Raw genomic sequence first — 72,089 nt, forward strand, 5'->3', positions numbered from 1 at the left:
AGAATAAGCCAAGGATAAAAGGAAACACAAGCAAAAGCATGATATGAAAGATAGCAATTTTTTTAGTATTGTTGGAGGCACAATGCCAAGGCCAGGGGGATTGAGACTTTGAGCTTGGAGAGGTCAACAGGGGCCCAATTTTGAGAGACCTCTAGGTCAAGCTAAGAAGGTATATATTTATTTTATTTTTTATAAGCCCTTATGTAGTAGGTACTATATGCTAAGCACTATTTTAAGTACCTCACAAATATTAATTCCTTTAATCCTTATAACAACCCTATAAAGTGGGTATTATTATTAGCCTCAATTTTATTGGTGAGGAAATTGAGGAACAGAGAGGTTACATAATTTGTCCAAGATAACTCAGCTAGTCAAAGGAATTCAAATTCAGGCAGTCTAGTTCCAGAGCCCAGATCTTAGCCACCGCCTATTGCACACTAAAGAGATTTTACGGCGAAGGCAGCACTGAGCAAGGAATGGTGTGATCAAGTGAGGGTTTCCTTTCACTCCTTTCCGCACATGGTATATGGGAGAGGAAGAGGAGAGGAAGGGAGAAAAGAATGGATGCTGGGGAAAAGGTACCACAGTGTTCTAGCTGAAAGTTGATAACGGCCCATTGGCAAGGAAGACGCAGAGGAGAAAATGGAGGCCACAGATATTAAAATGATGGAACCAAAGGGGTACAATGACTAATGGGGTGGGGAGGGACAGATGCTGAAGCTGGCTGCCACCTTTCCTGCTCAGGTTCCTGGGTAGACAAGGATGTTGCTCACTCAGATGGGCAGGGAATTATGAAAAAGCAGACTTGGGTATGTTAAGTTTGATTCTTAACTTACCACTGATTGTCAATTGCAAAAACCAGTAGGCATTTGCATACGTAGGTCTGAAACCAACAATGCTGGTTTATTTTGATGTGCCCGTGGGTGGAAAGGACTAGGATATGGATGATCTAATATGTATGTAAGAGTTCAAGGTAGAGGTACCACTGGGGAGTCATACACCCTTGCACCAGCACTGAAAACCACAGGAGTAGATAAGATCACACAGAAAGAGGAAGTAGAGTATAAAGAAAGAGGCTGAGTGGCAGGGTTCTAGAAAACTCAGGCACTTAAGGGTCACATAAAAGAAATGAATAAAAAAGATGGCGTTGGTCTTTATTGCCTTTGAAACAAATACTCTTTGTAGGTATGTGACTGAGTAAAAATTTTTTTTTGAAGATCAATATGGTGGAATGGGAAAAGCAGCAACTCATATGATTCAGAACAAGTGGTTTCACATCCCATTGAGCCACAATTTGGACTTAATGGTCTTCAATGTCCCTACTAGTTATCGATCTGTGAAATAGGTCAAGAACAAGAGCATTAGTTGACCCCAGCGTGGGATCTATTATACCACCCCAAGAACATTCAGGAAGGTAACTCCATGGAAGGGAACGCAGATGAACCCACCAAAGCAGCCACCATCAGGGAATGGAAGCTGTCCCACCTCAGCTTTCCACCCATGTTTGGCTTTGTCTCTGAGCCTCTTGTGGCCTTTGTTCCTCACTACTCACAGAAACAGAATCATTGTCACAGGATAGCCAATCACATATCTGAAAGCAGCTGCCATGCCCTGCTCTTTCTCTTGACTACCTGGTCTTATGCTATGCACTTTACTTGTTTTAAGAGGTCCTCTCTGGCCATGAATTCCAACCCTCTGCTATCGTAACCACTGCCTCCTCTGGACACACCCTCAGGCTAAAGTGCGATGCCCAGAGTGAACTCAATGTCTCAGTCCTCATAGAGACAAAGGCCAATAAGGTAACACAGCATGGGGCTTTAAGTATTAAGCTGAAATGGATTCCCCAGTTCTCAGAGTTCTCCTCATTCACTTGGGATGAGAGACATATATGAGAAAAATCCATGCCATTGAGTACCTAGGAAAATAAGGGCATCTCCACATGAAAACCCAAGTCCAGGGAAAATAAATCCATTCCACCACTGACTCATCTCTCTGCCAGCTGTCCTGGTTCACCTCCCTTTATTACAAAGTTCAAAATCTCTGTATATCTTTTAATAATTATCATAATAAAACAAGAATAAAGGCCAACACCAACCTCCCTCCACTCCCACCACTCATCCTACTGTTCATAGAGCTAAATGATCTGCTTCTATCCAAACTCTAACCAAACAACTTTAAGTACCTCAAAAGCACCCAAGTATTCTATAAACCACCTCAGCCAATCAAACATACCTAAAACATGATGTGCTGCACCATCCCAAAAAAAGACATTGGCTTGACCAAGTGACAATTTGTCTAGCCTTCCATTTCTCCTCTGTAAGGGGACTAATATGGACTTCTGTCCCCAGTATACTTGTCATTATCAGAAATACACAAACACAGCCCAATCAATCCCTCCAGTTGACATGCAGACATAAATCCTCTGGCATTCCCTGTTTTCAGTTTCCAAACACCAACCTCACCGGTCCTGAGATCCATTGGTGCCCTGGATGGTATATCCTACCTACCTTGTGGTCCAGGGCAGTGGGCACCATAAATAGGTTTCTTTCCCCACCACCTTGTGATCCCAAGTCCACTGAAAGGGCAGAAGAGCTGACGAAAGCTATTCTTGCTCTCCTCTTTGCTCTAGCCTGTGTTATTAAATGGTCCTGCAAACTTCTGAGTCCCAGAAGCCTCAAAGAATGTGAAAAGACTCAATAACTATCAAGTCCTTGGGAGAATCTAAGTCACCCAGAGGCCAGTTATTGGAACTTTTTATTCCCATGTGTAATATTTAGATTTTACTTGCTGATGTCTATTGTGTATATGATTACAATAGTAATATATGTACCTGTTAAAAAACATTTGAAAATATAGGGTGGTGAAAGTATAATTATACCAGTCAAAAATAATTAACATTAATCTTTGTAGTCTTTTTTTCTATGCACATATTATTTAATTGAAATCATAATGTACATATTATTTTAGAGCCTGATTTTTCCCTCTACCATTCAATTACTTTAATGATTGCATAGTATTCCATTATCATCATTAATTTAACTCATTTCCCCTTATAAGCACTTAGGCTATTTTAATTTTTTAGCTCTTATAAATAAAACGATGACAAATATTCTTTAAAAGATATTTATATATGTATGTCTTTCCTTAGGGTAAAGATTGAGTGTTTTTGCATTACACTGACAAAGGGAAAATCAAAAGAGGCCAATAAAGAAAAACACACCGAGGTGGCTGACATCTTTTTTCTGTACAGTCCCAATAAATCCATTCCCACATGCTTACATTCCTTCTTAGAACCGCTCAAGGATGACCCAGCGAAATACCTTTCTTCTTTGTCCTATCAGCTGGGCAAAGATTAGCAAAAATACATTGTAAAGGCATTGGAAAATGCCTATTCTTGTAACTGCAGGTGAAATGGTAACACGGCCTACCCTTTAGAGGGAGAAACAGTAATATTTCTAATCATAGAAAACATAAGGTCTAAATATCCAACAATAGGGGGTAAATTATCACATGTGTATCATGGAATGTTTTATATCCTTACAACCTTCTAATTAAAAATTAGAGAATATTGACATATAATATGTTCACATTATAACACTGAAAGCAGAAAAATAGGCTGTGTACAGTGTGTTTCATATCTGTAAAAAATAAGTGTACACAATCTCACACACACACACACACACACCCCTGGGAGAAACCGATACCATAAAGGCTCATGGTGGGAAAAAGGCAATTTTTGCTTTGGCCTCAGTGCTTTCTTGAGTTTTTAAAGTTTTCAGTATTGTGTATTATTTGCATTACAAAAAAACCACCATGTGTTAATAGTGGTAATAAAAAATGATCAAATTAGTGAACAAAATTCACCAGAGTTTCTAGGCTGAGGTGGTCCAGTCCACTGCGTCTCCCTTCTCAACCTCTCCACTTAGGGCTGAACCCAACAGGGAAAATGAGAACAGTGGAATCAGCTGGAAGAGAGCCTGCAATGTTTCCCGCCCAGCTCTGAAACTGAACCAAGTCAGAGAGAAAGTCGGGGATCAAAGAAACACATCAAACCTGGGAGCCGGAGCCAAACACCAGGCTGCAAGTCACTCGTGTCTAACCCCAAACAGTAACATTGGGAGAAGACTTCATCCAGCTCCAAAGCAATGACTACTCCCCCAGGCCCCAGGATGCCTCATTTCACACAAGGGTGGGGGGGCGGGCATGGGAGGGGGCGGAGGGGCGGTGGAGGGCGACACTGAGCAGAGAGGAGGAGCCTCCCTCACAAACCAGCCTCCCTCCACACACCTGGTGTCTCGCACCTGCCCACAGCCCACAGTCCCAGGCCCCCAGCGCGAGCTGCACCCCTGTCAACCTTGCTTGGAGAGCCCGGTCTGTGGACTCAGGAGGAGAGGAAACATCTCGTTTGTGAACGGGAAAGCACAAGGACCCAGGCATAAGTCTTTGCATGTATGCATCTTCTTCACAAATGTCCTCAAAGAGACAAGCCCCCAACCCAGCACGGGGGTAGAGTGGGGTCATGGCCCCAACCAGGGCTGCGTCCTGGGTGTCTCCGCTTGCTGACTGTGTGGTTGTATTCAAGCATTTGCTGTCTCTGCACCTCCATGTCCTCTTCTGGGACATGGAGAAGGATGATCCTATCTACCCCATGGGATTACTGTGCTGATTACATTGAATAATTCACATGGAGGTTCTGCCCCATGCATGGTCCATGGTAGTTGGAAATTGGTTCCCTTTCCCTCTCTTGTCTTTGTCCCTGGTGAAGGCCAAGGGCTCAGAGCTGACAGGGACATGCTTCCCACCCCCAGCACCAAACCCTCCCTCTCTGGATTTTAGAAGGAGACCTGGCTTGATGTAAGGGAACTGTTTAGCCAACTTGATCAACACAGAGAGAGCAAGAAGGTCCATTACTGTCATTTATTTTTCCCATCTAGCTGACTTTTTTCACAAAGATGAGAGTTAAGAGTTGGGAGTGACTTTAAGGTTGAACCTCCCACCTTAGAGCCCTGACAGGTGACATTCCAGGGAAGCCCCCAGTGGCATCTTCTGGTTACGGTCAGCCCAAGCACTTGACACATGTCCCATCATTTTACTCTTGACATCCCCAGAAACAGTAAAATAATGCGGTAGCATCTTTCAGCAACAGGGAATCCACAAAGTCCTTTTGCAGAGGCTGATTTAAATTCCCTCATTTCACATTTCCTTTTTATTTTAAAAATTCTGTCAAATCCTCTCTGGCTGCAGACAGAAACAGGTGTTCTCTACATTCTCAGGCAGGGAAATGGAGTCGTGCTCGTTTCAAACCACCCGGCCTTTCGTTCCTCTCCTGTTCCACCTGGGACGGCACTCTGCTCTCTGATCCTGGAACCCAGGACGAGGCTCACCCAAGGCAGCCTCACACCTCCCGAGAGAGTGGTGGTAAAGGAGCTTCAGGAGGGATAAAAGGAGGGCCACCATGGGAGTTTCTTCCGTTCTGAGCTGCATCTGAATGAGCTGCCCATTCTTCCCACTGCTCAAGGCCCTCGTCTGAAAGGACATTATGTTCAATGGCCTTAGTTGCTATAACCTGTTGCTTCCCTGGTGACCTCAGTCAGACAAAGGTTTTAACAGTGCTGCCCCAGTCGCACTATCTTCTTGGGACCGCCGAGACACACCTCTGAGAAGGGAGAGCAGCCTGTCGTGTGTCTGACAAAGCCACAGCCGCTCAGGCTGTGTCCGCAGCTCCATCTCTCACCAGCCCGAGCTCCCTTCCCAAGATGATGATATTTCTCCTCTCTCCTCCACCTTCTGCCTCCAGCCTGAGACTTGTCAGCAGCCCCTTCATGTAGCAAACACACAAGTCGGTTTGGCTTAAAAGGTCAATTGCAGCAGATTTGTACGTGTTCTCTGCCTCTGATGCCAAAGTCCCTCAGAAGCAAAGGAGTACACGCCGTCCTGGGTGCAGGCTCCTCTGCTCCCACCCCCGCCTCTCACTCCTCCACCACACCCCTTCGCCTGCACAGTGCCTTCAGCCAAGGAAGGACAGAACGCTCGCAGGCTGGGTGTTTCTCCACCGCCTTGACTGCAGCGGGTCCAAAACTTGGCTCACACATCTGTTCAAGGCACCCGGTGGGAGCCGTCAGACACATAATCCCGAGAGGACTCAGAGAGAGGGAGAGCCGGGGCCGGGGAATGACCCCTTGGGGTCGAGTAGCCTCTGTCCTCACGAGGGTTGATGCTGTAGAGACTTTAGCCTGGTCCAAAGTCAGGGAGCCTGTTTGGCTACATTCTCGGGAAGTCATTTCTATTAATGAGGCACCTGTCCTAAAATGCAGTTCCCAAATCGGGGTCCAGGGCCTTCGGTGCTCTGGGAGATTCTTCCAGATGGTCACAGGCTGTCGCTTGCAATATTAATGCTTAAAATGTGACAGCATCAACACTTCTGTTTTCAGTGTGACGTAACCAAGGCCTGTTCTTGGGACATCTCTGAGAACAGTGGTGTGTCACCACAAGAAGGGACCTTAGAGAGTTCCAAATCTATCTTCATCTCACAGATGAAGAACCTGAGTCTGGGAGCCAGAAAGAGACAGCCCACAGCCCATGAAACTAGTGAATCGTAGGGCCAGCATCCCAGTACAGGGTTTCCTTCAACCACACTGGACTGCCCTAAGGAAACACCTGCTAAAACCCATGATCAAATCACAGAACAGCTCCCATGGCAAGTCCCAGTGAAAGCTTATCATGTGACAAAGGTGAGTGGGGCTATTTGATCATGGAAACCTTTGCCTGAATCATTGGAGAACCACTGTTGTTAATTGGATTAAATCAAAAGAGGGTTCATCAAGTATATTTTTTTCATTACATAATAGGAAGCCAGCAAGTTCAAGGTTTTCTCTGCCCCTGAGAGCTGTAGGCTCTGCCTAGGACACCACACCACCACTTACCCTAGTTTACTCTACAGCTCTGGTTCTCCGCCATTAGCATGCTCCTGAACCCCACGGAAGAGGTTTTAAAACACAGCTCGCTGGGTCCCATCTCCAGAGTTTCAGAGTCAAGAAGTCTGGGGTGGGACCCAAGAATGTGCATTTCACATGAGTTCTCAGGTGACCCATGGGACCCATGTTGAGACATGCACTTGAGTTTCACTAAGACTGACACTTGATTTCTATGGGCCCCCCACCCCCAAGCTGCAGGTTCACAACTCACACACACTTGTTCAGTCTCCTCCCATGGCTGCAGCCTTATATGATGGTTCTGCCCAATTAAGAGGACTCGTTCATGCTACAATATAATCGATCGGCCCGTTAACAGATGGCTGGAGATTCAGGCTGGCTGCCTCCCCGACATTGCCTGCCACTGTGCACAAACTTCCCCAATGCAGACAGCACATATGAACAAGTGAGGAGTTTCCAACCACCATTCTGACAGTGAACCATTCCTGAAATGTCCCCCCATTACATCCGCTTTGCCAGGGATTGCTGGATCCCAGGAGTTATCACAATCTGGTATGGGGACCCTCAAGGCAGCCCATGCCCTCAGCCTTCTCCATCCATCCCCAACTTCCAGAGCTTTGCTTCATTTCTAAAAGCAGCTGACATTCTCCTGCTGCAGGCCCAAAAGTCCGTGACATCCATTCCAGGGGGACAGCCACTCCTGCATAATGTATTTTGTCTCTGGCTCAGAGCGGGTTGGGTTGCCTCCACCTCAGAAAGGGCAAGGCAGCTGGTCACATCAACAGGTGTCTTCCAGCGAGGCAGCCTTCTGGGCTCAGCAATCCTCCTGAGACATGGGTCGGTCACTGGAACACAGCCAAAGTGAAGAAATGGGACCCCAGCTGAAGTTCCATGTCCAGGTGCATATTAACCAATAAAGTAGCAGAGTGGCCATGTGGTCAGAAAAGCCGGGACCCATGGTCCACTCACCTTGGGAGTCAGTTATTCATACGTCAGTATCCTCATCTCTAATATGGGGAAATAATGATACCTGCTTCACAGCCCTGTTCACAAGAATTTTTTTAAAAATATCTGTGGAATGCTTAGCAGAGCACCTGGCACAATAAATGTGTGCTGCTCTTACTATTGTTTATTATCAAGGAAAACCAGAAGGCCCTGCACCAGGCTCAAACTGCCACATTTCAAGGGTCTCAGGAAGTAGAACCTCAGATTCAACAAGGACCGCAGTGGACAAACTGGCTGGATGCCTCTGTGAGCACCCCAGGGACCCACTCACTCCTCATCTAACCACCAGCAGCTCTGGCCAAGACCTATTCCCTCTGGTTCCTGCAGTTGCCCCTCTTACACAAGGCCTCTCTTGCTGTGTTCTAGATTGTTCATCCTGGCTTTCTGTTAAAGTCCATTTTGAGCTATAGTGCAGGTTCTGACAACATACTTCTGCTTATCTCAACACTTCACCCATTTCTGGCATCTCTAGAACTTTTCTTGGAGCCCAGAGTCCTTTCGCAAAGCCAGGGATCAGGCAGATTCCTGATTAGGCAGAGGTTGTTTACCTCCATTATCACATGACAAAGACATGCCCTCCACCTGAATAGGACAGGAATCTTTCAGCTAGAAACCAAGCTAAGGAATCCTGCAGGAATTTTTCTCAAACTACAGGAAATGAGTTGACATCTGAAGTTTGACTGGGGCTTCCTGAAATGAATCACAACTCTAAAACCTGCTCCCAGCTATCCAGCTGCTAAAATTCTCTTCTGTTGCCCTCACTTAAAGTCTGGACCACCCAGAAAAGACTCAGGCTGTTTAACATACCTCAGATTTTCAGGAAACAAAGACCCCCTCCAACTACAGTTAGGATAAGGGCTTGTTCAGAGAATAGGCTGGGACCACAAAGCCATCAGCGAAGGAAATTGCTACACCCTCTTTTCTCTTTTTCTTTCCTTCATGTCACCGCTGCTTTGCTTCTGGTGCCCTGCTCCATTCTCCTCTATCTGCTGATTGTGATCTCCTTACTTCAGTTAAATTATAATCTTTGAGCTCAGGAACCCCCACTATCAATTCGGATTCCCAATTCCAAACTCCCGAGGGAGCAGAACCATCAGCTGACTCATCTTTTTTAAGTTCTCAACGGCAGGACAGAATGTGGCTTGGTAGCCATGGATGCTCATGCCTGCTACAAGCCACCGCAATGGGGTGGGGGTAGCCAGGTCACAGGATACAAAGAAGGCTGCTGTCCAATCAATCAGCAGGGTGATGGGAAGGGCAGCTCAGAAGATGGTGTGGCTGGGCAGGGAGCAAAAGAAAAGAAAATCAAACATACTTGCCAGGCAAAAACCAGTCCAGCAGAGCACTTCCCCACCCAGAGCCATGCCCACACTGTAAGTCTGTGAACAGTAGGGCAGCAGCCAAAGGACAAGTGAGAAGGGCAGAGCCTGAGTCTTGGGCTTTCCAAAAGTGGGCACAGATTCCACCTGGGTCTTATTCATTCCTCAACTGAAAACATTTTCAAATGTCTTGCTCTGGATTAGAAGAGCTATAAGGTGGTTCATGATTTTTTAAATATACAGATGGCACTCAACCAATGTTTCAGAATGGACAATAGGAAAGGATGGAGAAGGGAAGGTATTAGATGAGTAAGCCATATCTGCCACAGGTTGGAGGTGACTTAGAAGCCATTCCCTCTCCCTGATCTGGCCAGAAAGGAGGATGGGATGGGAAAAAAAAAATGACTTCAGTAATGTTTCAAAGAGATAATATTGGGTCACAGATACCCTGGGGGAAGCAGAGCATGTCAGGGCCAACCCAGCTCTTCCCACCAACTGAGGGGAGAAGCAAGACTGTAAATAACCACCCAGTAAAGCCCCAACCAAGAAAGAAACAAGGGCGTTCATACCCTCTCTTGCCAGCCTGTCTCCCAAGGCTTGGACCACTTTAGAAGCGGTCAGAAGCCCCCAGCAGGACCAAAAACAGCAGGAGAAAAAGCAGAGTGAAAGGCCCAGCACGCCAGCAGCCCAGGAATTCTCTAAGTTGAGCTAAGGTATAACCGAGCTCCTCTGCAGATGTTGGTCCTGAGGATCTGGGGCAGTCACAGGAACTGTGGCCCCTCTGCAGAATTCTGCCACACAGCCTTACAGAGTTGGGTAGAAGCCGGAAAAACTGAGAGGAGGGGAACAGGGAGAATAAATGCCAGCATGCGGTTGAGCTCCATGAAAGCAGGTCTTCTCCAGCGCCCCAACTAAAAGCAGTGGCAGCCTCCTGTATTGATTATGCATGCGTGCCACTGAGCAAACAGGCTGGCTGGGCAAGGGCTGAGGTCTGCTGGATAATTTATGTGCTGGCATTGGCATTCACAGAGCTGTGGGCAGAGTTCAAAGGAAAGTGCTAGAGAACAGACGTTCAAGACATAAGCAAACTGCCACACTTCTGCAGCTTCCGGTAGGTGGGACGGAAAGGCTTCCTAAGGCAATCACACAGAGTGGTGCCAAAATATGTGTGCGTGACACGCCACTCCCACTGCCTATGACACACCCTCTAGCTCTGAATCTCAGCTTCTCCCATGTCTGGTAGGGTCCTTTAAGATGAAGGCTGGGTCACCACCTGGAGGAAGTCTGACCTATAGTCCTAAGTTGGTCTAGGCAAGTTCTTACAACCTATGACTGCCTCTGTTGGAGGCTTCCAGTTCATCCATCTGTTCACAGCATTTCTGCCATAGGGAAGCCTTCAATGCATTCAACTAAAATGGACTTCTCATTAGGCTAAAACAGCTCCCTACACCTCTCCTTTACAGCTTTATCCCAGTCTGTACTCAGATTTTCAGTACTTGTTTGGTCACTTTCCCTCCCTCAAGCCCCAAATGTAAGCTCCACGAGGAATAGAACTATTTGGTCCCTTTCACCACTATACCCCCTGCACCTACCCCCATTACCTGGTCTGCACTGAAACATAACAGTAACTTAACAAATGAATAAATTAGTCCTACAACAATATATTATGGTCACATTGATTGCTCTTTCTGCCCAACTAGGTTGTGAGATCTTTTAGGTCAAGGGCAATGTCTAATTAGTCTTTTCTCCCCAGCACAAGAAGCAGGGTGGGGGTCAAGCATTTCTGGCACCCTTGGGTGATTATTTTATATCACCAAGATGAACCAAACCACTTAGCTCATGTTGTTCTTTCACAGTGCTTAGCATAATTCCTAACCCACAACAGGAGCTCAGTGCCTATTTTCAGATGATTTGCCTTTCAAGGAGCCCATACCTAAAACTGGAAATATGTCTTCTATGCCAAGCAGTGGCAAGAATGTGCCTGAGTGGTAATGACACTGCCAAGCAGTCCCTCAAGGCGACCAGGCACAGACAAAGGCAGTATTTAGAGCAGAAGAACCACCCCCACCCCAACAAGGAGGTGGGAGACCTGAGTATCAGTCCCCAACCTACACTACCTAGCTGGATGACATTGGAAAGCATCACACTCTTTGGCATGTAGCTGTCCCATCTCTAAAAGTAGAGGCACTTTTCCCTGGCCCCCAGGCACCAAATCTATCTTCCCATGCTGTGGTAAGTAAATACAGTAGGCAGTCACTTTCCCACTTTGAATAGCCCAAGTTTGAATCCCACTTTCTCTGATGTCCAGCTGTGGGACCTTGGAGGTAGTACTTGACTGAGATTCGAGTCTCAGTTTTCTCATTGTAAAATAGAGCTAATAATAGTCTAAAAAGATGGAATAAGATGATGCATGAAAAGGACAAGGTTTCAAATGAGTACAGCCAGCAGTTTATTGATGGCAGAAGGTTAGACTGCACAGGCCATGGGCTTGGACTGAGAAGATCTACTCTGGTTAGCTGAGTAATAATGGACAAGCTGAGTTCTCAGGTTTAGTTTCCTCATCTGGGAAGTGGAGGAAACAAAACCCCTTCTCACTCTGGCCAAGTTCACTCCCATTCAGGATATCTGCACTTACTGTTCCGAGCAGGGCAACCTCCTCCCCTCCCCAGCTCTTTTGTGGCTTTCTCATCATTCAGGTCTTAGGTCAGATCTCATCTCTGATAGCCTTCCCTGCACCTCTCCAAAGTCACCCACCTGCCTTTCATTTATTTTATTTCCTTCCTGGCAGTCACTTCTGTCTGAAATTGTCTAATTTTTATGTGTTGATTACCTATTACCCCTCTCATTAGAATCTCAGCTCTATGAAAGCAGTAAAACTGGTCTATACTCAGCTGTATCGCCAGAGCCTAGGATGCTGCCTTACACATGTTAGGGATCAGCAAACACTGAATGGATGAATGTGTGAATGAATGAATGAACGAATGAACCAACATTCTCCACGATCACTGTGAAGAAACAAATGGATAATGCAAATGAAAATGCCTAGCACAGTGCCTGGTTCACACTAACCTCTTCATGTTCATTTTCCTTACTTTCCCTGGGAACTAATTTTTTAAGCACTACAGTCCTTAAACATTAGCTCAGCTTGAGACTTTAAAACTTGCTTAAATTGAGCCAAGGTTACCAGAAGGAAGAAGAAAAAGAGGGGGGGGGAGTCATAATTAACCTTCACATGCAGATCTCTACCAAGCACTTCTTAACACCTCTGAAATGTCTGAGCAACGGAGCCTCCCAGGATCCCCTGAGTGCTCCGGAAGACAGGTCATCAATTGAGCTACTTCTGCATCTGCACACGTTGCAAATCAGACACAAAGACGAATGATGCTTGATCCAGTGCCAAGGGGTCAACGCCAGCCAGGGTGTAGACTGCAGGCTGGACCCCTGAGAGGACTGAAGTCTAAAACGCAGGCCCAGCCAGGTACTGGCCAGGATGGGGACTGAGATAATCACCTGATGATGCTGGAGCATTCTGCCATATTCTGCAAGTGCTGTCCCTTCCACTTAGCCATTGATCTCTGGAGCCCCTCTGCTCATTCTGAGACATCTCTGCTATCTTCCCTTTAGTCCACCCAACTTGGGTGGCTCTCTTACTCTGACCAAGGTCCCAGGCCAACAGGATAGATGAGTCTGGCCTCCTTTCTCCTTCCAGATGCCACCAGGCTATCCCAGATCAAGCAGCCTGACCACCAGGGGGACAAAGGTGACAGTGACCTCACCTTGTCCGTACATCCTACATTTCAACATTCTAAGCCATTGTGTCTCAGCTGCTCCAGACCTAAGAAGTTGCACATTGGAGGTTAAGAGGTCAAGGTGGCTGTCAAGGCTCTATCTACCCAATGGGCTCTTTCCAATAGACTGAGCTTAAACTCTAGATGACAGCCAGAACTCACAGCCCTGATCCTCTCCCAACCCTACCAGCAAGACAAGAGACATGCCAGATGTGAACCTTCATTTTAAATGTTAAAATAAAAAAATCTGCTGTTCTCTATGTGCAGATACCCATTGTCTATGAAAATGCTCAAGCAAGGTACCATGGGATTAATCTTTGGTTCTAACCATTGCACTTGGCCCATTACAACCAGAAAACCCTTATCACATGGAGGGAGCAGACCAACGTGGTTCAAATACCATGCCCCTGACCCAAACCCAGCCTGCATCACCCCCACTGGCCTGGAGCATGGGCAGAGTCTCCTCTATTTCTATGGGTGAGACTGCATAGGCAGAGGGGGAATTAGCTTGATGATCAGCTGCAGGAAATAGGCACTAGGATACCAATTCTAGCAGAAGAGGGTGAGTGAGGTGGGGAGAGGGAACACAAAGAGAATGGCCCTCCAGCCACCACACATCAACGCTCTAGTGCCTGGGGAGAGGGCCTTCTAAGGGCATGGGTTGTCAGATAACCTTGAACTCCATTTTCTAGCCAGTTTGGTTGCAACCTTGATGCTTCAGTCCCACTTTCACTTGATACTCAAGTTTCTTAGTGAAATAGAGAGCCAGTTCTATTGACAGGATGGGGGCCTTTACCTTCCTCTTCAGCAGATTCCTTGGCAAGCCTGCACTTCCTAAATAGCACTGCCCTGACTCTTCAGGATCCTTCACTTGGTGCTCTTCCAGCTTCCCCTCCCCAACTTCACAGTTTCTTAAGCTCTATTGTGCCCCGATGTCCAACCAGAACAACCTGCTGTGCGATTTTATGCAACCTTAACCTCTTTGAGACTCAGTTTATGTATCCCTAAAATGGGTGTAAAATTAGACAAGCTCTAAAGTGTCATTTTAGCACTTATATTCTATAATTCTGATTATCAGCTGGAATCCTCTGTAATAATGATAAGCACTTCATCAGAATTGGACCTGGGCGTATATGCCATCCTAGGTTCCAAGATGAACAGTCTTTCTGAAGTTTCCCTTGGCTTACTAAATACTTTGTAAGTCAATTTCTCCTCTCCATATTCTTACAGCATATAGAGGTGGTGGGTCTGGAGGGTAGGAGGCATTAGCCAGATTGAGGAGAAATGGCAACTCCTTGTAAGAAAGAAAAAAATGCACATGTTCAGGCTCAGTGGTTAACAGCTCTTAGAGCCTCTCCTGCCCCTCCCCTTTCTGAAATATGTGAAATCTGCCCCAGCGATCTGGAGCCATGCCACCCTCCCCGGGAAAGGAGATCAGGTGCCAAGCTCCTGATGGCTACTCACGTCAACACCCTGGGAGTCGTCCTCCACACCCATCTTTCTCTCATCCCATATTCAGTTCATCTTCAACTCTGGTCAATGATGCTACCAAAATATGCCTCACCTCTGCCAGCTGTCACCCACACCACTGCCCTCACTCCATCTCCAGCACCCAGCACAGTGCCTGGACTCAGCAGGTGCGCAATAAAGATTTGTTGAGTGAATGGGGTCCAGGGGGACTTCCCTTCCTCTGAGAAATAGAACTGAAAGACTGGCTATTTTTGCAGGGTGGTGGTGAGTCTAATATTTCCTGCCCAGCTAAAACATGAACAAACACCTCACCTCAAACCCTGCACCACCACACCACTGAGTTAAGAATTCCTCTCATCCACCCTCCCACTCAGGTCTCAAGACTCAAGAGTGACAATGAAACCACAGGCATCTCCTCACTCTGTGGATAAGGTCTGAGCGTAAGTATCAGTTTAACATCTGAACAGCATTAATTCCCAGGAGCCATCTCCTGCCCTTAGGCAGTGTAACAATATCCAAACAACACACACCCTGCACGCGCGCATGCACACACACACACACACACACACACACACACACACACCCGTACTGGGGCAGCGGAAGGAAGCAGGGCTATAACTCCGATCCCTCTTCCGGGGCCACGTGGCACTGCCCACAGGAATATTAAAGAGTCCGCACCTCAGGCCACTGGCCTGGGTGGGATGGTCTTCATGAATGCAAAAGACAACCCTCCCACCCCACCAGCCCCCATCACCAGGGCTAAAGTCTCAGAGTTGGCACACAGCTTGAAGACGAGAAGGGATGATTTAATACCCCTGCTCACCCCGGTTTCTAGAACTCTGCATCCATCTGCATGAAATCACTTGCTACAAAAGTCCTGAGCTGGAGAGTGATGTGGGTGGCTGTCTGGTTTCCCTGCCATGCCCACCTTACGATTTTCATCATTATTTCACACCAGTGGCCCTGTTTCCAAACTTCTAATGCCATTGTATCATCACTGGATGTGTCTAGGAGTCTACACCTTTGGCTGGCCACCCCGCGAGCCAAAGACACAGAACCAGGCACTTGGCCAAAGGGAATCATCCCTTTGTCCAGCATATCCACGTTGTATACACTACCCTCCCATTAACCACCCAGGCCCATCTGGCCACAGAGCAGAGGAACTGTGCAGGCTAGGGGGTCCCCACACATGGTTCTACCCTGGAAAGTCCCTGCCTCCCCCCTTGGCTTCTTCAAATGCACTTCCATGTTGGCCATTCCGACTGCCCTGGAAGCATGTTTCACTGTGGTTGTGGTTAAGGTCTAGAGTCAGACAGCCCAGGTTCAGATCATGTACAACTCCCGAGGGGGCAGACCCAAGGAAGTCACATGACCTCTCTAAGCCTCCACACTCTGGTCCATAAAACATGAGTCCCATGGCCTGCCCCACGAGATAGCCACAGGAAGTCAATGAGTTAACTACTGCATGTAAAGCTCTTTAGAGTAGTCCCGCCTTATTCGCGGTTTCCCATCCTGCAGTTTCAGTTACCCATGGTCAACCACAGTCTGAAAATATCAGATGGAAAATTCCAGAAATAAACAATTCATACATTTTAAATTGCTCACCATTCTGAGGAGCACAATGAAATCGCGTGGGCCAGCTGTGAATCATCCCTTTGTCCAGCATATCCACGTTGTATACACTACCCTCCCATTAACCACTCAGGGGCCTTCTCAGTTATCAAATGGGTTGTCAGAGAGAAAGAGAGAGCCCGCATTCACAGAACTTTTAGTACAGCATATTGTTATAATTACTCTGTTTTACGATTAGTTATTGTTGTTAATCTTTTATTGTACCTAGTTTATGAATTAAACTTTAAAATACATATGTATGCATAGGAAAAAACATAGGATATATAGAGTTTGGTACTATCCTCAGTTTCAGACATCTGCTGGGGATCTTGGAATATATCCCCCAAGGATAAGGGCACTACTGTATATAAAAGTGAGTCACTTTTCTAGTTCCTAGTCACACTCTTTCTACCAGACAGCACTGCTAGTTGTCATTGTCATTTTGTCACCGGTTTACTTACTAATACCCTGAGTTTGTAGAATATCCCTCCCAATTCACCCCTCTCCCCAGGAAAGAAAACCTGTGACTTAGCCGAAAGCCTGAAGGCTACACATCTAGATGGGAACAGTGGTTCTTTCTGGGAGGTGAGATGCCACATAATCTTCATTTTCTTCTTTAAGTATTTCTCTGTTTAGTGAATTGTTTTTTCTGGGTTTGTTGTTGTTTTTTGTTTTTTTTTTTTGCAATTTACATGGCACGTGAATCCCTTTTTAGAATGAGGAAAAATATAAAGCTATCTCAAAAATTCCCAGGCTTTATCTCTAGAAGGTAGTTCATGAAAGAGAGCTAAGGATGATGAGACATTCTCATCTGACCCTCAAGGGGCTAGGCAAGAAGTGGCGCCTGAATTGGGGAAGCAGGAAGGAGAGGCATTCATTCACACAGCAGGTGTTCACTGAGTGCTCCCTGCATGTGAGGTACCCTGTGTGCACAAAACAAAGCCCCAGCTAGCCCTCAGGGTGACGAGGTCCTATCCAGGCAGACAATAAGCAAAATAAACACACATGTAATATGTCAGATGGTGTTAGGTGCTGGGAAAATTAAACATGGAAGGGGGCTAAGCGTGCTGGGGAAGAACATGCTCTTCTTGAAAGGGTGCTTGGGCTATGTTTGCCCAATGAGGTTCATTTGTGCACAGGCCTGGGGGAAGGGATACAGCCAGGACAAAGGCTTGGAGGCTGGATCGGGCTTGACCACTGGGAAGGCACGAGCGAGGAGAGTGGAAGGAGAGGAGGATGGAGAGGTGCTAGGTCTTCCAGGTCATACTGAGGACTCGGTGGCTCTCTTGGAGTGACCTGGGAAGTCAATGGAGAGTTCTGAGCAGAGTGACATAATGAGGCTTTTATTTTAAAGGATCATTCCAGCCTGCTATGTGGAGAGTAAAAAGTATAAAGAGCCAAGAGTGGAAGCAAGAGCCCAGTACAGAGGATACTGGAAAAGTCCAGGCAAGAGGTGGTAGCAGCAGTTTGAACAACGGGAATAAAAAGTATGGTCATATTCTTGGTCCATTTTCCTAGGGACAGCCTACAGGCTTTGCTGACAGATTGAACGTGGGAACATGAGAGACAAAAGGAGCCAAAACAATTCTAAGTGTGTTAGGTATGAGTAACTAGTCGGAAAGAGTTGCTACTTCTAAAACAAGAAGACTAGGTGGAGCAGGTCAGGGCAGGAAGTAGAATTAAACGACGTTAAAGCATGCGAAATTTGACTGACTTAGTACAAGACTAATCAAGCAGGCAGTTACACAAATTTGAGTTCAAGTGAGAGTTCCAGGCCAGACATCTCTATGTTGAAGAAGGTGAACTAGACATGCTTAACCATTCCACCCACTCTGTGAGATGCTAGGATTCTATGTAGAAGAATCGACTCTCTACTTTCCAAACCCCTCATTTGGAGAAATCCCAGACTCTGATACTAAATAAGGGGTAGAGTTTTTTTCCCACCCTCTGAACCTTCTTCTGACTCTTCCTTATTTCCTGGGTAAAGCTGGGACACATTTTCTCCCAAGGAGGCTAACCCAGTGCCTCTGTCAGGTGCCCAGGAGAAAGAGGCTCAGCAATCCTCCCTCCCTTCTTAAAACATAAAACCTAAGATGCCAAAATTTGCCACCTGCCTCATTACACCCTAAATCTAAATCTGGAAGCTCAATGGCAGCAGTAGCTATTGTGGAAAAGTGCTCATGATGCATCTTTAAGTGAAAAATCAAGCTAGTGTGACAGCATCCAAAATGTGATTTCAGTGCCTGGCACAGAGTGAATGCTCAATTAGTATTTGTTAAATGAGTGGATGAACTTTTTTTAAAAACACAAAATAGCCTATCCTGGATTGTGGATGCTTAGAAAGTTAAGCTGCAAAAACAGGAGTTAAATTTTCCAATTAGTGATTTCTGGAGGGAGGTCTTACAGGTAGGTGACTTTCTGTTTTTGATATATTCTAAATGTTCTGTAGCAAACATATTATTTTGCAATAAGAAAATCATCACTTTTATAAGAAGATAACTGTTGTTAAAAATAAAAACAACTACACACATACAAAAAAAGAAAGAGTAACTGTCATCCCAAATCCACAACCTACACATGAGCCAACCTTCTTTCACGCCCCTCAACATCCCTTCTCAGAGACTGCCTCCCCACCTTCCTTCTTCTGTCTTGATTCCAGGGATCTGGGGAAACGAGCAACTGCTTTCAAGCGTTAGCCTCGTCTGGGTCAGAGCCCAGTATTGAGGCAGCCCCATTATGTCAAGACCTGAAGAGAAGCAGACCAAAAGCCCACCTGTCCACTCCTGGCATCCGCCTTGCCAGAACCACCCCATCAACCCTGGAAGAGAATCCAGGCAAGGCAAAGAGAAGTTTCCATCTCATGAAGCTCCTGTCTAGAGGGAAAGGAAGTGGAAAAAATGAACTCCCACTCTTGGCAAACTTTTCAGGAATTTGATATTTTATCAGTGTCCCATTAACACATCTCCTTTCTCTTCCCACATCTTCCTGCCTTGCCTTGTGGCTCTGGACCAAGTCCAGGACCTGAGTCCCCATCCTCCTTCCCACCTCGCCTCATGCCTGCTCTGTGCAGATCGGTTCAAGGTGGGCCAGGGGACCACACAACTCAGTAGCAGAAGCAACCTTAGGTGAACACACAGGGAGGATATTCAGGAAGACACCTGACAGAGAAGAAGGGACAGAAGTGCAGGTGACAAGCATCTCACTAATTAGCAACAGGTGCGGAGATAGGAAGAGGACAGGGGGCAAACATTTGCAATGGACACCTGGGCCAACAGACCTAAAAAGAGGCTGGCCTCATGGCTCTTACAGAGGGGAGAATAATGGGGACCCCTCAGAGCACAGAGGGGCAAAGAAGCCCTTTGTTCCCTCCTTCCTCTGGGTTCTCCCCAGCCCAGAACAAGCTGACCTGTGGGTCTGAGGGAATTCCCAGCACTACCCAACAGGTGAGGTCTGCAGGGCCCAGACAGGGCATAATTCAGAGAGTCCATCCTCTGTGAGCTTAACCTCTCAATACTTCTGTTTCCTCACCTGCACAAAAGGGATAAGAATTCCTCATTTCCTTAGTTGCTGTGGGGATTCAGTGAGAAAGTCTGGGTAAAGCATTTGGCAAAGTGCTTGGCATCTAAGGGTTCCAAGGATGGCCAGGATTACCAGCATTTTCTTAACTTCTCGGATCTTCCTCACCCTCATCTCATCCTCTGGCTCTCAGAACAAATACCAGTTCTTTCGAGCCACCTTCCCACTCTGAGGTGGGATGTTAGAGGAGGGTCAGACAGACCTTAGTTTTAGTCCCAATCTGGGCACTACTCTGTGCCTCAGTTTTCTCACCTGTAACAAGGTAACAATAACAACAGGACCTCCCTCCAAGATTCATCGTGAAGATTAAGTGAGGTGATACACAGGAAGCCCTCACCATAGGACCTGCATCAAGTGGGTGCTTGATAAATTCTAGCTATTATTTTGCCCCTGACCTTATTATTTTTTAAATCCTCACCCAAAGATACATTATTATTATTGATTTTAGAGAAAGAGAAAAAGAGAGAGAAAGAGAAGCATTGATGTGAGAGAGAAACGTCAGTCAGTTGCCTCTCACATGCACCCTGACTGAAGATCAAACCCACAACCTTTTGGAGCATAGGATGATGCCCAACCAATTGAACCACCCAGCCAGGGTCTGCTCTTATCATTTTAAATTAGGTCTGCATAATTTCCATAGCACCCACTACTTTTTCCTCAGAGAGCTCATCATAATGTGTAATTATGTATTTATTTGTTTTGTTTAATATTTGCCCTTCCACTCGAGCTGAAAGTCCATGAGGATGAACCACATGTCTCTCTTGATTGTGGCTGTATTCCCAGGACCTGATAGTGTGCCTGAATACAGTAGGTGTTAAATAAATAGCTGTTGGGTGAATAAATGCATGAATAAATGAATAGAATATTAGCATTGGCATGGATGATCACCAAGGTCCCTTCTAGCACTGAGAGCCTCGGACTATTCTCTATTTTCTGACAGCTTTGGAAGAAAAGTTTAAAATGAGCCCCAGAGAAGCTGTTGCACTGATCCCCAGGGAAGACTCGGGATGCTTGCTGCTGACAGACTTCTGAACACTCAAGTTGTGCAGAGAGTTACTCTGATTTCTTTAAACCTGAGAAGGGAAGCTGCTGAATTTCCAGGTTGGGATCACCCTCTACGCCCTCAGGGCTGCCTGCATACAGGGCCATAAACAAGGTTCTGAGGTGGGCAGCAGGGAGCCAGGCCAGGCAGACAGGCCATCCTGTGTCAGCAGGGGACAGCCCGTCCTCAGCAAAGGAGGCCAGACCTCATGGAGCAACAGGTGACCACAGCCTCTGTCCTCACTTTTCCCTGCCTCTGAAAGAGAGAAGACTTTACATGGACCTGCATTGAACAAAGGGGACTCTGGGGCTGGCCCTGGAAATCACAACCTCACCCAGCCACAGAAGGTGCTTGCCTTTCATGCAGATTCCCAGGCTCTATGCCGGAACTCCTAAATCAGATCGGCAGTGGGCCTGAGAACATGCATTTCATAAAAACTCCCCAGGAGTTTTGATGCATACCAAAACTGGAAAACTGCCATTCTAATGAGAGGAAAATGGATCAATGTCGGCGTTGAGCCCCACCCTGGACACTGGGTGTGTATAACCAATTACTTCCGTACTTCTAACCTAACTCTGGAAGCAGAAACTGGTCCAGCCCGCAGACATCTGCTTTGTAGCAAAGGCTGTCCTGAAACACTGGTTTGCAAGCCTGATGGAATCATGTGGGGACCTTTAACATACGCTGATGCCAGGTCTTACCCCTAAAGATTCTGATTCTATTGGTATGAGATGCAGCATAGATTTGGGATTTTGACATGGTGATTCTAATATACAGCAAAGTGTGGTGAAAGTTGCTCTAGCTTACCCTCACTCCCACCTAGCTCCCACCTCCCCAGCGCAGACACAAACTCCCCAGGACAGCCTTCACCCCATCAGACGGTTGGCCTGAGAAAGGGACTGAGTGGGGTTCACATCACCAGACCCTGGGATTTCTGGGGCACAGGATCTTGTCAGAGGAAACAAAGCCCCAAATCTTTACCTCCTAGAAGTTACAGGTGACTTGCTGCGTGGGCCTTGGTGTCCTCAGTGTATATGACACAATAGAATACCACTGTGCGAGGTCCTGAAGTCCTCTTTACTCAAGTTTTATTCCAGCTCCTCCATTTACCAATTCTGCAACCTCAGGCCAGTAAAACTCCCATCCCCACTCTCCTCACCTGTAAAATGGGATCAACAGTACCTACCACTGGTCCACTGCATCCTCACAGCTTTACGTACAAAGCCCTTAACACAGTTGCTAGAACACAGTAAAAGTTCAGTCGTAGCCAACGATCATATGTCAAATGGTTCTTTTGGTTGCTTACAGGATGCTTCCTTCTGTTCCTCCTTTCAAAAGACTCAGACCCATGGTGGCTGTTCTGCCAACCTTGGATACTTACTGCTCTTCTAGAGCCCCTTTTTTGGCCAAGCTTGATTATCTATTGGTTCTTGACTTTGCTACTTCACTTCTCTGAGCCTCAGTTTCCTCATCTTCAAAGTGGAGGTTATCAAAGTGCTACTCCACATTCATTTAAAGGCCAGTGAGCTAACCTATGCAGAATGCCAGCACAAGGCCTAGCACGGGGTCACTCAATAAACCAGAGATGCAGGGGTGGGGGTGAGAAACAAGTGTTTCTCCCCCTTGAGTAGAGGGCCACCCATTCTGATAGCCAAGGGGTAGAATGGATGACTCCTGAAGGTTCATGAGGAGTTGGAAACTCCAAATTTGGAGCCGGGGAAGGGGCAGCCTGCTTCCTCTCTGCCCATCTTGGGTCGTGCTAAAGAATGCTGACTCCAGCTTGGGGCCCCTCTTACAAGCGCCCCATCCTCCTCACTCCATTTAGCTCTGGCAATCCAATTCCCTTTTCTCCACCCGGAAATCGATGTTTAATTAACACATTATTGGAAAAATAAACACAGTCTTCAATGGGACTGCAATGAAGCTAATGCAGCTCAGCTTGGGGGCTACCGACCATCCCTTCAGCCAGCAAAATGCTCTTCTCTCCCTGCATCTCAACCAGGAAAAAGTTTCCCCTCACTCCCTGGAGTCCTCAGCTTGGGGGATCCTGGCATCTTCCCTCTGTTTCCTTCCCCTTTGTCTCTCCCTAGGCAGAGAAGCCACCCATCCCTTCTTACCCTTGACCCTATGACAGGGACACATGGGGAAGGAGGAAGAATTTGGAATCAGTGCATAAATCACTGCTCTATGGGAGAAGAGGCACCTCCTTCTGAACACTCCCAGCTTCAATCCGTGAAGCTGTGGAGGGTCCCATCTCCCCCCTTTTCTCCAAACCAGATTGGCACTCATCCTGCTGAGAGGCCAGCATCTGTTGTGCCCTGGCTGGAGGAGGGGAAGGAGCCCAGGGGAGGCTATGAGGATGGGCCCCAGAGGGTCCTCTGCAGCCCTCAGACTTCAGAAGCTGATCCACAGGCCTCCCCATGAAGAGTTTGTCCTCCAGCCCCCATTTTAAGTGCTCTGACTCCCACCCTCTCTTTTCCAGGGTGGAGGGCAGTGCAAACTATCAGAAAAAGCATGAATTCTGGAGTCAGATCCAAGCTTGAATACAGGGTCAGGTACTTCTCACTGCGGGATCCTAGCTATGCTATTAGGTGCTAGATGGCTGTCCACTCACCAGCATCTCCCACAAAGGGCCAGGCCATGGGGAGGGTGGGCCCATCAGGGATCAGGGCCACAGAACAAAGCAGAGATAGATGGGCTGCAGCTCTGAGATTTCTGCCAGCCCAACACCATTCCCAAACAACAAATCTCCTCCTCTGACAAGGTGCCAGAGCAGGGAAGAACATACCTGAACCACCATGGGAAACAGTTTCCAAAATACCATCAAAAAGACAACCAGCAGTGCCACTGCTGGGCCCGCGGCTTCCCCTCCCTAAGCCTAACATGACTCAGACTGGTGGAAACATCTCCAGCAGGTCCACGTTGTGAGCCAGACACTCAGCCAGTTCCCAGACTTGGGGGACCAGAGGACTGGTCCACACAGGTGGCATGACACAAGGGTTAAGACCAGAGGCCTCAGAGCTAGGCCCACTGGGTTTGCATCCCTTCCTACCCAAGTGGCCTTGACACATTATTTATCCTCTTTAGGCCTCAGTTTCTTTTTTTGTAATATGGAAATGATAATGGTACCTACCTCAAAGTGTTGTGGGGAGATTCAGTGAGATAATACATGTCAAGTGCTTAGCATAATGCGGCACATAGCCGGCACTCAAATGTTGGCCAGTAGAAGTAGTTGTAGTAAGAGTAGTTAGGATGGTAGTGGTAGTGATGTTGGTAGTAGGTCTAGTCAGAACATTCAAATCTTAATCCTTTACGTAGTGTACAAGTGAAAGTATCCCTGGAGAAAGGCTCTGCTCTGAGCCACCTTCTTGCCCTAAAGTTGTGTTTCCCTTGCTGGTGTGCCCCTTTCCTCTCTCTATCCCATTAGCAGAAAGCAGGTGATGTCATCTCAAAGAAGGATGACCATTCATTTTATCATCCAAACCAGGACACTTCTGAGAGCTGATAATCACAGCAGGACCAAGGCCTACATAGGAACTGTCTCTACAAACCAGGGCATCTGGTCACTCCATCTCAAGGTCACACAGAAATGGCTTCCTGCCCTGTCTCAAGGTCCTGGCAAAGGTAAGGCATCCCTAGTTCTCAGGATCCACTTTACTCTGGCCCCCATTCCTCCACTGCACTGACCTATGCAGAACACACACATGCAGACACACACATGGCTATGACCTCTAAGCCCTCCCTAATTCAAGGTCAAGGCCAATCCTAGGAGTTGAGCAAATGGACTAGTGGAGGCCCCTCATCCGCATTTCATAACATCAGGTTCCCCAACTGACTTCTGAAAACAAAATAAAGCACACCAAACCTAGTGTCTGGACCCAAGCCTCCCTTTTCTGAGGACAGGGCTAAGCCAGGAGAAGCACACAGGTTCCCAAGTTACCTGACCCCACACACCAGCTGCACGGACCTCTGAATGGACCCCTGTTGCATCTGAGAGTAACCTTGGTGGGCACAGCTACATGAGATTGAGAACCTGGAGCACCCCACTTGGATCTCCTCCTCCGACACACTTAGAGCATGACCTTGACCAGCACTCTGTGACCCCAGTGATCCCAGAGTGTAGCCCACCAGTCTTCCTCATGTCTCCCTCTAGCTCTATAGGAAGAGTTTGCCCTCTCTAGCAGCAACTACTCCCACCAACGTCATGAAGACCCTACTCTCCTCTGACTGAGGAAGAAGAACTGAGGGGAACCCCAGCCAGCCAACAGAGTAATAGCTGATGAAAGAGGGTGCACATCCCATGGGCAGCATAGTGGTGTGGAAAAACACCCTACCTGGGCAGCCAGGAAACCTGGAAGCCTGCTTTGCCTCTGGATCAAACTTGACATATGACTTTGGACAAGGCATTTCATCTCTCTAGGTCTCAGTTTTCTCATCTGTATTTGAGGGCACTGAATGAGATGATGATGAGTTCATCTTCCTTTCCCTCTAATAGTATAATGTAAGGATAATGAACTTAAGCTCTGAAATAAGACAGATCTGAGTTCAAATTCTTGATCTGCCATTTTACTAGCTTACTTTATATAAGTCTAAGTCTCAGTCTCCTCTGTCAAGGACAGGTATTAATAGTATATCACACTGGGTCATTAACTGAATGTAAAAACAAACAAACAAACAAACTTGGTACAGGACTTGGTATAAATTAAGTCCCTCAGAAATGGTAGCATTATAACTATTATTACTACTACTATGACGGTGATGTTGATTACTAATATTAGAGGGATCTTGAAGGAGACCCAGTCACTGTGACCAGGCATGGAGAAGACCTCTCTATATAACTCAGAAAGTTTAGTACTTTGCGATTCCTCCTGCAGATCTGGGACTTGCAGGCAGGAATAAGATACCCCAAAGAGGCCAAGTTCAGCTTTCCCAAAAGACGGGTCCCAAGGTGCTAGAAAAGAAAAGAGAACCCCAGAACCCTATGGCTCTTTCCTCCGATCAACACATACTTGCTAAGCACCTATTATGCACCTAGGCACTAGGAACACTGCAATGAGCAAATAAAGACAAAGTCCCTGACCTCCTGCAGCTTGCATTCAGAGGAGAAGACAGACAAGATCTCTCTAACACTTCCCTATATAAACAGTATTAGGTAGTAATTAGCCAATTAGGATTAAAGGCAGGGTAATGGGCTAGAAAGTGGCTGGGGGTTGCGTTGAGGGGGTTATTTTAGAAAGCCAGCCAGGAGAGGCCTCTGTGAGGACATACTACTTCAGCAGAAAACCTACAGGAAGGGGTGGGGAGCAGACCCCCCGCATATCCCCTGCCCGAGCCCAGTACTGCCACCTGTGGCTGGCCCAGCCACAACACTGCACTTGGTCATCTGCGGAGCAGCCAGGGCTGGCTTCTCAGGTCAGAGCTGCTGCGCCCTTCCCCCGGCAGGAGCACCCTGGGGGAGAAGAGCCTAACCACAGCTGACCCATGCACCTGGCTGCCACTGCACTTCCCATGATAAGCTTAGGAAGGGCCGCTTCTACTTTCACAAGTCTCCCATCCATACACGAGGGTCATGTAAGGAGAATGCGCCGGGGGATCCCAAGAGCATTCTTTCCTGTGTTTGGCACAATAATTTGCCCCAGAAGCATCTCCTCCCTATTTCTCCCCTTTCTCTGGCAATGACGTAACCCTCTCTCCCTAATTCCTCAAGGTCAGCCTTAGGAAGGGAGAGGGACGTCGGGAACATAGGACAATCGGCATCTTGCTCTCAGGATTAATTTTTTTCCTTTTAGGCAAAATCTTTTCCAATTTCATGAATAATTGCAATAAAGATGAACACCTTTAGCCAAAAGAAAGGGGAAGTGGTGGTTGGTGCCTAAGGCAGCCAGAGCCCAGCAGAGCTCCGGGGCTCGGGCCGCTGTCCTGGCCAAGGGCGAGCGCGGCTCACTGGGGCTGCAGCCTCTAAGGCTGAGCCCCCCAAGGGTGGCTGGTGCCGTGGAAAGTAGAGCCATCCTCCCGTGCTCTCTCCAGGGCTCCCAAGGTGGCAGGGAAAACCCTCAATTTCGCCCACCTTCAGTCTGCACCCTCCCACAGTCATCCATGAGCACACCCACCCACCGGCTTGCCTGAGAGCCGTGGGGACCTCATACAGGCTTCCTGCTGGGGACCAGAGCTGTTTCTTCCCCTCCACCCTCTTCTCAACCACCCTGACAACTCCATTGCCCTCTGTCCCCCACCGAACACCTCCACTTTTTGCCTTCCACCCCCTCCAAGTGCGGGAAAGCTTCCCTTCCCTGCCGCCCCCATGCCTCTTCAGAGCTATCCGCACGTACATGTCCAACAAACACACTCACGCAGCACACACAGGCAGGCAGCCTCTGGCTTGAACCGCACGCACAGTGTTGACAATCCCATGTTGTCCAATTGGAGGCACACCGGCGCCAGACCAACACAAACACCCCTCGTGCCCCCACCCAAAGGCAACACAAAGGCCGCCAAGAATTTCAAGGCCAGATGACATCCATAGAGCGAGAGCTGGGTCGGACAAAGACATCACTCCATCCTCCCAACAAACCACGACAACTCTGGGATATTCTGCAGTGCCCTCTGGCTTGACACAGCCCACTGAGCAGAGCTGTGTGTGTTGGTGTGCGTGAGAGAGCGTACATGTGCGGGTGTGGGGGCGGGGGGGGGTCTGTGTTCCTAGTGTCCAGGCATCAAATCTCCCCAGAGGTAACCCAGTCCAGACTCTGCTTTCCCTGGATAACCTTCCTCTGGTGTGCCGCAAACATACATTACACGGATGGTTAAATTGGATCATTATCACCGGGTGCTTATTTGGAAAAAAAAAATCATTACTGTCATCTACCCCCATTCCAATCCCCTTTTCATGAGGTCCCCTCCCCCAAAGACTCTCCAACATGCTAATCCCATGAACTGCGACACACCACAGCTTTCGGGAAAGAATAATGGTGAAAGGAAAGAAGAGAGCGGTGTGGGGAGAAGACGTGGATAATGGTACTGCATTCCCGTATGAAGACGGGTGGAAAGGAGCCATGGTGGAGGTAGGGGTGGGGAGAGCCATAAAGGGGGGACGGAAGCAAACGAAATCAAGCCTTTGGTCGCTGTGTCCGTGTGAGATTGTGTGTGCAAGAGCGTGTGCAAGTGCGTGTATAGATGTGCCGACTGAGCCCTCCTATCAGAAGGCTGCATCCGTGTGGCATGTAGGAGAGGCCATCGTACCACTGTTGTGTTGCAAAAAAAGAAAAAAAGAAAAAAAGCCGCAGAGCCATCAGAATCAGAATTTTCTCATCAAGATGGAAAGGGCTAGAGGAAAGGGGGAGGGGGTAGAAGGGTAGGAGAGAGGGGTGTGTGAAAATAGAAGGCAAGAGCATGGCAGAATTGGGGGAGGGTAGCGGGGGAAATTGGTGGTGGGATGGAAAAAATTGCACGCACACAGAGACATAAACACACATAATACCCAAACGCCAACCCCACCGCTCCACTGTTCATCCAAGACTGACAACCCGTCCCCCATCTCTCCGCTGCCTCTCTGTGCCCCCAAAGCTGGTGCCGATGGATTTCTGTATCTCAGTTTTGCAGCAGTGGGCTAATTACAACCAAGCCCCCTCACCAAATTAACCCCTCCTCTCCCTCTCTTTTTTCTCTAAAAGGCCAATTGAAGAATAATGTGTTTTTAGAGATAATGGATTTTTTTTTTTCCCAAGGAGAGAGAGAAAGGGGGATGCAGGACAGAAATTCTGCAAACCGGTGACTTCCCACCTCACTTCCAACTCCCCTCATGTCCCCATTCACTGTAGCATCTCATCTACCATTTCCAACAATCCCCTTGTCCCCCACCACCCAAAAGAAAAGACCTTCCTACCATGCACATCGACAAACACACCAACCGCCACCCAATCTCAGTAGCCGATCTCAAAACCCCAAGCATCAACCCACCTCGATCCATCCTTTCCCTTATATAAGCAGCAAATCATCAACATATTCAGTAAAAACACAGCATTAAAAAGAAATCAACAAAAGGAGGCCAGACCCCCGTCATGCCCCCAAGAATTAATATAATAGGGAGCCACCAGAGAAGCAAAGACGTAGTTGTCTCTCAAAATCTAGAATCCCTTTGATTTCTGGCCCCTTCATCTTAAGAAGCAATTTTTTAAAATTATAATTTCACTAGAAAGGGCCGGAAAGCTCCAGAAAAGGGCATTCGCACAGTCCAGTTGTTTTTAAAAAATTAACCCAGCCCTGTTGCTCACTTTAATAGCGAACTTCCAGCGTCCAGCCTTTTTCCCCTCTTCCAGAAGGAAGACTGGCTCGCAGGATGAACCCCAGCCTGCAGAAAATGGGCCAAGAGCCCTTACTCTCCACTCCCCAACCAAAAAAAAAAAAAAAAATCAAACAATAGGAATATCTCTGCACAACCAGCACCTGTCTGAAATGTCGTTTGCCTCAATATGACTTAGGCAGATTAAGCCATAAGATTTATATATATATATATAATATATACACACACACACACACACACACACACATATATATACACACCATCCTGCCTCTGTCTCTCCCTCTCCATCCCTCCGCCACATACCCAGTAGCCCTTAGGTAAACTTGCCCATCGTCACCAGCGGGACCATTTTAACTTGAAAGACGATGCAGAAGCCCTTGAACGATGAAGGGAGGCTCTACCCAGAATGGCAGATTCATAAAGGACTAGTTTTTCGGGCTCCCCAGACCTAACCTCCAGGTGCCCCCGGATAGACTATCCTGGGTATGGAGTCACCCAGCGCGCTGGGAGTTCAAATTTCCATTGGAACCTTTATCACAAAGGCAAACGGTCATCTGACCCCCGAAACTACACCGCCTTTCAGGTGTGAGAAGGAGCCCCTCTCCCTCCCAGGGCCATCCACAAGACCCCGGGCAGAGAAAGAATGACAATGTTGGGGTAGAGAGTGGTGGAAAAAGAAAACTCTCTCCCCAAGCGGGAATGGCTGGAGGAAGCGGGGAGATGGCAGCCCCAGCTCTCCCAGGTCTCCTATTTGGTTGGGTGATCTCTGACCTTTGCATTCAAATATTTTTTTAAAAAAAAAATAATGATCATGGGAGAGAAACCCCACTTTAGCTAAACCCAACAATGGTTAGCAAAAATATGATTTTCTCACTGCATGACAATATTTCTACATCCACATCAAAAGAGGAAGGCATTTAATGGAGGAAAGGAGAAATTTATTTTTTTTAATAAGTAATCACAGGGTAAGTCACCTGCAAAGCAGCCAAGCCCATAGGTTGGTATTACATCACTGGCCTAAGAAGTGACGGAGGGGTAGGAGGGACAGATTTTTTTCCCCCTTGTCATTAGGAAGATGTTTCTGAAGCAGTTAAGTTTTGTGGTTAAAAAACAGAGAGGGGAAGAGCTGAAACTCTGGGCACAACACAATGCCTTGAAAAAACAATACATCGAACCAGCCTCTAAGGTCACTGAGAGCTTGCGAAACCCACAGTGCTTACACAGAGTGGAAGTTTTCAGGCAAGCCTGCTACTAAATCATTAATATAAACAAATGGAAGGCAGGGGAGGAAGGTTCCCTTGTAACCGATCCAAACAGGAGCGGACACACACACGCACACACATACACAGACTCCCTTTTCACCTTCTCTGAGTATGCCCACCTTCACAACAAGACAGCGGGAGTCCAGCCTGAACCTTCAGGCTCAAGAACCCCCTCCTCACACTCCCTCCACCCCCCGCCCATCACACTCAAACACACTCACACACGTACACACCTCGATTCCTCAACGCCTAGGGAAATCCCTGTCTCAATTCAGTTTTGTCTTCTCATGACCCTCAGGGTGTCCCTTCTTTATTTCTCATTTGAATCAGCCCCTTCCCCAGAAAAAAACAAATAAATAATAAGGAGATGGGAAAAAGTGGCTACAACATGCCAAAAAAAGTAGCTGCCCAAAACGAAGTGATGAACACACATCACTTCAGGCTAACAATCCAAAGAATTAGGAGACAGACTTTTTTAAAACATTTTTTTTTTTAATCTAAAACATCCTGACTTTTTGCACATCTGGAGCAAAAGGACGCAACTTCCAGGAGAAAGTGAAGGAAAAGAAAGGCAATTGAAAAGCCATCCCCATGGTCAGCCGAGTCTCTCTGATCCAACATTCAGAAAAAAAAATCTAGGTTGGTCGCTCCCAGCTGAAAACTTCTACCCTCTCAGGAGCCACCGCCTCCCGGAACGAAGGGGAACCTTGAGTTGTTTCACATCCTGCCTGCCTTCCTTTCCCCCCAAATCTTACCTTTGCAGTTGAACAGAAGATGTGGGATCCGTTTGTTTGTTGGATGTTTAACCAACTGAGTTTGCTGGGTATGTTTCCTCTTCGGGGAGGTTCAAATTCCAGAATCTTTCTCTCTCCTTTTCTTTTTCTCTTTCTCTGGGAGGGAGTGACAGGGAAGAAGGGAAGAGGGTGTTGGAGGTGCGAAAAGCAGGTCCTTGGTGGTTGGAGATGCTGGCGGCTTCGAGAGGGGAGGACACGCTCGCCTCTCCCTCTCAGTGAGTTGCATGCAAGAGGAGATGTGTAGGGCTGAGCTCGGAGCCTGAGACTGCCGGAGGAGCCCAGGAATTTCACGCACTCCAGAGCCGGCCCCTCCCTCTCCCACACAGACCCAGGCATTTAAAGAGACAGCCTGGCTGCCTGGCTCAAGGCTTCGCCGCCTCCCTGACTGCTTTGCAAACAGCTGAGAAAATATCATCAGAGAGGGGCACTCTGCAGCCCCGTAAGATGAAGAGGCTATCTCAGGAGCTCAGCTCTCCCCTCGCCCCAGCTTGAGGAAGGTGCTTGGCTAAAACTGAAACAGGGATTAAAATAAAGGCAAATCCTCATTTATAGCTTCAGTAGACTAAGCGACTTCTCACTGCTGAAGATGCATGTGTCTGATTGCAGACTGTGGGAGTGAAGAGGACCCTGACCTAGAAGTGTGCCTCAGTTTCCCTGAGTAGTCATTCCTCCCGACAAAATCAGGGCAATCCTTGAGCATCCGATGGAGGTTAGGGCGGTAACTAGGACACAAATCCATTCCTCCAACAAGCCCTTAGAATGTGATAGGATGAGGTACAGTACAGAGAATGAGGGTGGGGGACATAGAAATGAAGGTGGCAGATGGGGCCTCCCCTCCAAGAGCTCCTAGCTGGGAAGACATAGACTCAGCCAACCCTATCCCTGGGTGGAGGCTATAAGCTAAGAGAGACAGAGGCAAGGATCAAGTGCTGTGGTAGGCCTGATGGATGGCTCCCTTCTGTGGCTTGCACCCTGAAGCCCAGGACGTAGGTATTTCCAGTGCACCCCCAAACTCTTCAGACCCATCTCTAGTGGTGCTGAACTAGTCTGTGCCTGTGGAAACATTTCCCCAGTCAAGCCTACATAAGAGATGACCGTCGGTGGCACCACATACAACATTTTGTTCAGCATCAGGCCCTGGGACCACATGGTGGGAAAACAGCACCACCCCCTTTCTTATCCTGCCCCCCCCTTTTCAGGCCTGCACGGCGCGCCCATCCTCTGGCTAGCAGCGATGGCTACTCGAACTGTGACCTGCTCTTGGGCACTTACCATGTGCTAGCACGTGGGTCATCTCATTCAGTCCAATGAAGTTGGGGCTATTTGACAGCTGTCCATCTTACAGAGGAAGGAAGCACAGCCTAAGGGAAGCTCCCCAAGGTCACACAACTAGAAGTCACCAAGAATGAATTTGAACTCGGGTCTGACTCCAGAGCCTGCCTGCTCAGCCACAGTGCTATAGTGCCTCCCTTCTTATATTTCTGCCCTTCACTGGACATTCTTCCAGCCACCCCAGCATTGCCCAACCCAGAAAATTTGATAGCACATGTACTAGGCACAATGCTCACAGGAAATAAAATGAGTAAGTCAAGATTCCTGCCCGAAGGTAGCCACTATGCTTTGGAGGAAGGCAAAGGTGTGTCCCTATAATGTAAAGGGGAAATAACAGCCATGGGAGCAATGTAAAGGAAGCTCTATGGGATTGTCAAGAAACAAATGATAAATTTTGATTTGGTGATGGGGGCTATCAAGGCAAGCTGGGTGGATAAAGTGGCACCCACTTTGGGCTGGGCAATTTTGCCATCCCTAGGCTACTTTTCAGTCTGTTTTGCCTTTCAGATCATAATCTCATTTTTTTAATGTTTCTTTGGGTCCCCAGCTTTCAACACCTCTATGGTACCCAGCATGTATTTGGAACACAAACATGTCTGACAACTTCATGCATGACACCTGACTTCACATCTGCTTATGCTAGACCTGAACTGCCCTGCCACCTGATTGTATACACGCTCCTTACCTGGCCTTTTTTGAAGCCCATGAACTGTATTTGTTCTCCGAGTGTGGAAGTGAAGTCCAGCGGGCAGAGTGCATGGAGTTGGGCAAGCCAAGCTGCCTGCAGCCTCTGGGGGAAGAACCATACGAAGGAACCACCCTGATCCGGCAGGACATCGAGAAGCAGGGCAGCTGTAGATTCACCTCTGGGAACAGCAGAAAGGGACTGAAGGGACCCATGGGACATGGAGCATATGCCCAAAGGGAGACCTGAGAACTCGCTGCCCTACAGGCAGATGTCGGCTCCCACAGGACTCCCATGGTAAACAGAAGCCATGGAAGGACACGCCCTCATGAGTCCACTCACGTGTGCAGAACAACCTAGAGGTTAGGACACATAGCTGGATTCCAACCCCACCCTGGCCACCCAAATTCCATGTGATTTGAATAGTTTTCTTTCCCTCTCCAAGTCTCACTGTCTTCACCTATAAATAGGGATGATAATATCTGTAGTGACTTCATAGGACTGTTGCAAGAACTAAGTGAGAAAATACACACAGAACACCTGCCCTGCAGAAATGCTTAACGAAATGTCCGCTGCCTCTGCCCAAAGGTCTGACTCTGCCCCTGCGTGGGATTATTAATTTTGGACTGCCCCCTATAGTTAGCATTCCCTTATTTCATCATTTCACTTTTAATATTTTAGTTTACCAGGGTATCGCTGTGATTATTATCATTCACTTGTTTTTAGCTCTTTTGCTTCCTAATCTACTTTACCTTGTGTATTTTGAATAACCTGGTTATTACCACTTTATTCTCTTAGTATGGATGTGGGCTCCTTAAGTATTAGTTATGTTTCAATTACTCTGGTGTATCCTTTTAGTCTGCCTTTTATCATGAGATCTCGGGGCTCACTTTATTAATTCTTCCATAGCAATTTAGCTAACCTCCACTCTGCTCCCTGTAATCCAGTGTTCCGTCGGAGAGCTCCACATTTACGAGGATGGATATGTATAAAATAGCAGAGACAGATAACTTCAAAGACCATAAGGCAGGTCTCCTTACGTAATGCGACCATAAGCATAAAGCTGTATTGGGTGTTTGCCCACATGATGGTGCCATGTCAGCAGTGACACTGATTTCTTTTATTTAATCCTCACCCAAGGATACGTTTTTTATTGATTTTAGAGAGAGAGGAAGGGAGAGAAATAGAGAGAGAGGTAGAGAAACATCAATGTGAAAGAGAGAAACATTGATCAGTTGCTTCCCATACACGTCCCCGTCAGGAATTGAACTTGCAACCTACGTATGTGCCCTGACCTGGAATTGAACCCACAACCTTTTGGTGTACATGCTTCAACTAACTGAGTCACCTGGTCATGATTACTGATTTTTTTTAAGGGAGCACTCAGTGGGGACGACTGAAACTTTCACCCCTGTGTGCTAGGCTAAGCGGGTCACACTCAGAGACCGTTAGGTTAGAAATTTCCCTTGTGGGCCCAACTCCCTTTCCTGGGCTGTGTGGCTTCTGCCTTCGTTCATCCATGGGGAGGACAAAATGGGACAGGGTCTGTTGCAGCTTTTCTCAAATGTGCCATAGCAGCACTTTGAGGATGAGGCAAAGAACAATTCAATCACCGATAAAAGGATAAGTTGTCCCTGACATTCTGGGAAAATAATCAAGCTAGTAAAATGATGAAAATGACAACAGTAATAATAATCACCATCACCACACATCACCCTGTTGATCATCTACTTGTTAGCATAGTGGTTAAGATCACAAGGCTCTGCCAAGAGGACGTGTGGGTTCAAATCCCATCTTTACCATGAGCTGGCCATGAGACCTTGGCCAAGCTACTGACATGTCAAGCCTCAGTTTTCTCACCTGTAAAGTGGAAATGATACCATCTTCAAACATATCTGGGGACAATTAGGTCAGAAAGAGCTGTAAGAGCAAATCAAAGGTTTACAATAAAGAGTCCTGGTTATCATTATCAGAGTGGATTTTAAATATTTAACATCTGAAGTGGTACAGACAGCAACTAATCAGACCAGAAGTTGACTATAAGCCATGGGTTTGACCCTACCCATGTGTAACAGCTATCAGCCCTAAACCTTAGTATTGTCACCCTCTGCCAGGTACTGAAGTCAGCAGCTGGTAGGCACTAATGCATTATCTCATTTAATCTTCACAGCAAGTTGGCTGTATTATGTTATTTATTAAAATATATTCCATTGCATATTTATGAGCATGATTATGCCCATAAAATCAGGGGTATAGGTAAACAGACTTAACAAATACATTCCGGTTGCCCTAATGACTCTTGTATGTGAATTTCAGGGGCTGCTTTGGCTGGGAGTTTTTTAACGTTATTGGAGAGGTTCGTAATTTTTGCTATTGATTCTTTCAATAGTCTTTGGAAGACAGTGATAATGGTCAATGGCCTCAGTTTCTTCATTCATTAAGTGGGTATACATACTGTTCTCTCTTTCTGAGTTTCCACTGCTCTACCCCAACCACTCCTGGGAATATCAAAGGCTTCTGAAGCCAAGCCCAAGCCACTAGAAACTGGGCATTAAAGAGTTCTGCTAACCCCCAGCCAGCACTTCAGTAGAGACAACAAGGTCTCAGGTCCCCACATGCCTTGCTCCAAAGCAGATTTCAAATTCAACCTCAAATGATATTGGCTCAAAGCAGTTTGCCCAATGCCCCTCGCAAATATCCCCGGTGCTCTTCTCTCCTCACCTCCCCCAAGAACTGTGCTGCATGGATGGCCTACTGGAGTTTATTTGACTTTCTGTCACCTCCGTGATGATGTTTCCAGTGTTATTAATAAGTGAATGCTTATTAATTAGTATTATTAGATATGCACCATGCAATGCAGACAGTACCACAGAGGGCCTGGCATCTCCAAGGAGAGGACTCATATAGAAAGAGTTGTTCCTGCAGCCCAGCAAGAGTACCTAGGGAGCCAACAGCAGCACTCCCCAAATCCTGAAAGCCAGGCACCTGATCAGACGAAAGGAGAGTGAATAAATGTAAGATCTGCAGGCATGTAAGGGCATAAGCCCAAAGTGGAGCCTGAGATTTCATGCCTTGAGTTGGTTAGCTCCCAGGAAGTGTCTCTAGCTCCCAGAATCCCTTCCCCCAAGGTATCCACCACCCCCAAGAGGAGGCAAGAAAGGCTAGCTCCCAGGAAGACCAAAAGTTTCCAACTTTCAATGGCATGGGGAGCTTTCTACCCTCATTTTTCCTTCCTACTTATTCCACTGACAAAATATTCTCGGGGACTCAACAGCCAGTAGAAGCCTCCCAGCCATCCCCCTGAATTCAGCAGCCTTTTACCAGCAGAGAAACCAGCCCTCAGGGCAGGACTCCTGTTTGCAGCCTCAGGGAGATCCAGGCTAGGATGTGGAGTGATCCCCTGTGTCTGCATCATCTTCTCAGAACACTCAGGACAAGCAACTTGGTTAGACAGATGATGACAGAATATCTCACCAAAACACTTGACCAGAAGCAAAGCTGAAAAGGAAACTATTTCCTCCCACTCTGATAATTTTCAGAGCAATTTTAAAATTTCCTGCTTGAGGATCAAATTTTAACATGGTCCAGGTATATTTGGAGTGTTTAATGGGTTTGAACGTTTGAGCAGCAGGGAGTTACCTATTAATACTTGATGGCTGCTTTCAAAGAGATCATCATTTTCTCCACTTATGATGGAAGCTCTTATATGTTTTCAATTTCATTCCTCCCACCATGGCAGGCAAAGGCAGCCTGGGCTGGCAGAACCACACTTCAACTGAATGCCAAGAGGTCAGAGCCTACATCTCTGGGAGAAGCAGCACACACCATGTAAGCAGCAAAGGCCACAAAGCCCAAGTCCAGGCTGCACAGGTACAGCTCTACCACAGCTCTACCACATACAAGCTGTGGCACCTTGGGCAAGTTGTCTGACCGTTCTGCACCTCGGTTTCCCACTTCTATACGATGTGGGCTATGGCAGGGCCTACCTCATAGGATTGTAATGTGGATTAGATGAGTCAATATTTTTTAAGTACTCAAATGGTGGTTTTCACAGTGTAAAGGCCATGTAAGTGTTTGATAACTTAAAAAATAATTTTCCCCCCATGGGAACTACCCCCAGGAGAACCTTAATAAAAGCTTCCTGATAAGGGCAACAGAAACATGCTGGCTCTGGAATGTCATAGGACCCAGGTCAGGAAAGGCGTTGACTCTGTTCTCATTCCTGGTGATGGTTCTTGTAGAGATTCAACCAGGCCCAGTTCTGAGGCCTGTTGCCCTGTGCCCTGACCCAGCCCTTCTTCCCACAGGCACTCTCTCCCTCTTGCTGGACAGCCCTGGTACCATCCCCACCCCTTCACACTGTAGAATCAGCGCAGCCCCCAGTGCAGACAGGAAAGGCAACACCAGCAGTGATGATCTTGTGGAGTCCAAACCACGCCCCATCTCCTTCTCCATCCCCAGCAACCATTCTCTCTGACCCACGCAATAGAACTATTTTTAAATGATAGACTTTTGCCCGGTTGTGGGAGAAAAAAAAAAAAGAAAGAAACACCCTCCCCAGGATTCAAGCTGAAGATGGAATGATTGCCAAATGCTAACAGCTTTTCAAACAGGACGCAGTTAAAAATATGTCTGAAATGGTTTTAACTCAAACTCAAAAAATAGCTTAACTGACTGGGGAGCCGTAGGCGATGGGGGTGGGGAAGCGGAAGAGGAAGAGGGATTCCCTTGGAAGGGCCTATGGCAGACCACGCCACAGGGAAACAAGAGGGATGCCTGGTTTTATTTTCTCACATGGATACCTTTCAAAAACACAGACCAGATCTCCAGGGAAAGCTTGTTGCTGCCCCATACAAGGAGATGCTCCTGCCAAGGGCCATCTGCATGGCTTCCTGGATCCTTACTAGTTTATGTGGCCACAACAGCCCCAGCATGGCTTGTCAGTGTGTTAGTGATATAGACTCTCAGCCCCCACCTCCACCCTCATGCCCACCCCAGTGGACCTGCTAAATCAGAATCTGCACTTCAACAAGATTCCCAGGTGATGCAAATTCAAATTCACATTCAAATGGCATAGGTATTGCCCTAGACCCCATCATGACACCTCAACCATAAAAAGGATTGGACTCAAAATAGTTCTCCCCATTTGACATATGATGAACATGACACTCAAGGAGGGACTCATCTAAGGTCACCAGCTGAGTCAGACTAACAGTATCATCCCGAACTCCACCCCTCCTCTCCTTCCTGGAATACCAGACCCCAAATCAGGCTGCAGCATCAGACCTAGTCAAGGACAACAGAGAATTTGCAATGCCTTCTTTCAAGGGGCAAAGGACTTGGAACATAAGAAAATCACTTAAAGCAGATTCTCAAAGTAGCCCAGGAGGTCACTACTCCTATCACATACTTTGTGGAAAAGACTATATTGTCAAATAGATGTAGAAAATTCATAATACACATTAATAGGTTAAAGTCTCTGAGAAGTCCTTAATTAAAGAAATATGCTTAACATTGTTTAATCCAATGTTTTACAAAGTTATTTTACCATGAAACCTTTTCCCCCCACAGAAAGCCTATTATGTGAAAAACAACATGTTTTGAGAAATACATGATGGGATTCACCACCATGTATCACTTAATCACATGTTCAACAAGTCTGCAGGAAAGCCTAAGTGTTTCATAATGTTTCTTAAAGGTGAGGCAGGGGGCATAATTCCTTTTATAACAACCCTCAAAATGTAATCACTCAGCCTGTGACTGATCACTTCTTGCAACAAGGAGCTTACTACCTTACAAAACAACCCAACTCATCATTGGACGACTCCAGTATTTAGAAATATTTCACTAACCCAAATCCTCCATTTCCTAATATTTTAGGCAACACTTGTTTAAAATCTATCTTCACCACCAGTGTACATAGAGAATTCATCACTGTTTCTGTTACTCTTCACAGGCAACTCTAGTAGCAGTAAAATAACAAGTCTATTCTGTCCTCTACAGTCCAAACCTTCAAATAGTCCTCAGAATCACAGAATTTTTGAGCTTGAGAATATTTAAGTATCACTTAACCCAACCCTTTCACTTCACAGATGAGAAAACCATCTCTAAGAGTAATCAGATTACCTGTCCAAGGTCAAACAGGCCACGGAAACTTAACCTGGGAGATTGGATTTGAATATAGCTGGGGGCTTGTATTCTTTATTTGGTAGGAGATCCTCTCCTTGCCAGGAATTCCCACATGCTTGAGGTTCCTGCCTAACCTCCAAGGTCCATCACAGAGATTCACATAGCCTCCTCCACTCTTCCTCCTGGTACCCCACTCAGACACCATGTTAGGGGCCATATGAGTCACAGAGCTCTCCCAGCGTGGGGAGCTGTGTTCCAGCCCTTCCCCTCCTGGAGTGGCCGAGCTGGGACTGTTCTTCACCCCACGCTGCCTCCTCGGCACCACTGCCATCTGCACCCTCCTTCTCAAGGATCCCCATCTGTTTTCCTGATACCACTCAGCCGCCCCAGCACTCTGCTCAGCTCCCTAACCCACTGCTTGAGCCACTCTCCCTGCAACTTGTGATTTCCTTTTTTTCCTTCCCTTTGCACAGTCTTCATCTGCTCCATCTTCACCTCTTCAGCCCACAACTTCAAGAGCTTGCAAGCCCCAGCTTTCTCTCTTTCTCCCAAATGCCAAGCCTCCACTAACCCGAAAATCCCACCAGAGCCCTTTACTTGGGCTGATTTTCCTGCTAGGCTATATGTGTCTGCTGAATAAATAAACGAGATAATTTCTTTCTGCCTTGTACTACCCTAGCCTGGCCTTGCATATTCTGAATCACTATCACTTAAGCCCGCTTGCTTCTCTTCATACAAGTATATTCCCCTCCCACATAGCTAGTGAGGGCTGGGTACACAATAGGTGCAAATGTAAATGCAGAGTGGTAGTACTAGGTCACTGAGAAATATTGCTAAAGACGACTGCTACTCTTTTCCTCACTAGAAAGGTTTGCACTCTGGGAGGACTGTTATCACATCTATATAATCTTAGTTAGGACTTAAAAGTTATCAACACATATGTAACAAATGGCTTTTTTAAAAAAAAAAGGTTTGAGCACTTATGAAGCCCATAATGATTTCCATGTGTTTAGCATCTATTCTGTGCCAGGCACTTCACATATATTTTCTTATTTAATACTTGGAAGTATTCTGCAAGGCTGGGAAAGGAGGTTTGGAAAAGGGGTTCCAATCTAGGCCTTTCTGGGTCCTATACCTGTGCACTTCCCTCTTCCTCTCTGTACCCCCAAAGGTACCCATCAAAAGGATATAACCCCAGGTCCTTCATCCCCTACTTCTTCTCAGAGAGATTAGCTTTAGTTTTCTACTTTCTTTCCCCCTTTTCCAATAGGTAGTTCACCTCTTCTCTGGCCACCCCTCACCCCTTCCATGTCTCCAACCTCTTAAGAAGCCTTTATTGCCCTTCCCATTTTTTAAAATTCCCCATTGGACAGTTGCAAATACACACATAAGAATTATTATTTATTATGAAATAATAATATTTCATAAGAAAGCAGAAGTTTTGCATCAAAGGCTGCTCTGGAAGCAAACCAGAGATCTCTGTGAAGGGTAACTGTGAGAAACAGATTTCAGTGATTAATGCCCTATGCACACTGGGAGTGAAAATAGATTTCAGGCAGTTGTTGACTAAGAAAATCTCCAAATATAAAATCTGGCATGTAACTATGGGGATCAGGGAATCAACCTCTTCCCCCACCAAATGCTACAATGCATATGCATTCAAGCTCTGAATTAACTGGTTCAAGTCTTCTCTCTACTTTACAGCCTCTGATAAGTGAATAAGTGAGCACTGTCAATGCCAAAAACTGGGGAAAAAATTATCTAAAAGTCCAGAAAACTAACCAAATATGACTAAATCACCTCTGAAGAATCCAAATGTATCAATAGCTTCACATTCTTAGCTTTCAAATATTAACTCTCTACTCTGCTCTTCCATGCCCTATCACCTTTTCTCCAATTTATCTTCAAAATCATGTAATAAGTGTGGGTCATTTTGAAAACTGATGATCCCATCTCCCCTTAGAATTGCTGCAAAGGCCTGAAGAATGTAAGGACCATGTTGCTGGGGGTGGGGAAGATCTCTACAATGGAGAGAACACAAGATGTCCCTTTGACTTCCTGGTAAAGTCAAGGAAAAATTATGACATGCTTATTGGTCAAGCTAATTGCCTCATTCTCCTAAATCACACCCCACCATCCTTCATGTCAGTCTCCAATGTGAGTTAACATGATAACAACTCTGGTGTAATTGTCAGACATACTAGGCTTGCAAATATAGCTACCAAAACCTCTTGTTTTGGCTCCCAGGAGCTGGTGGCCCTTGGTGATTGGAACAAGTCCCCCATCCAGGTCTCTTTTTATAAGCCATACACTGACTTCACACCCCCTCCCCACCTTTTTAAACTTGTCCTTACAAATCTCTCCTAATCCAGGAGACTTTATTAACTCTCTCCCTTTCTTTGGATTTTCCTCTAAGAGTCAACCAAACTATTCTCGGGTATTAATTCATTTATTGATCATATCACATTCCAAATAGAGGGAATACAGCAGTAAACAAGACAAACAAATCTGTCTTCATTATCTTATATTCTAAAAGGAATGACACCTAGAAAACCATAAAGCCCATAAACAAATCAGACACTTTCAAAGAGTGATCACTACTGTGAAGGAAACAAAACTATAGGGTGTGATAAGAAGTGGCCAGGGGAAGGGAGAGGCATTTCAGACTGAAGAGTCAGGAAAGGCTCCTCTGAAAAAAAATCGACCTGAATCTTGACTAATAAAAAGTAGCCAATCATGAAGAATAATATTTCACAAATGACATTAACGCATGTCATTCTTAGAAGTCAGTCTGTAAATAAAACGAGATGGAAAACATTTGTTACAGGAAGGACATGAGAGCAAGGGAGAATCAAGTCATCCAAATACTTTTAATACCTTAGGGAATGTGTAACCACTTCCCAGAGAATTGTAATCTTCAGGTTTTTATAGGATAGTAACTAAAAGAATGAACTCTGGAGACAGACGACCTGGTGTCAAATTCTGGGTCTCCTATTTACTAGCTCTGTGATCTTTGGCAAGTTATATAACTTTTCTGTTCCTAATTTTTCTGCTTTACAAAATAGAGCAATGTTTCATGTGATGATGTTTCAGTCATCAATGGACCACATATATGATCATGGTCCATAAGATTATAATGGAGCCATCTTAATGACATTGCACAATGCATTACTCACATGTTTGTGGTGATGCTGGTGTAAACAAACATACTGCTCTGCCAGTCATGTAAAAGTACAGCACATACAATTACAACAGTAGTCTATACCACCTAGGTTTGTAGAACTACGTACACCATCATGTTCACACAATCACAAAATCACCTAACAACACATGTCTCAGGACATATCCCTACTGTTAAGCAGTGCATTATTGTAGGTATAATAATGGTACCTACTTCAAAAGGTTGTTGTGAGATTTAAATGATTTCATATATGCAGAGCACTCATAACAAATCACAGAATATAGTATATGCTGTGTAAGCATTATCATTATATTTCTGGGTGCACCTTTTTATGAGCACCCATGCACATATCAGCATCAGGCATATCCCACCCCTCTCCTCAGGGCAATCAGTGCAGAGACCCCTATGCAAATTGAGAGATGTAGATCCAAGAAGGAAGCTGATTCAAGCCCCAAAGGGATTTAAAAGCAGTCAAAGATAACAATTCAGTTCATGTAGAATTATAGTGGCCTCTGCTTCCTTTAGAGCCTTCTCAAGCCACAAAATGGTCCCTTATTGTAATATTCACCTTCAGTTTATAGAAGTCACAAGGGAGCCCCAGCATTCCCAGCACTTCATCCCACCCCAGGTCTCTTCTTGGCTACAACCACTACCTGAAGTCCACAGCTGTCTGTCACCAGATACCAGTACTTGTCGGGAAGAAAAGGCTTCCTGGAGTTACAGCTCATCTGAATCCTGAGTGAGCATGAGTTTGTCCAAGACTCAGCACCTAGCACATTGTCTAGCATATTAAAGGTGCCAAAAAAAAGTTTTTCAAAATAAATGAATTGTGGTTCTTTCATTATGTTTGTGCTTTAGGTGAACAAGAAATATACTTCCTGTAATTAACACAACCATCTACGTTTTGCCCGCACTACCAGGAAGAAAACTAAACCAATGGAACATTCTAAAACAATTCATTGGTGTCATAGAATAAGAGTAAATGTAAATGTGGTCGTTAGGTTCTAGGATGGACTCCCATCCAGCAAACCCTCAACAGATTGCTACTCTGGTTTTATCTCAACCCTCCTATGGGGCAATAATGATCCTTAGAGCTGTTTGTGCACAATTTCCTCTCAAACTCCAGCACCACGGAGAGCTCCCAACAGCTGCCCTCTCGGCAGAGCCGCCAGTTTTCTCAGCACCACGGAGAGCTCCCCATGCTGCTCAGCAGGTGTGCGGGACTTAATGCCTTTCCCAATCAGTGACAACTCCACCAGAAATTGCAGACAGATGATCTCTAAGTGAAACCATCTCCACTGCAATTCAAATACCGGAACAGGGCAGACGGTGGTTGGGATAAAAAGCGTCCCAAAGTCCGAAAACTATCCAAAGAGTCTGCTAGAGACAGCGAGCCTCGAAGGCATCTGACTAATGATTGCAGCTACTTTTGTGCCAGATAGGCATTTTTATTTCCCTTTCCCCCTAGAAGTTAAATACCCAAGGTGAACTCAAAAACCGCAGTCCAAACTGTGATCAGATCAACAGTGGCTGCACCAGACAAAACTGATCTTATCTGAATGGTGACTTTATCCACTTTGGAGAGCAGGACTCATTACAATAATAAGGAGTGACAGAAATGGGAGGAATAGCAATCACAGCAGAGCCAGGAAAAAATCTGCTTTGCTACCATTTTAGAGGATTAATTCTAAACTTCCCTCTTACAAACGTCATTTTTCACTTCAGCAGAAGGTCCGGGGTCTGAAATTATTTTAGCCAACTTGCAGAATGCATGACTTTGCAGCTGATTTGCAACCCATGCCTGCTTCCTCCTACCAAGTTCAATGACATTTGTTTAATGGTTGCCTGGCCCTCTGCATGCCCCACTGTGCTGGCGTGAGGAGGTACATGCGCTGGGGGTCAGGTGGTGGGATACCGGTGTTCAGAAAGGCCTGAGAGTATGTAGGTAAGCAAAATAGAGCATGAGCTTGCAAGCATAGAAGAGGTGTCCACACTCCCACAAAAAAGCAGAGTCAGTCATATGGCTGCAAGGGAAAGGAAAAAGCGAAAATGTGTTCAAGCAACTCCATGTGCTTAAGATAATGTATTATTTCTAGACCTAGTACTTTACTACTGGCCAGTTTAAGTGGTACCTTACCTACTAGCTAAGTTAAGTGGGTACCTTACTTACTAGACAGTTTAAGTGGGAGGATTATATAATTACCTGGATGCTCCTCATTGAATATACTAAGAATTTCCAGTCTCCTCTCCTCAGTAGCCCCCTAAATCCTGGCCACACTGGACTCATTGCCTTTCCGCAGACTTGCTACACACTTTTTTACACCTCCACGCTCTTACTCATGCTGTTTCCTCATCCTCAAATTCCCTCCTGACTACTTCCTCCTCTTCATCTCCCCACCCAATTAAAATCATATTCACGCTTCAAGGCCCAGGTCAAAAGTCACCTCCTTCATGATTCTCCCCCTAAGTCTCCCCCATAATATTTAATTATTCACTTATTTCCCTTTGTTCTCACAGCAGGCTATTTTTAACTCACATCAGAGTTATTTGTTTGCATGTTTCTCTTCCACCCTAGACTGTACATTCCTTGAAACCAGGAGTCTTTTTCATCTTTATATTCATAGCAGCACACTGCCCAGTTCCTTGCTCATTATAGGTACATCATAATACGTTTTGGAGTAAATAAATGATTGAACAAAATTTAAGAATATAACGCAAAATCTGGAATATTGTCCTCTCTCATCTTCTGCCTGAAATCTTGTACTATAAATAACTTGGAAATGGCCACCTCTTTCCAGGAGCTGACTTTCCTCCCACCAGTTTAACAATCAGGGGAGGGAGGAAGGAGAAATGGCCTGAAGTCTCTACTGTCCCTGGCTAAGGCTACATCCACAACCCCAGAAGGGAACAGGACAAAGCCTTTACCTTAAGATCCGTGCACACCTAACTGACTCTCACTTGTACACTGGTGACATCTTTCCAATTGATGGTCAGATTCAGGACATTACTCTTGGCTCCAAGATGCCTCCTTGATACCCTAGCAGTCTTATCTGAACTTAACTTCTAGCCTTAAAAGAGGCAGGTGCAGCATCTCTCTGATTTTACAAGTCCTAGGTTTTGCTCCAAAATTCATACTTTCACCAACCAGCTGTCTACTACCTCACTGAACTTCATGACCTGGATCCTTCAAATCACCTCTGTGCCAGGTGCCAATGCATCATCCCAGAGTAACTGTATGTGTAAGTACAGATGTGAACATGACCACACACAGCAGCATGGGTGTATACAACTCTTTACACTCAGAATATCACCCTGTGTCCCACTGTACAAAGGTTGGTGCCCACTCCCATTAGGAAGAGTGAACTCAATAACTCACATAAAGAATGCTGATAAACTTTATGCCAGAGAAATGCCCCCATTGTCTCCCTCATAACCTTACTGTCAAGGAGCAAATGTCAGCCCCCAGCACCTGCATCTTCCACATCCTGGGATCGGGTCTGACCCGCTGGAGGAGGGAGTAGAGGCTGCTGGGTCTCTGATAGAGCCCGCCTCATCACTGGCATCCTCTGAAGGAGGCTCTTTTGTTCCGCTTCCCAGCTTCCCCATCCCACACATCTCTCATCAGTGGCTTCTTCATACAGCAAACCCACATCTTGCTTAGTTCCTTTATGATTTCTTGGCTGACATTTCATGGATGAGTTATGACCTTCCCATCTTGCTCAACCAAGGAAGGTTGTGTCTTTTGCTTTATCTTCTTCCTAAGTCTTGAGCTGTAAGTGGGCTTTTTCTTCTGGGACAGTCTAGAATCTTGCTTTTCCTGCCACCTAAGTCCCCTGACAAGATGAAGAAAGTGGAGGACACTTGAGGTGAGAAGGAAGAGAAGGGAGAAGTAACACTATGCTCTAATAGATGCAAGAGTCCTGTACTCTGAATGATCATTGAGTCTCACCATAATCACGTTCTGAGAACTTAGCTAATTTCCATTGCTCCCAGATCATTTCTCCTTTTTCCGCCCAGTAACCTATCAGAACCAAAAGAGCTAAAGCAGCAGTCAACACATAATAGAAGTATTACATTAAGTTCGAACTTCTTATTCCTGCCTCATCAAGCTCTGGGATATACCTCTCTTAAGCCTTAGTTTCCTCATCTGTAAAATGGAGATTATACTGAACCCAGAACAGCAATGACTAAACCAGATGGCATGAGTCATAGTACCTAGGAAAATACCGGGTCCATAATAGAAACAGTTGTTCCTGAGTCCTGTCCTGCGGGGCAGGAGGGGGCAGCAGAAGACCACGGCAGGGGGTGGGGGGAGGCAGTGGAAACAAGAGTAAGAGGCCCAGGCCTCTCAACTCCTTGGTTCCAGGAGACAGATTCCAAGAACACGCTCCTCGAGGCAGGTAGGATCCTCTTACAAGGAAATATAGAATAGGGGGCCAGGAGGCAAGGCTTACCTGGGGTAAGTGGGAGTTGAGGGTCACGATGTCGAGATGCCAGGAAATCTTGAGAGAACTGGCATCACGGAGCCAGCTCCACCAGCAGAGGGGCCTGGAGTGCCACACAAAGAGGCCAACACCCTGTAATTACAGAGATGTCCTCCTTCCATGGCTTCTAAGCCACCACATCATAGTAAACAGGTTGTCCTCCACCTCCGCACGGGCAGCCTGCATCAGCAAACTATTTCTTTGGAGAATTTGGTTTTTTTAATAGATAATAATTCACACATTTAGCATAACTATAAAGATTCGAGTTTCTCCTGGCCTGATAATGTCCCTGTCTTGAGAGGCACTTGCTAAAAAGCCCGTCCTTGCAGCTTCCTTGTCTCATATTCTCCAGCTATAAAAATAATTCTCATTACAAAATAATTGTAAGCATGTAAAGTACAGCATAGGAAATACAGTCAATAACATTGTAATAACTATGTAGGTGCCAGATGGGTACTGAAATATCAGGGGGGACCACTTTGTAAAGTGTATGATTGTCTAACTACTGTGTTGTATGCTGTACACCTGAAACTAATATAAAATAATATTGAATGTAAAGTCTCAAATTGAACAAAAAAAATTTTAAGAATTCTCAAGTGGGCTATCGGGGCAGGTGTCAGATAACCACTCACAGAAATCAGAAGGCACCTGACCCTGAGTTTTGTTGTATGTAAACAGAGGGACTGAATTAGGCCTTTTTCTGCTTCTAAAACCTCTATGATCCTAAAGCTGAAAGCTTCAGCTTTTTCTTCATTCACTTTATGCTAAGTGGCAGTTCCACACTGAGTGACCCTCTTTGGCAATGACATCACCTTATACCCAGGGACCCCAGGTGGGGCATGAGGGCAGGACTTCAGCTGTCCCCAACATTGGCCCATGGGGACTTGGTAGCACTCGGGCCTTGAAGGTTTAAATACCACACATGGGTTTTACCCCCCAAAGCCACCTCTGACTGCACAGTAGAATCACCTAAAAGGGTGCTTTTTAAAAAGTCTTATCAGTGGCCAAGCCTCCATGACTGGGGATTTTTACGTAATCATCTGGGGTAGTGTCAGGGATAATGAGTAAAATATCTACTGACCAGTAAGGCATAAGTCCAACCAATCAACCCTATCTGTATGCACACACCGAGTGCCAACCCTAGCCTTGGGCCTAGTCATCAGGATGTTCTAAAAGCAGACAGACGATTGAAATGTGAAGCCAGAGTAGAGAACCATTGGGCTGTATTTTGGCTCTAGGCAAATGTCCAGTGACTGAAGGCCCCTTCATAAATGAGAGCCGCTCACAGATAAATGGACCAAAGATGCTCGCTGTGCTGGAAAAGAAAGCAAGGAGATGAGGTCATGGTCACAGGACACACACACACACAAAATGTTGGCTTCCTCTTTGACTCTGATGCCTCTCACAGTTCCTGGAACGTGATAGGGACTCAATAATGTCTGATGAATGAATAGCAGTGGCCTTCCCCAGGCTTCAGCCGTGAGGCAACATGACGCACAACCCCATGGAGAATGCATAACCAGCATGTAAAAGCTGCTCACACACTCTATAAAGCAAACTCTATTTTTATTGGATAAAGGGAAGGGGGTGCTGTTGTTCATTTTTCACATCAAATATTTCCAGGGCAATCACTAAGTAGCTTGGGAGGAAGTGGGAATTTCTCATTTTTGTGTAACCACCCCACCCCACCCCTCCCCTTCTCCAGGAAAGCTTTTTGTGCGTCTGAATCTCCAGGGGCACCAGCCAAACCCTGTGCTCTTGCCTCCAGAAATCCTAACAGATGATTCAGCTCTTCCTCAGTCCACTGCTATGTCCCTGGGCCTGAGGCCCCAGCCTCAACCACACCGGCCCCTTGTCCTCGCTTCCCCTGCCACACTCCCCGCCTCCCCCCACAGCACTGACCCACTTCTGCCGTCTGCACCATGGTGCGGGTCTCTGGCTGAATTGGAGAAAGGAAAAAAAAAAACAAACAGCCATTTGGAATCTTAATGAGACCAAGTTCATTTCATTATGTTGTCATTTCATATTTCACCGCTTTGACGGTGAAGACACAGGAGACCCCACAGGGCCTCTCTGCTTTGCACACAAGGTGGGAAGGCGGGAGGAGGGAGGAAAGGGCTGACAGAGAGGAGGAGACCACACCCCTCCACCGACCTCCCCCCACACAGAGACCACAGTGGGAGAGATGGCTAGTCCTCTTCTCTGAGACCAACGGTGAGAGCCAGGCACAGCAGCCTGGAGAAGCCCTTTCCCCAGGTGAAGGAGGGCAAGCTCATAACAGGACAGGAAGGGAGGAGCCTCCTCCGTGCCACGCTCTCGCACGCTCTCAAATACAAACAGAGCTGGCCTCGGGGCATCGTAGAAATTGCTATTATAAATTCAGATGGTGCACCAGGGGGTGCCTCATTTTCTATTATTGTGGTTGGTCTCGTGAGCCGCTCCAGCAATAGGATCTCAAAAGTGCAAGTGCTACCCCCGGGGGCACCGTTAGAAACACATTATTTTAAAGCACTGCAATAAAGCATGAACTCAAACAACTTCATTGAAATAAAGATTAATATGGAACATGTGTTCCTTAGCCTCCTCCCTCCCACATACCCCACAACCCATACCTTCTTACCCACACAAACACCTGGAGGTCCACTCGCTGAACCACCTGCCCTGTCTACAGCTTAGCGCTTAATGAAGTACAGGACCCTGTACCTGGTGGACCCTCAGGAGAGGAGGATATAGGAAGGCAGTGCCAGGCACAACATGAACAAGCAGAGAGACCACTCTACTGAGATTACAGGTCTGCCAGCCAGTGGGATGCAGAGACAAGAAGCCTGCATCCCAGTCAGGAGTCTTGGGTTCTCTCCACTAACTGGAGGCTGAGCACACTATTTAACCTCTCAGAACCTCAATTATGTTTTCTATGAAAGCAAGCGCAATGCCCTTCCTATGATTCATGTTTCCCAAGGTTATGGCGGGGATGAAACAAGATAAGGCAGGTTGGATGACATGCCATGGAAACGAAAAGGCCCCATCCCAACATCCGATACATATGCCCTTCTGCAGGGTGTGGTCCTGGGGGTGGAGAGAACCTCAGCTCTCTCCAGCCACCAAGCCATTGAAGAGGGAGCAAGGCCACCACCAACTGAGGCCACACACCTTCCTCTCAGTTCAACAGAGCTGGGGGCTGGGGTAAGAAGGAGGAAGGGGCCCCCACTACACAGGGCAACCAGGACTTGGATGGGGTTGACCAACTGGGACAGTGCAGGCTTGTGTACAAGCCCAGGAGGTGGCAAGCAACATGGTCGAAGTGGACCAGTGAAAGAGACACCCTGACGGCCTCTGCTAACAAGGGCTTGGAGGAACAGGAGCTGGGATCCAAGGGAGGGGCAACAAGTAAGCGAAATAACCTCACTGAAATTCATAGACTGCCCTTCCACCCGAGGGGGCTGAGCTCTCTTTTTACAGCATCTCATATCCACGGAGGGTGGGAGCAAGAGATGGCCTTTCCTCCCTAGACCAGATGGGACCCAGAGAGCCTGTCTAAGTCAGGAGGCAAAATCTGGGCTAGAAATACCAGAACCTGGCCTCTAACCCAGGCTCCTTTCTAGAATGTAGGTCTTAAAGAGGAGTATTTAGAGCTAGTTCTCATGTAGGGGAAATTAATATACAAAGATGCAGTTGCCTACAATGAATTCACAGACAGAAAATAAGATTCACATAAGAGGATTGCCCTGTCATTCACCCAGTTTTAAAGAAAGACCCAGCATTCTCCCTGAAACAGTGTCCCCCGCTGTGGCTCAGCAGGACCACATGGGGTGGCTGGGGAATGGTGGTGAGGGGCTGGCACAGAATGGGGCAGGGGTGCAGGGTGGCACACAACACCCTGCCGATACTACTGCTAGTGTCACGCAGGAGGAAGAGGGACTAATTAAAAGTGGGAGACAGATGCCCCAGTGGGTTTGCATCTCTTTCACTCTCTGTCTCCGGAAGGGAAAGGGAACTGTCAGAACAATAATTGAACTGCCATCGAATATTTAAATTTCAGAAATGGAGGAAAAAGAAAAAAACAAAAGTGAAAGTGAGATAAAAATATGCTGTAAACACGGCACAAAGCCAGTCTGACAGGAGGGCTTTTTCCTCACTGGCTCAATGGGTGACACCGCCATGCCACACCACGGTGCCACATGCCAGGTGCTTCCAGGGAAAGAGTATGTGGTAAGAGGATGCTCCTTATCTCATCGCTGAGGGCGGGAGAGTGGAGGCAGCAGGCCTAGGTCACAGGGCCGTCGTGGGCTGGGAGCCTGGCCCCGTTTTGTCCCCCTGGCCTACTACCCCCATGTGCACATCATTAGCCATTAAGGGGACCAGACAGAAAGGTAGGGGGTGGAGTGAAGCCCATCTGCAGCCCTGGAAAGACAGTGGGGATGAGCCACAGCATCTCTGCCTCCAAAAGCTGGGTGGGTGTGGCTCAGCATGAAGTCCTTAGGGAGCCAGAGGGAGGGCGAAGGCAAGAAGTTCGGGACCAAGGTTGATAAAGGAATGACAGCAAAATGCACAAGTACCCCCTCACCATCCTCCCCCATTACACTGAGGGGATTGAACGAGAACCAGAGGGGAGGGGACAGAGCAGAGTGGAGAACCGGTCTTAGAATTACCGTGCTGTGGCCAAAGCCAGCCAAGGGTCAGGAACTGAAGAGGTATGAAGATCTGAAGAGGCCTGTGGGGCCCAGCGCCTGAAATCAGGGCAAGTCTGGTGTCCAGGCAGATCGGCCAGGTAAGTTAAGATGAAATAAGCAGATGATTAGGCCGATGGTGGCAAGTCTTCCACGGTGGACCTGGCAGGTGTTTGCTGGTGATTAGAGTGAGCCTGGGCTTTCCGAGCGAGTGGGTCTGGGCAATGGATCCAGAGAATTAATGAACTCGTGCACTGTGAGTGCAGGGAGGACTGCCGGTGTCCAGAGGAAGGATGAGAGTCACTGGACATCGAAGAGCTTTTCTTACTAGAAGCTCAGAGAGAAGACAAAGGGATAGAAGATTAAACTTCCAATAGAAAGGCTGCTTTGTGAGATGCTGAGCTCCCTGTCCACAGCAGTGTTCAAGAAGCATCTGAGTGGAGGAGATTTCATCAAGGAGGCATGAAAATTTAAGATCCCATGATTCCTTTACATTTCTCTTCCATCTACCCTACCTCAACCTTCCCCCCATATATACATGTATATACAGTGTTACCTTCAACTACCCATGTCATCAAATTAGTAAGAGAAACTAGTTGGGTAACAGAGAAAAAAGATTTGAAAGTATAAAAGTCCACTAAAGTGTAAGGATGTGTTCTCTCAAATAAAAACTCTATTGCCTGCCATGGTCCAAAAGGCAGATGCAGAAACTGCTTTTGTTTCTCGCAATGAGAACCACCTGAGAGCTACTGTGGCGTTCTTATGCTCTCTCTGGGGAGCACGACGTCCTCCCAGGTCAGCATCTCCCTTGCTCCAAGGAGCCACCCCTGTGTGATACAGGAGCAGTGCAGTGTGGGCGCAAAGGGGACTGCGGGGTTCCTGTTCCTGCGCAGGAGCACTCTCATCCCACCCCACATCACCCTTCCTAAAGCAGGTGCAGTTTGGTTCCAGTGTCAGGCAACCACAGCTTTATGGAGGGCTGGCCTCTGTCCCAAGGAGTGAATGTTGATCAGTCTAAGCCAGATAGTAATGCTGCTTCCCTTGCTAGTGAATGATTTTTTTTTAAAAAAAGGGGGGGGCAGGGCACATGATGCCATTCTGACCAGTGAGACCTGAAAGGAAAACCTAGCTTATGGGAATCTTTTTCTCTCTCCTGAATAGGCATGTGCTGTCTGCATGTGACACCATCTTGAGACCATCGTGGTACCACAAGAGGAGGTCAACCCAACAGGATAAGCCAAGATGCAAAGGATGGTGGAATGGAATGAGAGAAAATTTTAAGATTTGAGCCACAGGATTAACCAATCCCGAAATGCCTAAATTTAGACTTCTCTTTGTTGGAAATGACCTGATATTTTCCTTATTATTAAAACCTCTTTTATTTGGGCCTTATGTGACTTGCAACTGAAAGCATCACAGTTGGTAGGCAGGCCATATTGCTCTCATTTCTGGGGCCTCTGCACACGCTGGATTTCTTCCACCTGGACACTCATCCCTCCCTTGCCCTCCTCCACAGGATGCTTACTCATCCTTCTGGTTTCAGTCTAGACATCAGTTCCTCCAGGAAGCCATCCCTGACCCTCTCTCACCTGCACCCCCCACTCCAGCATCCTGTATGTCCTTTCTCAGAGCACTTACCTTGCTGTCTATTCTGTCTTCACTGGGACTGGAACAATGAATGTACTGCTTACCACTCTATCCCAAGTCTAGGACATAAAAAGCACCCATTTCATTCATTCAACAGATAATAAGAATAGTTAGCAATTGTTAAGCACTTCACCAGAATGAAATTCTATTCTAAACACCTTAGTCTTCACCACAACCAATGAAGTCGACACTATTTTTTAAATGTACCAGTTGTTTTTGTTATTGCTTTTGCATTTTGTCATAATTAGGAAGGTTTCCCCACACCCAGGTTATAAAGTAATTAAGCCATGTTTTTTTACTATTTCTTGTACAGTTTTTATCTTTTAACACATTTAAATCTTTGATCCATTCAGAATTTATCCTGGTATGAGGAATGGATTTAATTTTATTTTTTATGTAACATTATCTAGTCCTCTTAACCTTGTTAAATTATTAAACATCAAATACATTGTCTTTTCTTCACTGATCTGTGATGCTTCCTTTATATACTTATTAAATTTCCATAGGCAACTTGGTCTGTTTGTTGTTTTTTTCATTGTTGTTCTATTACAGTTGTCCTAATTTTTCCTCAATTGCTCTCCCCTCCCCCCATTCCCACAGTCAATCCCCACCCTGTTGTCCATGTCCATGGGTCCTTTATACATGTTCTTTGACCAGATGCTATATTTTCCCCAAATTTTCAGGTTAGAAAACAGACACAGAGAGGTTGAATCACTTGCCTACCATCACACAGCTAGAGAATAACTAAACCAGGATCTTAATACATGTGGTCTCTCTCCACTACTCAATGCAAAACCATTGTTGAGCACTTACTATATGCAAGGCTTGGTTCTAGTTGCAGGAAATACAGCATGACCAACACAAAGTTCCTGCCTTTGGGGATCTTCCATTTTAATGGAAGGAGGCAGAAAATAAATAAGTAATAAATGCATCAATGTATTGAATGAAATAATGACAGATGAGAGATGCATGATGTAAAGCAAAACAGTGTGGAATACATCCTGACCTTGAAATTCTAATAGGTACTTAGATTTAAACCCACCTCCACATTAATTAATTGTATGATCTTGGATCAGTTACTATCCCTCTCTGAACCTCAATTCCATCAATATATGAAAACTGAACTGATACAGGAGTAACATGAGGATGCCTTTCAGCCTCTCTGCTCCATAATTGGGGCTTAATAAATGAAAGTTGAATGTAGATCCCCACAAAGTATTGCCTCATGAAATCAAAGGAGCCTTAGAACTGAAGAACTGGTTGAAGGAGTCTAGAGAAAATCTGATGGCTAAGTTAGGAAAGGGAAACTTATCTTCTTGGTTGAAAAGGACTCCAGAGCCAAACCAGCTCCTCACTCCCATTTTTCCCAGGTTATTAACTATACCAATTGGAGACAAGTGGGGATCAAGATATTAATTTCTAGTATTAAATTACCATTCATAATACAGGAGAGGCTGCCGACATGTTTGCATTAATAAAGCCATAGCGGGCCTGTTAGGATATCTGTAACTGTCCAGGAGACTAGCAAGGAGACCATCATCTGTACTGTAGACCCGAGGGGTGGAAAGTGACAGGAAAGTGAGCTCCAAGGTCCTAATTGATGGGCCCCATCTAATTTCATAATTGCACTGAATTATTAATGCATATTAATCTATTGGAAACTATTATTTCAAAATGGATAAATGGTAAGTGATATTTTGAAAACGTAACCCCCCTGACCATTTTTCGATGGCCCCATGGAAAGGGAAAACCAGACATTTACATAAAGTAAAGGAGAGCTGACCCCAGCTAACATTCACAAAGTAAGAAATAGTCTTAACTATCAGTCTAACACCCTGGCCCAGCTAGGAGAGGCTCAAAATCCTACCAAAGACGGCTTTCAGAAAAGCGGGGCTGCTTCCTGGTCACCACCCCACTTAAAACACAGAAGCTGCAATGTGGTAGGAGAAAATCCTCTGCCTTGCAGTGAGTGGTGCATGTTTCTGAAATATAGAACCAGAAATGTTGCATTTAAAGGCATGCCCTCTCCTTCAAGTGATTCACCTTTAAAATCCTTACACTTAAGCCGATAATTTGCCAGGCTTAATTAAAACATTCATGGCATTCTGCTTTTGGACATGACATTAAGTCAGGTTGACTAACCCAAGAAAACCAAATTAAAAAAATCTAGAGTCACATGAGTTTATAGGTTTTCCCAAAATATATTAGCCAGTTTGTTAATGAAGATACCTGTGTTTGGCTCTAAGTGATTTCTGGTTCTTTCCAAAAATAAAATCTATCCCCTTCAAGAAAAATATCTGGACTATTGGGAATTTTCTAAGCAACACGTCACAACATATTTTCAAGCAATCTAAATGACAGTATAAAGATCACTGCCCCAGTTCAGTGAATAAACATGCACATGGCATGTATGTGTTTACATCAATGTCTGCAGGTGCATAAACATTTAGAGGAAGATGTACATTAGTTTTAACAGGGGTCTTCTCAGGGTATGAAGATTATGGATAATTTATGTTTTAATTGTATTTCCCTGTGCTTCCTGAACTTTCTGCAACAAACCTATACAACTTTTGTAATCAGGAAAAAACACAATAAATACTTTATATATTTTTAATGTGCCACAGGCCCTGAAGGCAACTTCAATTCAGAAGTTACAACATTGCTTGGCTTTGAAAAGCGTCAATGGATTAAATGCATTGCCTTCCATGCTACAACTTTTGAAGGGCACAACCCTCATTTAGATGTACAACTTCTATTATGTTTGGGGGTTTTTTTAAATCACTCTCCATTAACTTAGGGCCACAGTGTATAATGTCACTCCATCTGTTCCAGTGGCAACAAAGCACTGAAATGAAGACCTTCCAGTATGTGCAGTCACTAACCCCCGTGGACAGAACCCAAGACAGGCCTGCAGTGTGCCAAACGCCAATCTGCTACACAAGGTCATGGTCCAGAGCGAGGCCCTAGTGCATTTCCCTTGAAAATCCCCACACTACATGCAAGAAAATCTTACAAAAGGAGAAGAAGAAAAGGCATGACCCCATCTGAAATGTAATTTTTTATGTTCTCTAGCACAAGTTATCCAAGGGTATTGGCAAGAAGCAACAGTAACAGTAACAATGGCTGTAACGACAGGGTAATCCCAGGTGTTTCACGTGCTGTAAGCAAATGGAAACTTCTGCCCTTGTTTCAGTGACCAATTGGCCCCAGATCCAAATGGCTTAATGATGTCACAGTTGATGCTTACCAGCACAAATGGGATGCAGGAGGAAACACAGTGAGGTAGGGCCTGGCTTGACCACACTGGCAAGAAAGAGGTAAGGTTCTTGCCATAACAAAAATGGAGCACTCGGATCCCAGAGACAAATTCTTCAAATTTCCAGCAAATCACTTTCTCTTACAGAAGTCAAATATTTCCTCTCTTGGTGCCTTGCATTTGCCCGAGTCATGACATCGTCTCCTTCAATCCTTCTGTTGTGGAATCACCAAGAATACTCAATAATAATAATAAAAAGTTTTTCACACTGATGAGGAAAAAAGGCAATAGAGGAGAGAAAAAGATTGTGAGTTGCAGAATGACCTCCTCGTTTCAGCAAAACGGAAATTAGGGGTGCCTTTGTCCCATATAACGTGGCCTAATAGCAGCTCAGAACAGCTGAGGACTCAGGGGGCCGAGGGCAGACAGAATAGAAATGGTTGACATATCTGTCAATTTAATTATTTTTAATCTATGAACACTTAACAAAAACCTGCAATTTCAGACAAAACTATATGGGCAGAGAGAGTTGACCAGGAAGAAAGAATATAAGGGTGACCTAGCATCACCATATCCCTTACATTACAGCTTATAAGACGAGCCCTAAAAGGAGATGAGCAGCTTTTCTCTATGGAAACTACACCTCAATAACCTGACTTTAAGGAAGAGAAAACACAAATGCAGAAATCCTCCTACAGAACTTCCCTTTTGCCCCATATAACTAACACCTGGTAACGAAGAGGAAGGTACATGAGGAATCCCACTCCAGGCTGCCTGAGCTTTGCATGGATGATGAGTGTCAGAGAATCCTCTGTGAGTGCTCCCTTCCCAGATGGCCCAGGTATCAGGATATTCTGATGGAGGCTTGAAGCCACTAAATGTCTTCTGTGGTAATGAAAACCTTCCTACTGTGAAACATGTTTGAACTGTTCTGTACCTCTCAGAAACAGACTCCCAAAAGATCCAACTGTAATGATGTTAAGAGAGAAATACTTTCCTTGCCAAGGAGATAATCAGTCAATCAACGCCTAACCTTTTAGGAAGAATTCACCCACACTTCACTGGGCTCTCTGTCTATATGAAAGCATCATAGGATATACCTGGTAATAGTTCAGCAATTGGCAGAACTTTAAATATGGAAAGCAATCAACCAACCAGCCGTTTTTGAGCACATATTCTTTTGAGACACAGGACTAGACTCTGGAGGAGACCAAGTGTCAAGAGTTTCTGCATTTGGTAATTTTTGATCATTACTAGAGAGATGACTTGTTATAAACACTGAACGCTTCAAAATGTTACATTTTACTTTGCATATATTTTAATAGCTTAGCAGCTTACTATCATCCCTTTCACGTAAATGAACTCAACCCTGTCTTCATACCTGCATAGTTTGTTTTAACCCCTCTGTCACATCATTAGGTGATACAAAACAAAAGCACAAGAAGTGTCCTGACAGAGAATATGATGATTGACAAATACATAGTATGGGTAATATGTGCTAAGGGCCTGGTTTCACAAAGGAAATGCAACATGAGACTAAAACTTTATGAATGTAAAATACTCTCGTAAAAGAGAAATAAGAGTATCCAAGGCAGAAATGGTGGCATGAGCAAAGGCAAGCCTGCATAATAATTGCCAGAGAATCAATCACTAAACTACAGAAGACCTTGGCCCTGAAAAGAATATAAGGGTCATGGCTATTTTAATCCCATACAATGACCCATTGAATGGCTATTCAATATGGGAGGGTGCTAGGTATGAGTCCCTTGATGGGACAATTCTCCAACCTTATCTAGAAATAAATGACAGTCCTATACAATGTAGCACAGAAAAGAAATGAAGGCCAAAAAGAGTTTCAGGGAGACACGTGCTATCTTAGTCCATTCTGGCTATTGTAACAGGATACCACAGCCTAGGTGGTTTATACAACTACACATTTATTTCTCACAGTTTTGAGTTCTGGTCAAAATGATGGAGTAAACACTGTGTTCATCTACTCACTAAACCATGTTGAAATTAAAACTAAATTCTAGAACAACTAACCTTAAGAACCACCTGCAGGCTAACTGAACAGAACTCCTATCACTAAGGTTCTTGCAGCTCTGGAGGCTGGGAAGTCCCAGGTCAACATGCCAGCAGACCCCTCTGTCAGTAAGACCCTCTTCCTAGTTTGAAGACACGTGTTATCCCCAACCTGATCACTTTTCAAAAACCATCCAAATAGCATTATGTTGGGGTTAGGATTTCAATACATGAATTTGGGGTGAGGGGACACAAACATTCAGCTGGTGGCAAGTGGATATCAGAAGCCGTCATGCTGTGATGTAGAGCGAGAGATGTCTCAGTGCCAGGGTCCTGAGCCGCCTCGCACAGCCGGCACCACTGCCTAGCTGGCCACCCTGATCGCTCTTAGTTAACCCCCTTTCCTGCCATATCCTAAAAAAAATGGGAAAGAAAAGAAAATCGTAAGCTCATGTGGATATGGTGTGGTTTAAGTCTTATTCAGACAGTCCTGCAAAAACCTCTCATGGAAAACATTATAGTGTGAAATGACATCATTACCAAAATCTACAATATTCTTGGATTCTTGTGGTAAAGAACTTACACCCTCTTCTCTGACACTTTTCAAACAGGTGGGTAGACCCAGGGAATAGGCAGAGGAAAAAAAATGGCTTAGAGGAAATTGCAATATTTCGCTATAACAGACCATTCACTGAATTCAAGCTTTGTCCAAACTACATTAACCAGAATGTAAGAGTGTGTCCCTGTCTGATGTTAAATTAAGTTCTTAGCTAGTTTCTTCAGAGTTGTATGCTGGTCCCTTCTCCATGGTCTGATCTGACATTCATCAGTGTTCTTCCTGTAACCAAACAGCACTTACTCCCTATTATATGTTTCTTGTACTGCACCACAGAGGCAGCCTGAAAATGCCTGCGCAGCACAGCTTTTTGGATTTCTTTGGAGAAGCTAAGTGTTAAGCAGGCACCTTATCCAGATGTACATGCCCTCTTCAGACTGGGTCTTATCACTCACTCAGTCGCCCTCTGAACCTATTTCTGAGAAAAGAAGATTGGGAGCCAGAAAGTGGCACCCTCTCAGACTCCAGCCCAAGCCCATCTTTATTCTGCTGTTAAATTTTCTGAGTGGTTGAACAAGTAGATGTCTCAAACTGAGTGACCTCATTATGGAAACTTCAAAGGAATAAAATGAACATCATGGTTTCTCATGTAGGACAATATTCCAAAGTTTAAAATATTATTCCATCTGGAATACTAGATAGGCTATGACATGTCTGCACCATTTGTGTGTTTCTGTGAATAGTCTTAGAAGAATGAGAGCAGTACAGCTGAGGGCCTCTACTTCCTACGATCCTGCCTGCTATAACATAAGCTTCTTCTTTCCTGGAAAGATGCTGCTTGACTACTGGTAACACATGCCACCTAATTGCAGGTAACTCCATTGTTCAACCTCCTGTTCAGAGATTCGCAACAAGAGTGCTGAGAGCAATGAATCCCACTGCCTTCTGAACTGGGTGGCCACTAGGCTGACTTTACATCATCTGTATGAGGGTCTTTGTATTTTGGAAAGTTTTAGATTTACAGAAAGCAACAATGGTCTACAAGTGATGACTCACATCCCTAAGAAAATGAATTCTGGTGACCTATTTGAGTGGGAGAAATGGTGAGGATTAAGTGTTTCATATTTATCAAGCACCTGCAGTGATCTATGTCCTGTTCAGAACATAGCAGAGGAAGCATAACTTCTCTCAATCAAGTTAATGAGGAATTGATTTTTGAAGCTTTTTAAAAACACAAAGTAAAGTGTCCATATTAAACACCAATCATATTGGGAGTGGCACTCACCTATCTAACTGCCTAATATGGAAGGGAAAATGTGAGCAAATCGATAGCAAATCTATAGCTCTTTCCCAGGGTGGTATTACAGTGATTTCACCCTTAGCAGTACATGCAAAGACTCACAGTCTCATTGCTCAAAACTATCTTAGGAGTCAGAAGGGGACTCCACTCCTTCCCATAAGTAAATGGTGCCCTTTACGATCAGGAGATATGGTACCAACAAAATCTAGAAGGGTTACATAGGCCAGCAACAAGCAAAAGGCTCTGTCACAGCCTTTTGCAATTGTCTATCATGGTTTCTCAAGACAACTGAGCCACCTGGTGTTAGAAAGTTAACAGCTAAAGCTCTTTTCTCCGTCTTCCTTGGAGGGCAAATAACGCTTTTCCTAAATGACCTTAGGGGAGTGTTAGCCAACATCCTCTGCACTGAAGGTGGATTCAGCCTTAAGCTTCTTGACTCCAGTCACTTCTGGCTCTGGTCTGGGAACACTCAGGAGCATATCCTGCATTGGTCAGATTTGAATCGTACAGGCAAAGTTGAATATATTGATATCTGGATGAGACACACTTTCATGTTGGCAACAGACACTAAAATTATGGTAGCTACCATTCAGGCCTCCCTCTGTACATGCCAGTCTCTGTGTCAATCAGACACCTTACCTACAGTATCTCATTTAATCCTCGTGAGAACTGCATGAAGTACATATTACTATTATTGCCATCATACAGACAAGAAGTTGAAGGTCAGAGAGAAGGGAGTTGCCCAGCTGGTAAATGTTAGCATTGAAACTGCAGTCCTAGAGTATCAGCCTCCAGGTCCTAGGCCATTAATCATCCCACAACCTGCCTTCTAACAGTAACAGCTGCCATGAACGCTTACTGCATCATGCTTCACGATGGGTGGATTGTGTGTGTCAACTCATAACATAGGCATGTGGGGCGAGTAACGCAGCAGCTCTTCAGTCTACTGAGGACTGACCTCATGTACCACACCTAGGGGTTTCCTAAGTGGGAAAGGAATGGAAGCCACTGTCCTCGTGAAGGTCATCGTTCTTCTAGCTGACCCAGAAGTGAATCCTGAGATGGCATCAGATGGGCTTTCCTACTGGGACAGGAATGCAGCAAGAACTCAGTGACGTATATAAATAAAGAGGAGGTCCATTTGAATTTGTTTAAAAATGCTAAATTATGAAACATTTTTAAAGAAATAAAATGTTTTCACATTTAAGGGGGAAAAAAAAGATAACTATGGTAACAATGTATTGCCAAGCAAAAATCCTGAATAGCTAAGAAAAAAAAATTGATTTATCATTTCTTTTACTGTTAAAAGTGCTTTCTACAGTACCTGCAAATAGTTTATTTTCTTAAGAAGATGAAAGGGTCCCTGTGAGATTCAACTTCTGTCTGAGTTATGACAAACTCCAAATTAGGGTTCCCCCAGTAGGGTCTGTATTAATGAGCATGCCTAATGAACTTTACCTAATACTGACTTTTTTAAATAGCTCTTTTCCCAAAAATAAATGGTTTTAGTCCATAATATCATTGACTTTTATATAATGAAGTAGAATAAATTGTGATTGACAGATGAAATTACATCTCCTAAGCCACACACTGAACTGAAAACAGAATCCAGACCCAGCTCTGTCAGGCCTTCTGGTCTAGCCCCTGTGTGTTCTCTGTGCTCCTTCTACCTACAGTGACAGTCATGCCTCTCCCCTCATCCTTGACACATGACTTCTGGGACAATGCAAAGAGAATTTTTCATGACTTTGTTATAAGTTAATGATTAATGATGTTATAAATAACTATACATTACTAATAATGTCCCATGTAATAGTAATAGAAGTTAACTGAGGAAGAATTGTATTACCCAGCCAGAAAGGAAGAAAACAGGAACTGACAGATCATGTGTATTTATTCATCTACGGGTTTTTAAGTTTAGAAGAAACAAAGTAGACTGTGACATGTGCCAGGGCTGCTAGTTATTCCCCATTCTAGTCTGTTCACCTCCTCTCCACAAAACCCCCATTTTACCCAGGGCTACAATATACTCAGCTGAGAGCATTAACCCTCCCAGACTCTCCCTTAGCTAGTAGTCATGTGACCCAGATCTGGCCAATGAGGCATAAGCAGAAGTCTAAAAAGGATTTCTATTTTCCAGATGCTGGCATTTCTCTTCTTCTTTCCTCCTCCTTACTGCTTCCTGCCAGGAGCAGGATCACAGCTCCTGGAGGTATAGCAACCATCCTGCAGTCCTGAGGATGAAAGTGACACTGCATAAATAACAAAGCAGGAAAATAGAAGAAGCCATGGTGTTCAGGGTCATCCATTATTCTGGCTACGGACACCAACCCCCACCCCTGGGCTTCTCTTGTGTGTGTGTGGGGGGGGGGGGAAACAACTTTTTAAATTTAATCTACTATAATTGAAATTTTTATTATCCTCCATCAAAGAAATTATTTAAAAGATCTAGTGTATTTTTGGGTACCCTAAGAAAAAGTAACCAAGACTTAGGGTACTAAGAGTTTAATGAACCTGACAAAGTTAACTAATTGAAAAAATTTTTTTGACCAGAAAACCAAAGAGCAAATTAGAGATGTACCTCAGGCCACAGAACACATGCTCAGTCCAGCACTCTTCCAACGAGTCCATGTTGCCTGCCATGAAGAGTTAAAGATTGGAATGGACTAGAAAGAGAAACACTTCTCAGATCCAGAAAAAAGCAGGTCTGCATGAGAATAAGCTAGACTCAGTATCTGGATAGAGATGTATTTAAAAACTGTTAAAATGGTCCTTGAAAGAGAATAAAAAATAAGCTAACAGACCTCTATAACTAGAGGTTGGAAACAACAATTTATTAATTTTTTTTAGCAATTTCCCCAGAGTAAGCTGTAAATAGCAAGGTTGGTTTTATTCTTTTTTTTAGGTAAAAATTGCCCTCTTCTTATTTGATAAAAAATATTTGAAAGCCAGTCCAATGTCTGCACAGTCTACATAGTGTCTACATAGGGCCCTCTTCATCTCTAAAGGTTCAGAATATGGACTCTGGGGCCAGGCGGCCTCAGAACGAATCCCAGTGCTACCATTTGCCAGATGTGTGGCCTTGGGTAAGTGGAGTGACCTCCCTGGACTTCTATTTTCCCATTTTCTGTAAAATATGTATAATAATAATACTTACTCATAGATTGCTGTGGACATTAATTGAGCTAATACAGGTAAACTGTTTAGAAGTGTGTATATGTATGTGTATATATATATATATATATATATATATACACACACAAGCACACAGAATGATAACATACACATGTGTGTATACATATACATATAAATATATACACACACACATACGTTATCATTACTGTGATAGCCATTATCACATGAAATAGATGATTAGGGAAAAGAAAATAAATCTCAAGTTCCCAGAGATTTCTGTCTGTTTTTGGCAAACTGAGAACAAAAGCACCCATATGAATGACTTCCAAATTCAAAGGACCCAACCCAATACTCACTAAATGAATGAATGAAAAAGTGTCCTCAGTCGAAGGAAGCTAGCTGCAAGCATATTTGATACCTAACAGCCCTGAAGTCCCAAAGAATCTTATAAATTTCAAAAAAGAGTAATGCAGAAAACAAGATTTTGATCCAGGTTTGGAAATATGACTAGGATTTGTTTAACCATAAATTAAAATTTATGAATAGCAAGAAAATATGTAATTGTACTTTTGGCTGATAACCTGCTAGAATTAAAAATATGGTGCTTAACTTCATCAGTTTTAATAACAAAATTATATTTTTCCCTTTAAAAGAGACAGAATGGTTATAAATCTGTAATGGAGCCTTAGCAACCCCGGCAAGAATGCCAGGGCACGGGTAGCACTTGAGGGTCAGAACATTCAGTCCTGGCATCTACTGCCACTTGGTGGGCACTCCCCATCATCTCCAAGTCCACAAGGACAATGACAGCAGTGGGCTGAGGACAGGACCCCAAGCTCTGCGTATTCCTGTGAGACCTTGGGCAGGCCACATAACCTATGTAGGTTTGTCTTCTAACGAGAAAAATGAGAGTCTTGGTTTAGATAATTACCCAGGTTAAGTTCAATAATTCTAAGAAATCTTCTATAGGAATAAAACTAAGAGTTAAGGGATACAAATTGTGATAAATGTCACAAATATCAAGCAAAGGAAAATCTCTAAGAGTTTCTCCAAGTCTTGAGAAACTTAGACTGTTTTACCTACTTTCAGTGTACCTATCACTATTAACATGCATAGTTTTTTACAATGATTATTGCATAAAAATATATATTTTGCATTTAAAAAATCTAAGCTATTGCAATAATCTGCTATGGGGTCACCTGGCACATCTGAGGCCATACTCCCAAGAAGAAAAAAAGGGATGGGGTGGGGGAGGGGAAATAGAAGACTTGCAAGATGAAAAATAAAGGCAATGCTCAAAACTTATCAGAGAAATAATATTGAATGCCATATCAATTCTGGTGGCAAGGGTAGAATTTCGGTGCAAAGGTCAAGTAGCTGTAGAGGGCATCTATTGTTGTCCCAGTGTCTATTCCCACTTTGCCTTTTCTAACATCATCCTGACTTTTCCATCCAGGTAATTTCCCTGAGATTGACATCACCTCCAGCAAGAGGAGTTGAGTCCTAACTGGTCTAAGTGATTCTCAATATCCCCGCCACCCTGGCCACAGTGATTGGTTGAAGAAGAGGCATACATTACAGACTGAATGTTTGTGCCTGCCCCCCACAAATTCATAAGTTAAAATCTAATTCCCAATGTAATGTATTTGGAGGTAAGGCCTTTGGGAGGTAATTAAGTCATGAGAGTGGAGCCCTCATGAGTGAGATTAGTGCCCTAATAAAGGGCCAGAGATTTAGCTTACTCTCTTTCCACCCGGTGAGGGTACTACCTAGAAGACCTTCACCAAAACCCAACCATGCTGGCACCCTGATCTCAGACTTCCACGTTCCAGAACTGTGAGAAATAAGGTTCTGGTGCTCATAAGTCACCCAGTCTATGGTACTCTGTTATAACATTCCCAATTGACCAAGGAAGCACAGGATCAGAATCAGGCCACCAGAGCCAATAAGACTCAGTTTTTGGCTGAATGCTCAGAGAAAAAAAGTTTCTCTTTCTCATGGATATGAATGAAGAAACTGCCAGAAGAGATGTTTACAGTCATCAGTGACACAGCGAAGAGCAGGCCTGACATCGGGGTCAATGTCAAGGAATGAGGAGAGAAGCCAGATTCTGGTCACATCATTGAGTCTTGATTCAAGTCTTGCTTGAACCATTTAGTTACAAAGCAAACAGATTCCCCTTTTTAGCTTAAGCCGATTTGGGTTGAGTTTTCCATTATCTGCAACCCAAAACTTCCTAACCAAAACATTTTCCTGAGTGTTGGAATGGGGCCATCAAGAGTCAAATGAGGGTGCATACCAGAACCAGTCATGATTCAGGAAACAAATTATCAAGAGCAAAGAGTTAGCAGAAAAGAAGAACTAGCAGAGCAGGCCTGGTGGAAAGGGATCTAATCGAATTCCACTAGAAGTAGATCGTACACATCTATGATTAAAAGATCAGGTACACAGTTTCTTACCGGTATCTTAGGATGTCGTATGTGGGAGAAGTATACGCAAGAGGCTTCTGAAGCTCTGTATCTGCCAAAATGTGGAGCAACTTCACTGAAACTCACATTGAGACTCAGTGTTCTGCTGAGGAAAAAAAAAAAAATGAGAGAAGGTAAAAAAGGAAGGCAGGGCTTGGGAGATGAAAATGTTAAACCATTGTCTAAAAAGCCTGAAACAGCCCACTATGATTTCAGGCAGCATTGGTGTTCACAGTGTCCGGCACAAGGTGGGTTTGTGCCTCCAGGGAGCACCAATGCATGCAGTCAGACACATGGTTTGGGGTGGTTTCTGGTGAGCAGCCCATTTAGGGCAGGACATAGGCAAGAGAGAAGTGCAAAACAAAAAGTCCCACTTCCTGGGGCCGAAGTTAATATTGGCAATAACTAAGCAGGAGACTCTCCCCTTTCATCTCAAGTGTGGTTTCTCCTTCTTTACTCCCATCCCCAAAAATCTTGATAAGTTTGTAATCTAATATTGTACTTTATAAAGAACCAAATAGAAATACTGGAATAGTCTTGAATGTCAGTTCTATAAAGGAGGTAACTTGCTCCTTTGTTCATTACTCTATCCCCAACATCCAGCATAGCGTCTGAAACATGAAAGGTGTTCAATAAATACCTGTTGAATTAATAAGTGCAGTTGGAAGGCTCTTGCATCCCAAGATACAAGAAGGGGCTTCAGCTGCAATGGGGAAAGTGAAGCATTCTACAGGAAAAGACTACATGTGGGAGGGGTGGTGGATGGACACGTATGTACAATCGCTTCATCCTTAGCAACAGGGAAAATGCTTTAGCCCATTTTCTAGGGAGGGGATTGATAGGGAAGTCAGAGCTGACATTTGGAAAATACACATTAGTTCAGCTGTTCAGGATGTTTACAGGGGAATGGTCAGTGTCATTGCTACACTGGTTGTTATATATTTAGAATATCACCACAGGGAGCATGCATACTGCACTTTGGAAAGTAACCTCCAGTTTGAACAGCAAGGGCTTGGGAAGTGCAGGTGAAATTCATCAGGACCGAGAGATGGATGAAGATGGCCAAGGCAAAGGCTGCTCTTCACCCTTCGTCTGCGGATGTTGACCCTGGACAGCCCGCTCTCCTTCAATCTCCATGTTCATAACTTGAATGAATAAATCCACCAAATCTGCTAGCACCTTGATCTTGGACTTCTGGCCTCCAGGACTGTGAGAAGTAAATTTCTGTCTTTAAATCCACTCAGTCTACGATGTTTTGTTATGGGAGCCCAAGCTGACTAATACAAAGGTACTGGCATTAAGTCGTGAATCGTCATGAGCCTCAGAGCTAGACTTCCTGGGTTCAAATCCTCGCTTCACACATTAATTTACCTGCCTCCTTCTCAACCATCATGCTCTACTGCCCACCAGGGAAACAGCAAAGACTCCAGTAAATGTAAATTACATCAAAATTATATTAACCCTACATACTACCCGGTGGAAAATGAAGATGAATGTAATCCCCAGCCTAGAAAGAAAGCAATCTGTCTGAGCTGCTCTGTTCAATAGGTAGGATGGGGATGGGTGGGAAGGAAATACTGGAGCTTCGTGAGGAAAAAAAGAAAAGATGCTTCCCTGAAAGCTCTGACTCCAGACACCACCTCAATAAAAAAATCTGTAAGATCCTTCCCCACAGACGGAAGCCACCCTCACCAGGTCCCACTGGGCACAGAACCACAGGGTAGCCCAGGGAGACACAATGGAGTTTCTACCTCATCCAGGCCTTATGTTTATAAGTGAGGAGATGAAGGCCCCAAATGGCCAGGTGCCCTGTGGAAGTTCACACAGTTAGTGAACTTGTTGTGGAATTGGCCAGCGGTAACTTTCATGAATCTTTATTTTAATCTTCCTGAACATCTATATATTTTAGCAGGACAGCATGTCCCATCTCAGACGTGCCGAAGTTCAGGTTGACCTAATGACCAAAAGAACTTGAAGTCTCCTGTGGCTGCTTCTCGGCATTATTTTAATCCTCTTTTCAAGAACAAGCAGCTCCCATGACAGACAGGTGGGTGGGAGCAAATTCCTCCTGAGCAATTCAGCCCTTGGAAGGGATGGGGCACTGTGTTCTCAGCAGATCTTTTTTGAAAAAAAATAAATAAATGCTGGTTTCCTTGCCCATTTTGCAACAGGACCACTCAGAGACACACGTCTTTTTCTCATTCACATTCTGCTGCCTGTACTTCATTACCTTCTACAGATGCTTCCAGACTCCGATCACGCCAGCGCCTTATCACGCCAGCCCTTTGTCACTGATACATTCCTGCCATTGAGCTGAAGTTAGCAGGAAGAAGGAGGTGGCATATTTTTTCCCGTGAATGGCTGAGAAATCCTCTCGCCCCCACATCCAATCAGCCACCAAAGCCTGTCATTTCTTCCCTCCTGACATCTCTCGCATCTGTTTCTCCCTCTCTACTCCTACTGTCACTACCCTGGTTCGGGCCTCGATTGCCTCCCGCCCAGGCTGCTGCTGTTGCTGCTGCTGCAACAGCCTCCTCTTTGCTCTTCCTACCTCCAGCTTCTCCCTCTCCACTCACCCAGGACACCGCCGTGCAAGCAGCCTTCCCGCTGCTTCCATCATTCCCCTGCTCCAAAACCTCTGGGGTGGCCCCAGGTACAACCCCAACTCCAGCGGTCACTAGCAGAGTGACCTTGGATAAGACCTCTGGGTCTCAGCTGCTTAACTCTCCTGAACCTCAGTTTTCTCATCTGTAAAGTGGAAATACAGTTCCCAATTGGTATGGGTTAGGTAAACCATAGTCATTCCCTTCCTTCTTGGTGATTCTTACAAGGGCTGGGACGAGGGATCAAGTCTGACCCACAGTGCTGCCTCTGTTTGCATGGAAAGCCTATGAAAGCAGTGCCTGTCGTGGGCCCCTTCACAGTCCTGAGCCACCTCATCCTCTGACAGATCTGGGAGATGAATAATAAAAAGTGTCGTAAGCCATTTGGGATAAGCAGGTGACAATAGGCAGGATTTCCATAGCTCAGGCCTCCTGACTGAGTCAGGAGACTCAGTCTTAAGTTGTTCAAAAGTCAGAGTAACCTTACACTTTGTGTAAAAATAACTTAAAGCAAGAGTAACTTTGCATTTCATGCAAGCTCCATGAGAGCAGAGAGCATCCTTTTGCATTCTCCGTTGTGACCTCACACATCCGTGGTACGTATCGAGAGAACCTTGGCCCAGGGTGTCAGTTCCCCTACAGCAGGAGACCAGCTCAGCCTCTTCTTCTCTGCCCCCACCTCTCTTCACGAGGAGCGTCTTATCAGACCAGTGTGGGAGGAGGAACTGAATGTGCTTCATTCCACCTGCTCTCTCCCCCACTTGCAGATAACCCTGACCTCTAGTAGCTTTTTCTGTCCTTGACCACGCGGTATGTTTACCAGGTTCAACCCCAAAGGGGAAAAACAATAATAACAAGAACCAATGTCTATTGAGCACCTACAAAATGATAGGCACTGATTCAGGATTTTATGGGCATTACCTCATTTAATCTTTACAACAATACTCTATAAGGTATATTACTATTATTATCTCCATGTTACAGATGAGAAAACCAAGGTTCAGAGAGATTAAATAACTTGCCTAAGGTCACGCAGCTGCCAAGCAGCAGAGTTGGGAGTCAAACCCAGAGTGTCTGGTTCCAGTGTTCTTGCTCAGGACCACTATGCTATACTGTCTCCTGTTATGCTGCTAGGAGAAGGTGTCAATCTGGGGGGCAAATTAAATTCAGGGCATGTTTTAGAGAACCAGATTGGGGCCACATGTTAAACCATGTTTTCATATTCATACTCAGCCATGACCTCCTAAAGGTTAGGTAAATGATCTCTAAAAAGCTCTCTGAATCCAGGAGAGACAAAAGTTGCCAGCTGAAATATCAGTGAATGTGCACCCAAAGCTATGTGGTAGACCCCCAGGAAAAAGAGTCCAGATGCCTGCCAGACACCCCAATTCAATCTTTCAACATCAGACGCAGATGGCATGAGATGCACATGTGGTATGACTTTGGAAGGAAGAAAAGAAAATTATAATGGTAATAACCTATATTCACATATTACCAGGCACCATTCTGAGGTCTTTATTTAAATTTTCTCATTTAATCCACACCACAATCCCCTAGGGAAATACTATTGTTGTTCAACGTTATAGATGGAGAAACCAAGGTAGAGAGAAGCTAAGTAATATACCTAAAGTCCCACAGCTTGTAAAGGATGAGGCTAAGATTTGAAGCCAAGCAGTCCAGCTCCGGAGTCCCTGTTCTTAACCGTCATACTCCATTGAGGGGGGGAAAGAAAGAACGAAAAAGGAAGAGCGCAAGCTAGCTCAGGCTTTGGAGTCAGAACCGAATTTGCATCATAGTTCTGCCATTAATTACTAAATTATCAAGCAGTTTCATAAAACTTTGTTGGCTTCTGTGTGGAAGAGGACAGTCCCAAGGAGGCCTGCAGTGAGGATTAAGTAACACACCCCATGCCAGTGTCCAGGGACCTGGTAGGCAGTCAACCAGCACCGTTTCCCATCCTCCTACTATCTCAGAGCCACACTCTGTGTTGAGCCCTGGGATGCAACGATACCTGGCCATCACCCCTGCCCTCAAGGATCTCCCTGCCTTACAGAGCTGGGTAGAGATACAGAAGCAGGATGACGACATAAGGTGAGACATGTGGTGAGAGAGGCAGGAGCCTAGCGCTACCGAGGGCTGAAGACAGAGTGGTTTCTTTGTCCGAGAGGCTTGGGCCATTAGACCTGGATCCTGGTGGTTAAATGGGAGTTTGAAAACCTTTTACTGTCACCATCATCAAGGTCAGCCCCAACATTTAGATTCTGTCATCTCTTCTTATGACACTGGGGGGGAGGTTAAGAATATCTGCTCCTCTAACTTTTCTCTGAAGGACATCACAGGCCAGTAACAAGAGAGCCGACCCCATCCAGAGCGCTGCCTGTGGGTTGCATTTTAAACAGTTATTGTTTTCTCATAACACAACAGGGAACCAAGGAACGGTTTTATACTCTGAATACCTAAAGATTATAATCCATTATAGGGGTGCATTTGTTCCTGGGACTGAGATAATGGTGAGCAAAGCTGTAGAATTCATTGCCCTGAAGCTATAAATAAATCTCCCATTTATTTCTTGATGAGTTTACAACGACAACTTGTAAATTCCAACCCCCCCCCACCTATCTACACACAAGGGCACACACACATTCAGGGGCTGCCTGGTTGAAAAGGGAAGCCAGGGAGTTGACTATCAGTGACAACAACATAATAATGGTAATCGTAGCAGCAATTACAATTCAGTGAGTGCTTCCTGGATGCCAGCCTCTGTATTAAGTGCTAAACCTGCATGACCTCATTCGGTCCTCATTAAGTAACCCCAGAAGATAGGTCATATTGTCCTCATTTTAGATAAGGTGGAAGACTGAGGCTCAGAGCCTCTCAAAGAGGTAAGCAAGTTGCTCAAGACACAGAGCTAGTGAGCAAGGTCAGCATTCAAACCCGAAGCATGGACCGCAGGTCTATGCCCTTAACTATAAGCTGTGTCAAGAGAGCCCAGGAACAAGAGACAATTCCTGCTGAGTACTGGTATCAGCAAGAGCTATTCTTTGCTTGGAACGCAAACACTAAAGCACTTCCAAGCAAAGACTTGTAGGAGATCAGTGTGTGGCTCCCCTGACTTATGAGTGGAGCTCATCAGCACCACTGGGATTTGGAAGAGCAGAAACTAGGAGCCTGCAGGGTCAGTACTTTGAAAACCAAAGAAGCAGTCATCTGCTTCAGTTCCCAGTCCTGGGCATTGGGTCAGAGAAAGGGCATAGGGACACTCGGTAAATGATGAATGGGGGAGTGGGGGAATGAATGGAGGAGGGAGGGGCAAAGGAGGAGGCACAATCCAGAGTAAGAGGAAAATACGGCAAATTAACAAGTGAAAATCAAGAAGCAGTTGTCAGGGTAATGTAATAAATTTTGAATGATGGCATATCCCTCACCCAGGAGCCCTTGAGACAAACTGAGCAAACACAACACCAATTCCTACTTGGTAACATCTTAAAGGAGTTGCCTACGACTTCATGATAAGATCTGCAATGTC

Source organism: Pteronotus mesoamericanus, unplaced genomic scaffold, assembly GCF_021234165.1.
Source record: "Pteronotus mesoamericanus isolate MK-2021 breed Mesoamerican mustached bat unplaced genomic scaffold, CSHL_Meso_final contig_182, whole genome shotgun sequence".
NCBI classification, from domain to species: Eukaryota; Metazoa; Chordata; class Mammalia; order Chiroptera; family Mormoopidae; genus Pteronotus; species Pteronotus mesoamericanus.